We start from the raw sequence: 72,089 nt of genomic DNA, 5'->3' as shown, positions 1-72,089 counted from the left end.
AAGATAATTTTCTTGATGCCCTGATGTTGAACTTTGACAACCACATCCTGCTCATCACTCAGCTTGGCACGGTGGACTTGTGCAATCTACATACTTAAAACATGAGAATCCCAGAATGTACTTACTATTCCAATAGCTCATACTATCAACTATAGGTCGAGGATCTTACTGATGCTGTTGCCAAAGGATTTTTGTCAAAATACTTGAAGAGATCTTCCAGATTTACCCAATTCTTTCTCTATGGTCTGACAACCTGTGCAACCAAAACTTACCACTTAGATATTGAATATGTAGGAAAAATACGCACATACCTACGGGAGTATTGGCGGTGGCCACATTTCGCCACCATATCCTAAGTCCTTCCACATTGCTAGATGCTACCGTGCTAGACAGCAAAAAGGCATTTCTCCTTTCTTCCTTCTCTTTCTTTCTCCCTCTTCTTTTCTTGTGTCTACCCTCATTTTTCTATTTCTCTCCACCTTCTTTTCCCCTCCTTTCAGATCTGGCAGTGCCAATCCTTATCATCTAAGTCAAAACGATGGATTTATCAAACACCTTATTTGACATTGGTGTTGCTTCTTTTCACGACTGGAGGCAACGTCTCGCCCCACCGTGGTTGGCGCACGAGTAAAGGAAACGTCTTGCCCCACGTTGCTGGTGCCAGTTGCTCTGCCGTTGGGAGAGATGGTTACGGTGAAGAAAGGGGATCCTGGGTGGTGGTTCCAAGGTGGAGTAGAGAGAAAGAAAGTTTAAAAAGGAAAGGAGGAAAAAAGAGAGAATAGATCACTTATACTTGCGCATTTAACAAGTGTTGGACAGATTAGGATTTAGGGGGTGATCAACTAGGTTCTAAAACATCAAAGGATGAATGATTAAAAAGGCCATAATTATCCAGAAAGTTAAACTTTGTAAAATTACAGGGGCATAATTGACTTTTACTCGTAACTATGGTTGTAAATTTGAGCCCTATATCTTTAATTAGACAATGTACGTACCTTTACTTTAACAGAAGAAGCGTAAAAGAGTATTTAATTAATTTTTATAATTAATGCTCATTAATTAATAATATTCAATTGATTTTTTTTTTTTGTGTAGTTGCCTCTCACCGCTTGGAATACTAAAATTGTTGTCTGTCAATTTACAATTTAACAAATTTAAACAGATAATGTTACCTCATTTTTCATACCAATGGGTGGATTCTATCATTTCGTGAAACTTACAAGTTGTACATTTATTTATTTTAATCAATTAAAGTATAATGTTTTCAAGTTTTAATTTATTCAATTTAGAGACACTTAAAGTCAACGATATTACACTAACAGAAAATAAGAATAAATAAGTAATTATATTGCAAATTTAAACAGAACAAACTCATAAAACTTTATAAAATGAAATGGTGACAAGTCAACTTCCATTTATCTTCTAATTATATACAAAGTAAGAAGAAATCACCTCATGTAAAGGACCGAGGAGGAAGAGAGTCTTGCAACGATTTGAGAAGAGTTATGTACTCTGGTGGAAGCACATCAGCACGTCCGGATAAGTATTGTCCAAGTTTCACCCATAAGCCATTCAACTCTTTTATTAGTTTCACAATTCGTTTACCATTGCGATTATGAGCTTTCTCCCATAAACCAGGTCTTTTTGATTTTTTAGTCCATTTCGCTTTTGTTTGTACAGCCTTTTGTAAAAATTAACACCATATAAGTCAATAAAATTTCCATCCACTTCACATCAAAATAGTAAACAATAACAAAGAAATTAACTTTAATTACCTTATAGTCTAAGATAACTTTGAAAGCCAGCATGTATACTTTCATGCGTCTTATGTAAATGTTTCCCCACCCCATCTGAAATAGCAAACAGTTATACGGCCTTTTAACATTTATACGAAATCAGATACACTAAGCATTTTATTCTTAAGAGAATAGTAACAATGCCATATTATTTAGTTTCATGTAGGCAATAAATATGATACTCATACACTAACACGACACCAACTGAGATTTAAAAGGGATGTAGCGTTATTGAAACCAAGGGACTGAGATTTGATAGAAAGAAAATTACCTCAAGTTTTCTGAAGTTAGTTGATCAAATTGAAACTATTTTGATACCTGTGTCGTTTTACAAAAGAACTTCCAATTGTATGGTTCAGTGTTCAACACCTCTTATACAGCTTCATTTCAGGAAGGAAACAAGGAGGTTCAATAGTCGGCGAAGACGTGTCAAGATCTGATTGAAGAGTTGATTTAGGAATGATACTTAGATTGGAGATATGTGAGGCGTGGAATAAAAGGCAGAGAATATGGACGTTAAATTAAAATGATTCCAATGGGGTGGCTTAAAGCAACCATTAATACTGTTGTAGTATATATAGTATTACTAAAGTACTTTCCGTCTGTTTAAGATAACATCCGCCCTCTGAATGTTCTTCCAGTGTCAAATCATCAAACCTTGTTGTTGTAGTTCCTTCTAGATGTTTCTATTGCACAGTGTATTCATTTAATTAGGTTAATACACAGTAAACTAATAAATTTATATATAGGGTTAAAGTAACTGACAGTTACACCCCACGAAACATCAAAAACTCATCTTAGAACCCAAAAATTGGTCCTTTTTTTTTTTTTTGTATTTTATTTATTTGAATAAATTTTGTTATTTGTTTTAGTTTTTAAATCTTAAAAATTTTTATAAAAACATTTTGTTGTTTAAATTTTAAAAAGTTTTGGCCACCTGACTTTTCTCAAATTTTTGTTTTTTTTAATCAATTTTTTTTAGAAATTCTATTTTCAAATTTTCAAATTTTATTTTCAACTTTTAACTTTTTTCGTATTTTTTAGTCCATTTTAAATTTTAAGATTATTTTTATTTTATTTTTTTACATTTTCTAAGTAATTTTTCCTATTTTTATTCAAAATAAACTTACATAAATTTGTATAAAGTTTTAAAATATTTAAAAAAAGCTTTAGGGAAAATTTAATTCAGACATTTCAGAGGTCAACAACAGTCGACACCCAAAAGCTTTGTAGTTGAAAAGCTTCAGGGGCAATTTAGACATTTTGTAGGTCAAACGCAGTTAACATCCAATTTAATAGCCAAAATAGACGACGTGGGGTATATACTATAATTTCTGTAGTTTCTGGGGTCTAAGAAACTTTCTAATGTTTCAGGAGGTGTACATGGTATTAGATATATATATATATATATAGTTGTTTAATTTTCGTTCACAAGAAATTCTCCTGTCATTTGGCTTAGGCTTCCATGGCCTTCTTCTCAGCTCTCTCGAATGTCATGCACCTAGACTTTGCAAAGCAACCACAAAGTCAAAGAGAGTCAGTGGGGTGCCATTAGCGAAACCCTTAAAAACTCAAGTCTGATTCGTACTTTCCCCTAGTCCAAAGCTCAACTTCAAACTACTTCCTTGGACTACAGACTTTCGTTTTGACCTTTGACAAAAACTTAAAAGGAAGTGATAACAAAAACTGAAAAGATGTTTCTTTCGAAAAAGGAAGTGTATATCGTTACCTCAAATTCTATTAGTGCGCTTTAATTTGTAGCCCACCTCTCTTCCACCCCGACTCCTTTTTCTCCGTTTCTTTTTCTTTCCCTCTGCCCAAAATCGCTGCCAAGCCAACCGCTCTCTCTTTCGTGCACATTTTTCTTATATATGTTTTTTATGAATTTGTGGATTTGTGGAGTTTGTAGGTTTGTGGATGTGTGGATTTTCTTGATTAATGGAGGTTTTGTGAAGATGGGAGAGACAATGATAGATGGGGGTGGAGGATTGGCTGATGGGTGCATGGTGGAGGTGGGGTGCGGTTTGGTTAAGGTGTTGAGGTGATCAGACCTTGAGACGAGCAGAGGAGGAAGAAGAGAGGTCAGCGATGCGTGAGAAAGAAATGGTAGGCATAGATCTGACTGCGTTGATTTGGCCGGATGCAATTTGGCCGGAATCGCACTCGGCAAAGTGCGATACTGTATCGCACTTTGCCGAGTGAGATTTCGACCGAATCGCATCTTCTCGAGTCGGTTCGGGCCAATTTGCCGTATCGCACTTTGCCGAGTGAGATTCCGGCCGAATCGCATCTTCTCGAGTCGATTCGGGCCAATTGGTGTGATTTTGTTGGTGTGAAGTGAATGTGAAAGAGGATATGAATATGAGAGAAGAGAAGGAGCTAACAAAAGACCTTTGTGCATATTTTCACGAGAAAATTTAGCTAACCGGCCATCCCAAGTTTGGATTTAAAAAAAGGGCCTTGAAACTGTTTACCATTTTTTATTTTATTTAAAGAAACTGACGTGGCACAGTTAGGATCCATTAAACATGTAAAATGGGTTAAAATGAAAAGATTAAAACATATAAGGACAAAATATAATTAATGAAAGTTTTTAAAATTTGAAATTTGAAAAAGAGCCCCAAATATTCAAATCGCTTAATCGAAACCAATTAAGGCAAAAATCGATATCTTCAATCCCTAAACGCATCTGTGTAATTTTCGACAATAACAGTCCACATTCCGGCAAATTTTCACACCCAAATTCAACCCTAAAGCTTCTTCCTTTCTTAAAACTATGGCTGACATTAACAATGAGGAGGAAAACCCAACGCCTCTTCGAATCGTAGAGTCTGGCCGCGCAAACAGTTCAATGGCTGCTCCGGTGGATCCTCCGACAGTGAAGGTGTTCCAATAGCGGAGACGACGGCGGCACAACAAGAGGGAGAACCTACGGGAGTATTGGCGGTGGCCACATTTCGCCACCATAATCCTAAGTCCTTCCAACATTTGCTAGATGCTAACCGTGGACTACAGCAAAAGGCATTTCTCCTTTCTTCCTTCTCTTTCTTTCCCTCCTTTCTTTTTCTTGCTACCCCTCTTTTCTATTTCTCCTCCACCTTCTTTTCCCCTCCTTTCAGATCTGGCATAGTGCCATCCTTATCATCTAAGTCAAAACTCGATTGGATTTTTCAAAACCTTATTTGCACCTTGGTGTTGCTCTCTTTCACGACTGGAGGCAACGTCTCGCCCCACCGTGGTTGGCGCACAGTAAAGGAAACTCTTGCCCCACCGTTTGCTGGTGCACAGTTGCTCTGCCGTGGGGAGAGATGTTACGGTGAAGAAAGGGGATCCTGTGTGGTGGTTCCAAGGTGGGTAGAGAGAAGAAAGTTTAAAAAGACAGGAGGAAAAAAGAGAGAATAGATCACCTTATACTTGCGCATTTAACAAGTGTTGACAGATTAGGATTTTAGGGGGTGATCAACTAGGTTCTAAAACATCAAGTGAGTGAATGTTAAAAGGCCATAATTATCCAGAAAGTTAAACTTTGAAAATTACCAGGCAATAATTGACTTTACTCTACTCTATGGTTGTAAATTTGAGCCCTATATCCTTTAATTAGACAATAGTACGTACCTTTTACTTTAACAGAAGAGCGTAAAAGAGTATTTAATTTAATTTTTATAATTAGCTCATAATTAATAATATATTCATTGATTTTTTTTGTTGTATGTTGCCTCTCACAGCTTGGAATACTAAATTGTTGTTCGGTCAATTAACTTAACAAATTTAAACATGATAATGTTTAACCTTCTATTTTTCTCCCATGGTGTGTTCTATCATTTCGTGCAAGCTACAAGTTGTACTAGTTATCTCTTTTTTAATCAATTAAAGTATAAGGTTTTCAAGTTTATTTATTCAATTTAGAGACACTAATAGTCAACTGGTATTACCCTTAACAGAAATAGTAATAAATAAGTAATTATTATTGCAATTTAAACAGAACAAATCCATAAAACTTTATAACATGAAATGGTGACAAGTCAACTTCCATTATCTTCTAATTTATACAGGTAAAAGAAGAATTCACCTCATGTAAAGGACGAGAGAGGAAGAGAGTCTGCAACGATTTGAGAAGAGTATTACCTGGGGAAGCACTCAGCACGTGGATAAGTACTTGTCCAAGTCACCCATAAGCCTCAAACTCTTATAGTTACACAAATTAGTCCATTGCGCTTTGAGCTTCTCCCATAACAGATCTTTTTGATTTTTTAGTCCATTTCTCTTTGTTTGTACAGCCTTTAGTAAAATAACACATAAGCAATAAATTCCATCCACTTCCATTCAAAATAGTACAGTAACAACAGAAAAACTTTATTACCTTTATAGTCTAAGATACCATTAAAGCCAGCATGTATACTTCATGCGTCTTATGTAAATGTTTCCCACCCCTCTGAAATAGCAACACGATTGTACGGCCTTTTAACATTTATACAAATCAGATCACTCAAGCATTTTATTCTTAAGAGATAGTACCAATGCCATATATTTAGTTCCTGTAGGCAATAAATGATACTCATACACTACCAGACACCAACTGAGATTTAAACGGATGTAGCGTTATTGAAACCAAGGACTGAGATTTGATAGAAAGCAAATTACCTCAAGTTTTCTGAGTAGTTGATCAAATTGAAACTATTTTGATACCTGTGTCGTTTTACAAAAGAACTCCATTGTATGGTTCAGTGTTCCCCCCTCTTATACAAGCTTCATTTCAGGAAGGAAACAAGGAGGTTCTCGTCGGACGAGACGTGTCAGATCTGATGAGAGTTGATTTAGGAATGATACTTAGAGCTGTTGCCAAAGGATTTTTGACAAAATCCGTGAAGAGAACATCCATAGATTGACCCAACTCTTTCTCTATGGTCTGAGTAACCTGTGCAAGCAAAAACTTACCACTTAGTCAATCAAGTACTTAGATATTCTGAAGATGTAGGAAATATATGCACATACATAGACAAAGTAAGAGAAAGAGGCACAGGAGATAATCATTTTAAAACTTGTTCAGAGAAATATTCAATTCAGTTCTTTGTGAGCTAGAACTCCCCTCTTGCTCATCATGCACCCACTTCAATGGTCAAAGACTAAGGTTTATATTTCTTCTCAACAAACACTTACAATCCAATTAATGAATCTGATATCCCTCGTATGGATGGAGAGCATGGTGTTGGCCAGTACTTATCACTACAGAAAAATTTAAAATTCTAGTCCTAATGTAAAAGATTTTCCAACAATGATTTTCTTGTTTTCACCTGAGAGTAAGATACATTCATGATACAGCGTGACTAGTACCAATAAACCTAAAACGAAATACATTATGCAAGCAAACAGACATATCCAAACCACTAATCTTTAATCTTCCATATTCACAGTGACAATATCAGCAAAGCAACATCAGATTCAGACTGCAACTATCTGCTAATATAGAAAATTCAAAGGTAGATGAACAATCACCTCCTGTAAAGGGCGAGGAGGAAGCGAGTCCTGCAACTGCTTGAGAAGAGATATATATGCCCCCGGAAGCACATCAGCACGTGTGGATAAGTACTGTCCAAGTTTCACCCATAAGCCCTCCAACTCTATAATCAGATTGAGAACACGCTTAGCATTGCGCTCGTGAGCCTTCTCCCATAAAGCAGATCTTTTTGGTTTGCTAGTCCATTTCTCTCTTTGCTGCACAGCCTTTAGTAAAAACAACATATAAGGCAATAAGATTCCCATCCAGTTGATTTCAAAATAGTGAGTAAGCAGTAACAACAGAACTTTACCTTATAGTCCAGGTAAACCATCAAAGCCATAGTGAATACTCTCATGCGTCTTCTGTAAATGTTTCCCCATCCCATCTGAAGTAACTAAGTCCAAAGTTGGCACTAAGAAAAAACTACTTACACCACCCTTCACCGAGAAAAAAAAAATGTATAAGTGAGTCTAAGGAAGCATTTATATAATAACATGACACTTCCATTGTTCTGACTTTTTTTAAAGGCAATTGCACACAAACGCAAAAGTTCCTCTCTATGTAATTTAATAAGTGATGGCAATATTTAAGCTAAAAGAGCAGAGTATAAATTCTTAAAAAAAAAAAAAGCAACATTTTCATTTCAAAATATGATTAAAATTAATTTCTAGTAGCAGCAGGCAGTTTTAATGAAGAAAAACATATAGACTAAACGATAATTCAAGGAAAGAGTTCATTAATCCATAATAATTTGATTGATAACTACACTTCTCTTGATTGGATATAATTAAAAATTTTAAACAACTGTGTCTTCCTGATATCAGACGACACCTAAAAACATCAAATAAAATGATTAAGCTGGAATTGAAGAATGATAAACATCAGGATTAATTTCTACAGAAACAAAAGTCAATTGAATGAATATAACAAACACGGCCTTCAACGATTAAAAGCAATCAGATTATTTCTTCATAAAGAAAATTACCAGAAGGTCTGAAGTTTAGTTGATCAAAGAGAGAATGCGGTATAGAATTTATTGAAATTATCGTCGTTTTACAAGGGGAGAACTTGTACTTATTTTTGTTCCGCGTTCATCACCGCACATTTCATAAAAAACAAGCGTCATTTTCATCAAGGAAAAGTGCAAAACAGGTCCAATCGTAAGCGAATACGTCATTAACTATTCAACACAAGAGAAGACGTGGCGACATTTCATTGAAGGATTGATGGTAGGGGCAGGTAAATGAAACTGAGAATGTAGACAGATATCGCGTGGAATAAAGAGGAAGGGATATTAGATACTAACCGTTGGATTGACAAGGGGATGGAATCTGGGCCGTGAAGTTTTTTGAAAGGCGTGGCTTAAAGCTAGCCATTGGTCCACTAAGATGCTGGTGGAAATCAAGCCTGCACTCCGATACCCACCCATTTTAATTTTCGACATTCCAGAAGTTCAAACCATCCATCACCATCACCGTTTATGAAACATGTTGCATTCTGCATGTTTCGTTTCAAAGATTTGGGTTTCCAATTAATTCAACAGGGCAGAAAAGTAATTTAATTAGGCTCGAGTTATTCATGCCCATTAAATCACTTTCTAAACCTCAATAATAAATAAAATTATTTTTTAAAATTGAATTTATAAATATCTTATATTTTATTACAAAATTGTCCTTCTCTAATTTTTTTTGTCTTTTTAAATTTCTTTGCTACCGTGGTGGTGAAAACCGGTTTAACTATTTTGCGAAGCGAACCGAAAATCGGTTCAAAAAAATTTAAATCAAAACCAACCAAATTATTGCTTAAACCGATTTTAAACTGAACCGTATGAAAAAACAGTTGACTGGTTTTGAATTAAAAAACAAATTTATTTGCATTTGAAATTCAAAGTTGAAACTTTTAAGCATAGACCCAAATAGGCCGGAGGGATCAATAATGTGGGCTATCAAATCACTTTCAGAAATAGATAAAAGTAGACTCAAGAAACTATATTGCAGACCCATTTCCATTGAAGATTAAAAAGCTGCTAAATTTACAAGTATGACCAGCCACCGAGTCAGAGATGAAAGACTAGTTGAAGAACGTTAAAAGTAAACAGAAGGAAGAAAGGCACTTTGAATTAAAGAGAGAAAATGGGACACAATGTTACTTGTTTGTCAAAAGATTTATATGTAGAAGACTCGAGATTTAGTATACCTCTGTGAAGAGACTCTGTTTATGAGACGAGAAGAGAGGTGGGTTTAGAAGAGAACGTGATTTGGAGGAGACCCTTAAAATCGAAGGAAAGTGACAAGAGTGTGAAAGCAAAGATTGAAAGGGGAAATCATAAAAGCACAAAGCGTAGAAGCCGATTTTGATTTGAAGCAGCCGAAGACTGAAGAAGTGAATAACGGCGGTGACTTCGACCATTCGACGGGCCGGCAAGCGACGGTGACTGGATGAATACTTCGGAAACCGGTGACCAGTTGGTGAAGGATCTTGGCAGTTGGTCAGCAGCGGCGCAGCAAGCAAAAATGAAAAATTGAAAATGGTTTAGGGTAAAATTTGGTTTAATGTATTTGTGGATTTTAAAAAAATCGGTTTACATATCTGGTTCTGGTTAACCGGTTATAATATATTATTGAACTGAAACGGAGCCGATAAATTGGTTTTTTTTTTTTTAATTTTGGCAAACCGAACCAATTTTAAAAAAAAAAACTGAATTTTCAGACCGGTTTCAACCTGGTTTTTCGGGTTTTTTTCCCACCCTTACCATCAACCTTGTTTTTTTCTACTGAGTTAAATTTTATTATTTCAATCGCTATTTTTTTTGTATGACGAGGAGTGTTAGGGTCAATTTACGCACACCTCAACTAATCTCATAAGACTTTAAAACTATCGATCGAATAAAAACTCCAGTTGTTATCTATATTAACAATCAAAATGAATTAAATTTACGATTTTTCGAGTAATACAGTCAAAATACATAATTGACAATTCAGCCACTGTACCATTCAGTTGCTATTTTTGTCAACTCAACTATCTCTATTTTTTCTCTTTAAGTTAAATTTTCAATGGCCCTTTTTTTTTCTCGTAAAATCATAGTTCAGTTTTGACAATTTATTTCCTATCCAGATACTTATACACATTATTTTTATTCAAATCAACTTCAACTTTCTCGAGAATTATGAAAATAAAATATTGAAATTCTTTTTTATAATATGAATGTTAAAATATTTTTTTCTCACCGTTCTCCTATATATCACAAAATTATATTATTGCGTTTGGCTCCCTATTTTTATCCATATTCCCAATCCTATTCTCCAAATAATGTTTGGCACACTATTCTAGAAATATTATCATATTTTTTTATTTACTTTTAGACCCCATAAGGTTATTAATTTCACTAAATACCCCCTAATTTTTTTTTAAAAATTAACAAAAACCCCCCCATCAACTCAACTTGTCAGATTCTGGCAACCACCGTCGGTGATAGCCAGAATCTGTACAACGGCCTAAATTCCAACCATAAATGGCCGGAATTACACCGATCTGGCATTTTCCGGCCAGATCCACCACGGATCTGGCCGTATCTTGGTCGTCGTTGACCGAAAACGACGGCCACATCTTTGGCCGTCGTTTTGGCCTTTCCGACCGTCGACGGCCATAACAGGCCGTAGATCTGGCCTTTTTCGGCCAAATCCGTGGTGGATCTGGCCGGAAAAGGCCATAATGATGCGTTACGACACAGATCCGATCGGTCTGTGCCGTAATGAAATTTTTTGGCCAGATTTCGGCGGTGGCGGCCAAAATCTGACACTGCAGGTGGTGGGGGTGTTTTTGTCATTTTATATAGTAGGGTCTTTAATTAAATTAGTAAACCTAAGGGCTTTTTCATAAATTTTTCAAATTTACCTCGTAATACTCCCCTATCCAACAATCAAATACTATCCTCAAAATCCTATCCAAAATACTACACCAAACGCACCCAGTAGTTTAAAAAGAGTTAAATTGTCTTCGTTAAATCAAACCTTAAGCGAGAATGTTTACTTCTTCCTCTTTGGAAGCAATGTTTGATTTGGCTTTTATAGTCGNAGATTTAGTATACCTCTGTGAAGAGACTCTGTTTATGAGACGAGAAGAGAGGTGGGTTTAGAAGAGAACGTGATTTGGAGGAGACCCTTAAAATCGAAGGAAAGTGACAAGAGTGTGAAAGCAAAGATTGAAAGGGCAAATCATAGAAGCCGATTTTGATTTGAAGCAGCCGAAGACTGAAGTGAATAACGGCGGTGACTTAGACCATTCGACGGGCCGGCGAGCGACAGTGACTGGATGAATACTTCGGGAACTGGTGACGAGTGAGTGAAGGATCTTGGCAGTTGGTCGGCAGCGGCGCAGCAAGCAAAAATGAAAAATCGAAAACGGTTTAGGGTTAAATTTGGTTTAATGTATTTGTGGATTTTAAAAATATTGTTTTAAAAAACCGGTTTACATATCCGGTTCTGGTTAACCGGTTATAATAATTATTGAACCGAAACCGAAGTGATAAACCGGTTTTTTAATTTTGGCAAACCGAACAATTTAGAAAAAAAAACTGAATTTTCAAACCGGTTTTTGGTTTTCAGGTTTTTTTTCCCACCCCTACCATCATCCTTTTTTTTTTTCTACTGAGTTAAATTTCATTATTTCAATGGCTATTTTTTTTTTTTTTTTATGACCAGGAGTGTTAAAGCCAACTTACGCGCACCTCAACTAGTCTCATAACCTTAAAACTATTAATCAAGTTAGAGCTCTAATTGCTATCTCTATTAACAGTCATGAATTGAATTCACGATCTTTTTAGTAATACACCCGAGAGACATAGTTGATAATTGGGCCCACTCAATTGTGGTTCAAATGCTATTTTTGTCAACTCAACTATCTCTATTTTTATTCTTTAAGTTAAATTTTCAATGGCATTTTTTTTTTCTCGTAAAATCATAGTTCAGTTTTAACAATTTATTTCCTATCCAGATACTTATACACATTATTTTTATTCAAATCAACTTCAACTTCCTCGAGAATTATGAAAATAAAATGTTGAAATTCTTTTTAATACTATGAATGTTAAAAAAAAAATTTCCTCACCAGTCTCCTATATATCACAAAATTACATAGTAGTTTAAAAGGAGTTAAATTGTCTTCGTTAAATCAAACCTTAAGCAAGAATGTTTACTTCTTCCTCTGTGGAAGCAATGTTTGATTTGGCTTTTATAGTCTATGCATAATTAAATACAAAGGAGATAAGAAATTCTATCATTTTCAGTTAATCAGAGGCTTCTGTAGATCCTGAATATATGAATACTCCACGGGCTGTGGAATATTTAGCTCTGAACAAACTAACTCAATGATTTTTGCAGTTACCGTACCAAATGACATTTTGTTCAAGGTCACCACTATAGCAAATCTGTTTTTTATGTCACAGAAAACAGTTGATCCGCCCATGCCCGAGTGCCCAAAACCAATGAATGATCCATCCTCCGCCGTATACCTTTTAAACCCGAGTCCAAATTGTCCATTTGGTAAGGCCAGATTCCCATATTCACCCACACCCAAGAATGCATCATGAATTCTAGGGTTATCGAAAATCTTGCTGGCATTATCATCATAGATAGGAATAATGCTGTTGCAGCCATTATCAAGCGGAGTGTAACGATCACCACTAGCATCTCTTTTATGACTACCAACCTTGAAATCTTTACTGTATATGTTCTGCTCATGATTTTTTGTTTTGTTATTTGAAGCAGCAGTTACCTCGCTTTTCTTACCATTCGATTTTTTAGAGTTCTGTAAAGAAAATTTGGGGATGTGGGTATGACTACCAAGTGGTGGCTTGGATAAAGAGGAATGAGGGGGTGGGACCACCCCGCCATCAACTAGGGCTGCATAGTACCGTGCAAGGGCACGAGCAGAGCAATGTCCGTTAGCAGCAGGTACGATGGCACGACGAGTGTTCAGTATGTTAAATAAAAGTGGCACAGTGGTAGCGAGCTGTGCAATTTTGTCAATCTGGAATGTAGAAGGTAGTTCAGGACGAGGAGATCTCTCTGGCAGCTTGTTGAGATCATCTGTATCTAAGGTAAGAGTTGCAAGTCGAGATTCCACACCTGGAAGGGAGCCATTGAAAGACATGATAACACCATTGATAACAGCTACTTCAGTTTCCAAGTAATAGTAGACTAACTAGTTCTATTCAAATGAAGAACAGAACTAGTGAACAATATATCAGCTTGAAAGAACATTACAGTGTGTGCATATTTCACATAAACCAATATTTTTGTACTAGGGAACTTGAGAAGAGTAAGAAGTGAAGTTTACAAGTACCTGGGGAATTCCAACATATAGCTCGCCTTCAATATTTAGGGGTCGAATGAAGCTTCTTCAGAATCTCCTGAAATTTCTTCCCAGACGCATGCTATATCAAAAGTATCATTAGAACGGGGGAAAGTAGGGAATTTGAAAATATAGTCAAATTCTTGTCAATCTAAGGCCAGCAGAAAGACCAAACTCACAATCAATCCCTAGATCACCACATGGTATCTATACACACACCAAATAATATAGGCTAGACATTTGTTATCAATGATTGCAGGGTTCATAAGGAAATAATAGATGCACAAAAAACATTCCATAGGCCAGATGACATCTTAGAACGAACGGAATGACTCAATATCATTTGGAAAGCTTCAGGCCAAACCATATTGCAACTTATATTCATTGAAGCAGCATTAGCATGTTATATACCTCAATTATTCCACCACAAAGCCAGCCGAAAGACAGATAGTGATAGAACTGCTGTTGGCCCGGTTCAGTTTCAGGTACTGACATGGCAACCGGTTCAAACATTCATCCCAGTCAGCCATTAGCAAAGGATTTCTGCTCCAAGCTCAGCCAAAGCATGTGCAAACCACTCGTATGGTTAAGCACATGAGGGATAACATGGAAAACCAAGTTACTACAGTACAAATATAGAAGATCTGACATAAGAACTGTGGCTACCCATAGGAATGTTTAAAAGGTCAAGGATAAGATATACACCTTTATGAGCTTTTTCCGTTTGATCCAAAATCTGGCCAAATGTGCAACATTCTCCTCAACTTGAGTTTTCTGCAAGACAAATGCCAAATTGAGATTAAACAACAGTTAAAGTAACTCCAACAATCTTAATCCCACAAGGCCACTTCTGTATCAAAGTATCCATAATTGAGAATTTTTGCTATCTCGGCTAGTTCAGAATCATGTCAAATCCAGTGAATCTTTTTGAAATTCTATAGAGGGTCACCACTGAACTCCACCTATTAATATCTCAATTACACATGGGGACATAATGAAGAAGCTCAAAATCCACAATTTGAGCCTCTTAACAAATAGATTTTTGCTATTTTGTTTGAGAAGAATGACATGAATACACCAATATACTTGAAATCTTGAGTTATATGAGTAACAAATATCATCAACATAGAGATTAATACTAGTTAGGACATCTACAATTGCACAACTTATTAGCTTCAAAATCTGGAGTATATTGTATTACAGATCATCTTCTCTTATTATACCAATTATGGAAAGACTCTATATTTCTTCCAAAATCAAAGGTACAGATCTGAGTCAGCATCCATATTTTGGGTCATGTCCAACTATATCAAAAAATGCCATGATTCTAAATGAAACAGATATGCTTATTTCCAAAAATAGGACAAAAAAGAACCACCGCAAAGATCAAAATTCCAAAAAGATCACCAGGTAAATCCTATCCATGTCAACATTAGTTCTGCTAGATCATATTGATAACCAATCCCTGTAACTATTTCATCTGGCATCAGAACTGTAACTATTTCCTCTGGCAGGAGAACCATCCAAAACCACAGCTTAATCATGTGGAACAATTCTAATAAAAACTCCCCACATTATGTCAGCAGACCTCAACAACATAAATTAGAAACTAAGAATTAAGAAAATTTCATATCACTATTCCAAAAAACTTCTGCGCAACGAAGCAGGAGAGTCACGAACATAAAGCTTAAGAAAATACATACCCATTGTCAACCAGCCAATGTAACATTCCTGCAGTGACACCCTTTGTGTCGAAAAAACATAAAAGACTATCAGGCTGAACAGACGACGGGATAGATACTACAAGCACTCCAGCAGCAGTATATATAATGACCTCACCATCTTTGTACGCCACAACCTAAGACATCATTAATGAAAATCTCATAAAAAGAGAAAATGAGCTAAGCCCAATTTTGGCTTTTTCATGTTTTGGCACAAAAATAGAGAAATTAGCTTAGATCATTCCACAATTGTCAATATGAATTTCAAACATAAATTTAGTATAAACAGGTGAACCAATTAACGGATACAGAAACTGAAGTAATAATTCATTTGGGATACCACCCAATTTCATTTATTGATGCTAAAATTTCTTTGCAAAATTAAAATAGGTGCAAACCTGAATTCCAAGTATTTTATTATTATTTCCCAGCTCAACTAATAACTGCCTCACTTAGCCTCCACACCAGAATGGACTGGAGTATCATAAATCCACCGTGGATTTACTGCTGGTCCCTTATTAAGGTTTCTAAGAAGTTAAATCACATTTTAGTCAGATATGAGCCAGTAGAAAAATAATGAAGTGACAGATCAAGTTAGAATGGACTCACCCTATTAGAACAGATTCAGCAAACGGTCTCATTATATCAGATATACTATGCGAACATTATGGTGGATGAAATCCTAACAAATGTTAGATTATGAGTTAAAAGTGCCCAGTCGTCAAACAAGGTAAGGAATGGAGATCTCATCCCATACCTCTAAGAAGAATAAGGACCCGTGAAAATTACAATGTCACCAGGAAAAGCATCAACCTGGAACCAAAGTGTATAACCATATTACAATATGAATAATTTGTATGAATATTCAAGGAAACATGAGATAAAAGGAGATGATCGGCCTTACAGGATTAAAGTGTAACTTCTTTGGCTAAGCTCATCTTTTCCTGTATAGCCTTCATGTTTTTGTTTCTCTCAGTCAATTTTTTCATGGTTTCCTGTACGAGGGGATCAGCAAGAGGTAAAAAAAAATTAGTTGAGAAGGAACTCAGTAGTGCAAGCTTACTTGAGCTTCATTTGCTGGTGTGGAATTACGGAAGAACACAGTTGTAACTTCCATAGCTTGCTCAGGCAGTGTCAGACGCAGCTTAAGTCCCATCTCTGCGAAGGCAGACAAAGAGCTACATGGTCCCCCTTGAGAAAGACAAAAAAATTATTACTTAATCTGGAAAGATAGATGGTTTGAAGTGAATAAATTTGCCAAAATCAAGATAGTGAAATTGAGATATCGTCCCTCATAAAATAAAGCTAGTACATTATGATAACTCTTTCAAGCTAAGTTAAAAATAATAGGTCTAGCCTGCGCATTCTATCAAATAATGACAATTGAAAGAATAAAATGCTCCTAAAGTAGAAAGAACGAATTTCACAAAGCGATTAACTCATAGAACAAACATAGTTCAATACATTGTGTCATCAGAAACTCTCCAATTACATATCTTTAGAATTTTTATTCTAACATAGATATAAATAACAAAATGTTAACGCAAACCTCTGCAGATGCCAAGAACATTTTTGCTAGCGCTTGTTTCAAGAGTTTGATAGTTTCTTTTGAGCCCAAAGTCGAGAAAATTGGACGATGAGGAGAACTCTTGCTAACAAGAAATTTCCTGCATTAAAGCAAAAAAGAAAGCATTGGAATAGGTGGAGGGAATTGATTGTTGACAAGTGGATTTGTGGCTAGAAAAGAACAACTTCTATCGGAACATTAATATTATGACTCAACCCAAAGGCGAAACAAAATTTCAGAAAACAAAGGTAAAAAGGTGTGAAAAGAAGTACCAGGATGAGGGTCACCATTGAAAAATCCATCAACATAAATTTGGTGGGCATATGCACGTGTAATTTCTTCTACAATCTTCTGCTTGTCAACACCAAAAGCTTCCAGAGATTCAGAGTCATTTAAACGTATACCATCCATATACTCCAGAATAAGGACAGCTTCACTCGACTGTCAATCACAAAATCAAGATGCACAGTTAGATATTTGAAACTAAAAAGGCAGTGTTCTCTATTCTAAGTAAGTCAAGTTCCAATGTAAACACTTAGATCAAAGTCCAACACCAGTAACAAATTGGAAAACCACCAATAAAAACCAAAAAAAGGGTACTCCCTCTTCCCCAATACGTAACAACCATGCTGAATGTTGCATTATAGAAGGACAAATATACAATATATCAGATCCTGGGAAGTACTTACATTTAAAAATCTAATAGTTATAGCCAAAAGTTAAGCCCATTTGTTAAGATAGCATGCGTGAAATACAATTGCTGGATATTGAGTAATAAAAATTGAACTTGTTTCTTCAGGAGAACGCTTTTCTGTTTCTCTAAGTCATAACTTATGATAACACAAGACTAACAATAAATATTCCAGATATCCTTCAAATTTAAAACTATTGCAGACTCAGCACATTAAATCTAAAGAATAGTTAAAATCATGCCTGAATAACTTCGGGGATAAGAACATCAACTTTATTGGCAGGCTTGTTATCTTCACATCTCTTTGTGCAGCCAAGATTTCTAGACACAACTCTAGTATTTTCTACAAACACAAAACAAGCATCATAAGAAAAATAAGTGCATGCTGAACAGATGAAAGACATTTCACAGGATGTTTTTATATGTCCAAATTGAATCGGAAATTCTGGGAGAAGGGACTTGAGAATGTATTCCTTTGATATCATGATAAAAGAAAAGGTTTTGACATGTTGAATTGAGAGGCCCACATTTTACATTAAAATTCACTCAATTTGTGGAGGTCTAGTTTCACTTCCATAAGGACTCAAAAAGGGAAAAAGCCCAATTTCACCATTGCCACAACCTCCAAGCCCATCACCCTCAATACTACAACTAAACTAGATTCCACCAGCCATGGAATACCACTAGAGCCAACCAAATATAGCCACATTACTATTGCTGTGATTATTGTCAATGCTACCACCACAGCCAATGGTCCTGTCTCCTTTACCACATGAATGCTACAGGTGTTGCCAATTAGGTTTGGCAGCAGAATTATCACAAACATGTGCCTTAGCACCAACTCTGTCTACTCTGAAGTCCAGAAGCACCACAACCAGAATTCCACCATAATGCCTCTGCTACTACCAGCACATATGCCTCGGCCAAAATTTACCGCCATCACTACAACCTGTAGCTAATTGGCAATTGTAAAACTTATCCACTCAATGGAAGTGCAAATCTGTGATTTACTTCTGTCAATTCAAATTCCACTAGTGAACCAATTATCTAATTGAAACTCATCCTCATATCACATTTGCCACAGACAATAACAGAAAACAACTAGTTTCTTATTACAAAAATATGATGAATTTTATTTGGTCCATTCATGTAAAAATATATCATACCAGCTTCAAGATTGAAGTCAAGTTCTTTTGGAGCTTCTTTGCACCATTCATCTATCATGGGATTGAAGTCAAATTGCGGTTCAGCCCATGCTATCCAGTCAACAATTGATTTTGCATCCTTTAAGTCCTATACAATTATAGTATACCCAATAACCATTTAATAACTGCAGGTCTTAATATGTAAAAAATATTTTTTTTTTAAAATAAAAAAAGCATTTAAAACCTCCAATATAATAGTCTTGATGTCCTGATGTTGAACTTTGACAACAACCTCCCGCCCATCAATCAGAGTGGCACGATGGACTTGTGCAATCTGCATAGCATACAACATGACAATCAATATTTATTCCCAGAATGTACTTACTGTCCCAACAGCTCACACTAGATCCTAATACTAATTAATTTGAGGATCTTACTGATGCTGTTGCCAAAGGATTTTTGACAAAATCCATGAAGAGAACATCCATAGATTGACCCAACTCTTTCTCTATGGTCTGAGTAACCTGTGCAAGCAAAAACTTACCACTTAGTCAATCAAGTACTTAGATATTCTGAAGATGTAGGAAATATATGCACATACATAGACAAAGTAAGAGAAAGAGGCATAGGAGATAATCATTTTGATACTTGTTCAGAGAAATATATTTCTACAAAAAGGAAGAAAGATGCAATTTAAGTATACGTAGAATTATTCAATTCAGTTCTTCGTGAGCTAGAACTCCCCTCTTGCTCATCATGCACCCACTTCAATAGTGAGACCATCTCCAACCCATTGCACCAAATTGGTACAAGTTTCACACTAAATTAGAGTTATTTTTTTGTATGAAATACTATTACATCTTCTACTCATTGCACCAAATATTACATTAAAAAAAATATTTCTTAGAATATTCTACTTTTTTTATTGTAATAATCAATAATTTATTTATTTTACTCATCATTTTTGTATATATTAATTAAATATTATGAATGATATTTTTATTAAATAATAATTACTTTGAAAATTATAATAATTTAATAAAATTAAACATTTATTTAATCAAATAAACATTACATTTAATATAGAAAAACATTACATCTAATAAAAATGATACAAAAAAAAAAAACACAACAACAACATAAAAGTAAAATTTCATATTGATAGTAATTTAATTTTCTGAATTAGTATATTTTTTCCACAAATGATCAATTAATACATTTCAAAGAGCATGGTGAATCTTTATATCTTTTATTTGTTTATTCAAGGATTTGAATTCTATAATCAATATAAGTTTACGTGAGTTTTTTCAAAATGAGCAATCAAGAATGCAAAAAAGAGCTCAACAACAAGGTCAAAAATCTCAAAATAACTCTAGTTTTTTTCAATATTTTGATGATCTTAAAAGATCCGGAACTAATCTACCGGAATACTAAGTTGTTATTTTAGTTTATGTTGTATTTTATTTTTATTTTAATATTTTTAAATTACTGTTAATTTTTATTTTGAGTTATTGTAGTTTAATATTTGCATTGAATAAAATTTTATTTTTAATTTTTTATCATTTTTTTAATTATATAATTATTATAAATTTATTATTATAAATATTAATATAAATAATAATCAAATTAACTTAAATACAAATAACAAAAAAAAAATTATACTGTTTAAACAGTGCCACGCCAAATTTTAGTGTTAATGTAAAAGATTTTCAAACAAAAATTTTCTTGTTTTCTCCTGAGAGTAATATACACTCATGATACTGTGCGACTAATACCAATAAAACACCCAAGACGAAATACATTATGCAAGCAAACAGACATATCTAAACCACTAATCTTTAATCTTTCATATTCACAATGACAATATCAGCAAAGCAATGTCAGATTCAGACTTCCACTATCTGGCAATATATATATAGAAAGTTCAAAGGTAGATGAACAATCACCTCTTGTAAAGGGCGAGGAGGAAGCGAGTCCTGCAACTGCTTGAGAAGAGATATATATGCCCCCGGAAGCACATCAGCACGTGTGGATAAGTACTGCCCAAATTTCACCCATAACCCCTCCAACTCTATAAACAGATTGAGAAGACGCTTAGCATTGCGCTTGTGAACCTTCTCCCATAAAGCAGATCTTTTTGATTTTCTAGTCCATTTCTCTCTTTGCTGTACAGCCTTTAGTAAAAACAACATATAAGGCAATAAGATTCTCGTCCAGTTGATTTCAAAATAGTAAGCAAGCAGTAGTAACAATGGAACTTTACCTTATAGTCCAGGTAAATCAGCAAAGCCATTGTGAATACTCGTATGCGTCTTCCGTAAATATTTCCCCGTCCCATCTGAAATAACTTACTCCAAAGTTGGCACTAAGAATCAAAAAACTACTTACACCACCAAAAACATAACTGAACAGGTGAGCCTAAGACAGCTTTTATATAATAACATTGAAGGATTGGATTGATAAGGGGACGGAATCTGGGCCGTGAAGTAATTTGAAAGGCGTGGCTTAAAGCTAGCCATTGGCTCACTGAGATGCTGGTGGAAGTCGGTGGAACCATGGAAGTCAAGTCTGCGCTTAGATAGGCAGCCATTTTAATTTTCAACATTACAGAAGTTGAAACCATCTGCAATCGAATGACATGATAAAATTTGCACCATTGATTAATATTAAGTTACAATTAATAGATAATCAGGATTTCGTTACGTCATTTAGTGCACAAATTCGGTATACTACTCCCGGTATCTCTATTATTTTCCATCACAAAAAGTTATCAAACATGTTGCATGATTCAACAGGGCAGAAAAGTAATTTCATTTGACTAGAGTTATTCAAATCAAGCCCGCTAAATCTCTTTCTATTTCTAAGCCTCAATAATAAATAAAATTATTTTAAAAATTGAATTTATAAATATCTTATATCCCATTACAAAATTGTCCTTCTCTAATTTTTTTTTTTCTTTTAAATTTCTTTGTTAACCCCATCATCCTTATTATTATTTTTTTTTTTACTGAATTAAATTTCATTATTTCAATAGCTATTTTTGTGAAAATTAATAAAAAGGGTATACTAAAAGAATAAATTCCCTTTTAGATAATTATTAATTTATAAAAATTAATATTGAGACTTAAAAAAAAAAAATAGTGGGTTTAAATAATACTAGTCTTTGATTTTGATTTTAGAATGCATTTCAACAGGCTGAAAATTTTGACCAATTTGGATTTGAAGGAAATGGACCACTCACATATTCCATTTGGGGGAGGCTATGGGCCGATGGTTCCAAATATAAACTTGCATGAGCCCTCAATTAGCTACAAAGGTAGGCACCTGAATTGGTAGAGTCTTGCCCATAATATAATATAAAGTTGCTTATAGCTAGTATAATTAAATTCATTTATGGACACTCTTAATAACTTAATTATTTTTATGCAGGATATATTGTATCCCAAAAGGCTATTTAAATACTATATTGTTCAGTAGTATATTAATTTAGGGTAATTAATGTACCATGAAGTTTTCATTGCTGATAACAACTTCTCCACTTGCGTTTCTTCTTGGTGTACCTAATTTCATTATCTTATCTTTGTAATTCTTTCTAGGACAAGATTTATCATATTAGGTGTATTAATATATGCATTATTATTATTATTATTATTATTATTATTGAGGATGTTCAAATCAATTTATGACGTATCTCATTAGTCTTTGGAGACGACCAGACCAATTCTAATGATCATATCTATTTGTGAAGGTAAGTAAAACAGCAATCGACATATATAATCATAATGGATTTGAAATTTAATGAATGGATATAAGAATAGGATAAGGATTATCTTAATTAATTATTGATTTGACAGATAAATGAAAATCAATACACTGAAGGGTCCCTTCCCTACCACTAGTGAATTAATTGTTTGAATATGTATATAAAAGCTTTAACATCCATGACCAAACAAACATGTATCACAAGACTTTGAATAAGAGAATCAAAATCTTGAATTTAAATATATAGCAAATAGCAGTAGAGAAAAGAAGGGATATATTAGATGAGCTAGATATTATTGTAGAAGGAAATGGCTTTGAATATTATTCTTATTCTACCTCATGATGATGGTTTTGAGCTTGAGACAGTTGACCTTGTAAATAAATTAACACTTCAAAATAAAGATCAAAAGAGTGTCGGCCACCTTCTTCTCATCTGGCAGCCAAGTACTACTCAAAAATTCGGCGCAGTCTTGTTCTTAATTCAACTAATCTTCATGTTTGCCTTTATAAAAAGAAATAAAGTCATTGCAAAGTGCAAACTCTATGAAAGAATGGAGTGATGAGGTTCACGGTGGCAAGTGGGAAGCTAAGCGGCGAACTGTAGCGGAATGTACAGAAAAAGGCCACGTAAAAGAAAGCATTATTGAAGCATAAAGCTGTAAAGGATGCTGAGAAAGAGCAACAAAAAATTGCAGTAGCTGATTATCTTGGGATGCCTTTACCTTTTCTCTGCGTGTGTTCCCATGCCAGCTACTATCCCATTTAATTTTCTTTGTTCTTTCTTAGCTAATTACCTTCATCATCCCACTTTAATTTGTCCTTTAATTGCCTTAACCCTTTCAGCTCATCATTCACTGTAATTACTGTCATCTTATGATAAGATATCTACTCAAAAAAATGAAATATCATTGGGGTTAGGTCGACACATACTGCTGAAAAGGCATATCTATTTAGATTCTATTCCAATGACTTTTTTAAAGGAAAGTGGACCCAAAATCTTAAACTGGGTCCATGTTGGTAATCCAATTGAGTAGAGTCTTGAACAGATATTACTAAATACAAACGCAAATATCAGAATTTTTCATGAGCAAGCATTTATCATAGTCTGGCCTTCGGCTGGCACCAAGACCACTTCCTTTTTTTGGGAACTTTCATGATGCCTCCGACATACTTTAATTAGGCTGACAACACTATGGGTACTCAAACTCATAGTTTTACTATATAAGAGTACATAAAAAAAAACATGAAAATATATGTTGTAATTGATTGACTGCCCATCTGAAACGCTTGCATGAAGAGGCAGAGAGCGTGGTGCAGCCAAGGATGACTTGCCGGCAGTATTAATTAACTGCCGATTTGCCATGCAGTATTAGAGTATGCCTTTTTGGCATGTCCTTCATATTTGCGGCCGGCAAGAGTGTCCTTGGCTACACTACGCTCTCTTCTTCTCATGTAAGGCCTCTATGGACAAAATTATGCATCTATATATATTAATTCCTGGCGATCAAGAAGTAGTTCGAAGAATTAATTAGTGTCTGTCAAAAGAGCCTTGCCTGAAGATGTAGAGAGTTGAACGCAGCCAAGGATGACTTGCCGGTATTCGCAACAGCGAACAAGAAAAGAATACCAGCAGCTAGCTAGCTGATGATCAGTTCCCGGCAAGTTGTCTTTGGCTACATTTGATTCTCTTCTTCTCATGTAAGGCTTCAATTGGCGTTTAATTAACTTCTGCAACAATTTGGCGTAGCTGATCGCTGCTGCATATAGTCAGGAACAGTACTCCCCTATGCTAGCTTTTATATATATATATGTGTGCGTGTGTGAAGAAACGTGTCCCATTGATGGTGTAGCTGATCGCTGCTGCTCCACGTTATCTTTGGCAATTTCATGTAAGATTAATTAATTATATGATTTGTCGCTGTCACTCACTATTCCAAACAGGCAAATAGACAAAAAGCGAGGAGCAGGTGAATATGCAATAATCATGTGGATGTTTACGTACTTCACCACCATGCGTGCTTGTCATTCTTTGTCTCTCTTTTTCTTCTTCTATATTTTTCTTTTTTTTCACTTTATCTCACTTTTTACTGCAGCAAATTGAACTTGTACTTCGAGAAATAAAAATCCAACGGCAGGAGAAAAGCTTGGAGGGAATGGAAAACGACAGCTGTCTCACACCTCACCGAAAAATAGCAGGGATTCAGGAAACTCACAGTGATGAGACATTATGCTGGAAAAAGAGCATGGATAATGTCAATCTACTTACTGGTGAGATTTTCATTTGAACCATATATTCACACAAAAACAAACACCGTGTGTTACGGACGGTTCTCTTTTGTTCTCTACGATATAAAGTTGATTAGCTAGCTGTCTTTCAAACTAGCTGGCTAGGTAGCATCGTCTGATTGATTTGGTTTTGTTGCAACCTTCCACCGCCTATCTACAGAATTTTAGCCCCACCTGATCACAGTGATACGTACCTTGATCTTGATTAATTAATTGATCTAGCCCGCATATATAAAGATTAATTGTAAATGGTTTCATTAACAGCTTCCCAGAAACTAGTGGAAGAGAAATTACTTTGCCATTGATCAGAATTTGAGTGGCTACTAACAGCGAGATCATAAATTTTTTATACAATTTAAGAACTAGTCCAAAGGAGGGTTAAGCGTGCAACCCCAAAATTTAAGTGTTATTAATAAGAGGACAATATTATAAAGAATATTGTATGCATCATGCATGAGGTAAACCCGTATAAATAAATCATGTTATAATTCACTCAGATTTATACCTGTTCATGTCAAGGGGGGCATGGCTTCATCAACCAACAATCCCATATTTGATTCCCACCCAGGATGAGTATCCCATCAATATATAAAGCTGACGCAACGAGTTTGCGTGATAAAACAAGGCTAGCACTTCGTTATACTTTTAGAACTGATAACAAGTCTCAATCATAGAAACTTAAACCTTAAATTTGAAAAATTCATTCAATAGTTTATATTTTCAGAAGAAACAAATAATATGTTTATATAGGGTGGTTACAACTAACCCCAACAAAACTCATATTAAACAAGGAAATAAAATCCTACTTAAACACGAAAATTAAAACAAGAAATCTAACTGTTGACTAAATATAAAATAAAAAAATAAAATTTAACTAAATTAAAACTTCCTAAATCAACTAAACTCCTAATTAAAATAGAAAACTACTTGAATTCATAATATGAAACCCTAAATAAATAAGAAAATCAAATAAAGAAAGGGAAACAAAATTAAATCCTAATTTAACACTATTTTCCTTACATCATACTCCCCCTCTTAAAAGTAAACTCGTCCTCAAGTTTCAATCTAGTGGGTGATACTTGAAGTAGAGTAATAAGTCATCATTTGGAGCAAATAAATATCCTTTGTCATTGATCTTCCAAGGAGAGTTGTCACGCACTATAGTCTTCAAGTCGAAATTGAATGTCATTGATGTTTCATCCTTTTGATCCTTAACTTGTATGTAATCTTCTTGCTTAAGCTTCTCCTTTAGGACAACTTACTTTTGCTCAAGCTTCTCCTTTAGGACTGTTTGCTTTTGCTCATGTTCAATCTTCTCTTCTTAGAGAACTCATTCAGCTTCAATGTCTACTTTATGCTCAATCTCCTTTGATGTGTGATCCTCAATTTGTAACATCTCAATATCTTCTTTGACTTTAAGAATTTCTTTAGGAAGTGCTTGATGCTTCTTGTCTTCTTCCATAACTGGTGAGGCATGTATTCTCTGAAGAATTCTTTTTCTTTTTTTTTTTAATTCTTAATTCTGATTCTACATCAAAGGCTAATTGAAGAACACCAAGCAATATATGTCATGTCGTAAATCAATTTGAGCTCGTATGTTTACATTCAACCCATTAAAGAATCTTAAAGCTACTCTATATGGATGTTCATTGTAGTCAAGGTGGAGTAACAACTGTCGATATTCAACAATATATTTGTGGACAGATCTCTGCCCCTGATGGCATCTCTGGTACTGTTGGAACAAGATATGTTGAGATTTCTTGAATATTTTCAAAATATCATGTAATCTCTTAATTTTGTTAGTTTTAGGATACTCAGAATATTTTTGATATCCTGTAATCTCTTAATTATGTCGATATATTGTAATTGACATAATTATGAGATTCTGTAGATTGTATCTCCCCTATATAAAGCCTATAACTATCAGTGTAAATATCAATGAATTGAAATATCCAATTTTTCACATGGTATCATATCCACTCTCTGATCTAAAAAAAAAAAAAAAAAAAAAATTGCTCATTGTAGAGCAGTCACCAAAAGAAATCACTAGCAAGTAAACATCCATCCAGTCGTCGTCAATCCAAGAAGGAGAAAACGACACAATCAATCAAACCCACCAACCAAACCTCCAACTTTGGTCACCGAAAAACACCATCCTGCCCATATCAAACCTGCCAAATACACATATCAACCATCTTCTATCAAAACCATCAACCTCAAACCACACCATCAAATTGTCATTTCAACATCACCAAATTTATCTAATCGTCAACAGCGGAAAAAAAAGGGGCGTTCTATTGATGTCTCAACCGCTGCTGTCTCAAACCCAACCGCGAAAGAATCGGCGTTCTGCTATTGTCTCAACCGATGTTGTTGCCAACCCAGTCGAGAAAACTCTGATCTTCCTTTGATCTGTTGTTGCTGTCATTAATTTGCCACCGACAACTCCGACTTGCCGTCGATTTGCTGTTGCCATTATCTCCAGAGAAAGGAGTTTGTGTTTCTTTATCTTTCAAATCTCTTATTCATTTTTTTTTATTCTTTGTTTTTGTTTCTTTTATCTTTAACCAAAAAAAAAAAAAAAAAAAAGTCAAATAGCCAAGGAGTCAAACAGTCAAAGTCAAAAAAAAAAAAATGTAGTCAAGTAAAAAAAAGGGTACCCAAGTCAAGTAAAAAAAAAATGGGGGGTCAAAAAAAATGGGTGGAGAAATTCTACAAAAAAAACCCGGTTCCAAATTTGGAAACAAGTTACTCAGAGGTTAGACGAGAGGCGACTAAACCTGACATGCTCAACAAAAATAAAAGTTCTACTGATGCTGTTGTGGAAAAGAAAGCATATGTCACATAGTCCTCATCATTTGTAGCCACTGCTGGAAATGATGGTAAGTCTTTACATATGTGTACATCTATTTCTAATAGTGTTTGGATAATTGATTCTGGTGCTACTGATTGTATGACATTTGATTCTAAGCATGTTTCTAATCTTACGTCATCCTCACAAAACTTTGTTTCTACAGCTAATGGTGAATCTAACTGGGTCATTGGAGAAGGATCATTAACCCTTAAAAACTCCATACACTTAGATTCTGTCTTAGTTGTCCCATCCTTAAATTATAATTTGTCGTCAGACTCCAAAATAATCAGAGCCTTATCTTGTGTGATGATTTTTTGGCCTGAATTTTGTGAGTTTAAGAGCATTCAAACAAAACAGACTATTTATCATGGTATTAGATGGGGGCAATTATATTACTTGGATTTAAAGTCAAACAACTCTTTCATGTTACAGTAGGCCTTGACAGTAGATTACTCTAAAAGGGATAAACAAAAATCTGATATCTAGTTATGGCATCGACACCTCGAACATGCTTTGGTCAGTTATCTGAAGAAACTTTTTCCAAGTTTGTTTGAAAAAAAATGATATCAGTAACTTCTGCTGTGACGTTTGTGAACTATCAAAAAGTCATCGAGTCTCATTCCTAATAACATCAAACAAAAGTCCAAGTCCTTTTATGCTTATACATTCAGATGTTTGGGGGTCATCACAAGTTACTGCTTTAGGTGGATCCCGTTGGTTTGTTACTTTTATTGATGACTATAAAAGGATGACTTGGGTATGTTTAATGAAATCCAAAGGGGAGGTTAATTTGCTCTTTTAGAGATTTCACAAAATGATTCATACACAGTATAATGCACAAATTCAGGTCCTTCAAAGTGATAATAGAGGAGAATATCAAAGTTCAGATCTTCTACAGTATTTGGCAACACATGGTATCATTCATCAAACTAGTTGTCCCAACACACCCCAACAAAATGGTGTTGCTGAGTGAAAAAATTGACACTTATTGGAGGTCGTTCATGACTCATTAATAAAAGCACACATACCGTTATCTTTTTGGGGAGAAGCACTTATTTTTGCAGCCTACCTAATCAATCGGGTACCATCTAATTCTATTGGGTTCCAAACACCTTTTCAGACTCTTGGTAAAGCAGTGAATGCTCCAACGGTCCCGAACTCACCACCACATGTTTTTGGTTGTATCGCCTTTGTTCTTCTCCATAAACATCAACGCAACAAGTTGTCCTCTCATGCATTGAAATGTGTTTTTTTTGGGTATAGTGTTTATCAAAAGGGGTATCGATGTTATCATCCTCTAACTCAACAAACATTTGTGACGATGGATGTTGTTTTCCATGAAGAATTGATGTATTTTTCTTCAGAGTTTGAACTTCAAGGGAAGTGTTGTGAGGAAGAAATTCAGGCTCTTGACTATGCTATTCAAGATGTTGTTCAAGATATGGGAGACTATGAGTCACAAACTAGACTTACTGTTCAACAAGAAGATGAAGTGGATGATGAAAATGTGGAGGTGGTATCAAACCCATCTGTAGAAACTTCTCAGTTCGAGTCTCTCAATGTCTAAACCACCATCTGTTGAGAATATGTTTGATTTAGAGTCTGAACCAATTAGGAAACAATTACCACCACGTAGTACTAAAGGGATTCCCAAACCAACATACGAGCCTGAGCTATCTAGTAAGGTCAATTGGTCAAATACCACATGAGTCATTATGTGTCTGACCATTGTTTGTCAGAATCAAATTTGTCATTTGTGAATCAATTATCTATTGTATCTATTCCTAATAGTGTGCAGGAAGCCTTATCTGATCTAAAATGGAAAGCTGCCATGAATGAAGAGATGAAATCGTTACAGAAAAATGAGACTTGGGAACTTGTTAATCGTCCACCAAAAAAGAAGATTGTTGGATGTCGATGGGTTAACACAATGAAGTATAAAGCTGATGGTAAAATTGAACGATTTAAAGCAAGACTAGTAGCAAAAAGGTACACCCAAACTCATAAGATAGACTATACAGAGACATTTGCACCTATAGCCAAAATTAACACAGTACATGTCTCATTATCTTTGGCTGCAAACCTGGATTGGCCATTACAACAGTTCGATATGAAGAATACTTTCCTACATAAAGAATTGTTTGAAGAGATCTATATGGATCCTCCACGAAGGTATATTCTTCCAAGAAGGCATAGCCAAAAGGTTTGTAAGTTAAAAAAGTCATTGTATGGGTTAAAACAATCTTCGAGGGCATGGTTTGGGAGGTTCACCAAAGCTATTAAGTTTTTTAGCTACTATCAGAGCAATTCAAATCACACACTGTTTCTTAAAATACAGCAAGGAAAAATCATTGTACTTATTGTGTATGTGGATGATATAGTGGTTATAGAAAATGATCCAGAAGAAAGGAAGACTCATCAAAAGTACTTATCAGAAGAATTCGAGATGAAGAACTTAGGTTCTTTGAAATATTTTCTTGGAATCGAAGTGTCTCGATCTCATAGAGGTATCTTTCTATTACAAAGAAAGTATGCCTTAGATGTACTGCAGGAAACTAGTATGTCAACATGTCAACCAATTTATACACCAATCGAAGAAGGTTTGAAATTAGGAGTCGAGACTGATCAAGTACCAATTGACAAAGAGAGATACCAGAGACTTGTGGAAAGATTGATGTACTTGTCTCACACTAGGCCAAATCTTGCTTATGCATTGAGTATATTCAGTCACTTCATGAATAATCTTGGAAAGCAACATATGAAAGTAGTTATGCATATCATGAGATATTTAAAACATGCTCCTAGAAAAAGAATCTTATTTTCTAAAAACAAGGACTACCAAAATGTGAATGCATATACTGATGCTGATTAGGCTGGAGTAGTGGATGACTGACGATCTACTTCTGGTTATTTCACTTTTGGAGGAGGTAATCTAGTCGTGTGGAGAAGCAACAAACAGAATGTTGTGGCACGCTCAAGCGCTGAAGCAGAATTTAGGGGAATGACACTTGGGATTTGTGAAGCTTTGTGGCTAAGATTTATATTGCAAGATTTGGGCTATCAACCAATCTAGTTATATTATGACAATAAAACAGCATGTGATATTACTCACAATCCAATTCAACATGATCGTATGAAACATGTTGAAGTAGATAGATTTTCATCAAAGAAAAACTAGATGAAAAGATTATTGAATTACCCAAGATTCGATCAGAGGATCAATTGGTCAATATTCTTACCAAGGCTATCTCTAAACGTATTTTCTTACAAGTTTTAGATAAGTTGGGCATGTGTGACATCTACGCACCAACTTGAGGGGGAGTGTTGAGATTTCCTGAATATTTCCAAAATATGTAATATGTTAATTTTGTCAGTTTTAGGATACTCATAATATTTTTAATATCCTGTGATCTCCTAATTATGTCGGTATATTATAATTGACATAATTATGAGATTTTGTAGATTGTATCTCCCCTATATAAAGCCTGAATTGAAATATCCAATTTTTCACAAGATCTGCTCATAATCAGGGGGAAGAAGATCCCTTTGTAACAATTGCTTCATCCTATACCAGGTTCTAACTGGTGCTTTCCCCTCATGAAATCTTCTGGACTGTAATCCTTCCCACCATGCTGAAGCTCCACCCTTCAATCTGCACGCAACAAGTCTCACCCTTCTTCCTTTTGGAATCTCCATATATTAGAAAAACCTGTCTATTTCTGCAATCCAATCCAAAAATTCCTCACTATCTAAATTTCCTCTAAAGCAAGGGATATCTACCTTTAATTTGAATTTGTTGGATTCTATGTCACCATACTGATTTTTTCCATACCCCATGTTACTTTCAGGCTCTTCATAATAACCATCTTCTTTGTCTGACTCTTCCATGTAAACTGGTTGTCTACGTCTATTTGCAAAAACAGGCCTGCCAATAGGCCGTCCATGAGCGGCATCATCCTCGGTATGTTGCCTTTCGTCATTCATAATTCTGTTGGCATCTACACTTAAAACATCAAGTCGATCTACAATTTCTTCAAAGCGTCGTTCCAAACGCTGGAATCTGAGATTCATTCATTGCTCCAAAGTAGACTTGGCAAACGGGCAGGTGTACCCGCGGGTCAACGAGTACCTGTACCCAACGGGCGGGTACGGGTAATACATATCTCAACCCGTAAAAAATTAACCCGTACCCGACCCGCCTGTGACTTTTACCGGTGGACCGGGTACTACCCGCGGGTACAAGCTGACCGCAAATTCAAAAATAAAAAAAAAAAAAAAACTGCTGAATCAGAATGACTCGTCTCTTCCTCTCACTGTGACACTGTCTCACATCTCACTCTCAAGTCTCAACTAAAACCTAATCTAAAGTAAAATAGCAAAACTTATCAGAGAAAAGAAAAAAAAACCAGCAGCAGCCATTTCTTACAGCAGTCCACAGCCTCCACTGCTCCAGTCCTCTCACAGCAGCTCATCTCCCTCATCTTTGACTTCCTAACGGCAACAGCAGGTGACGGCAGCGGCAGCAGGTGACGGCAGGAGCACGCAGAGTGACGGCAGAAGCCGTCCACTCACGGCAGCACCAGCACAGCAGCAGCAATCTCCTCTCATGGCAGCACCAGCACGGCAGCAGCAGCAAAAGGTCACGGCAGCAGCAGATCTCACTCACGGCAGCACCAGCATAGCACAGGAGTCCCTCTCACGGCCGCACCAGCACGGCAGGTGGGCAGGACCTTTAAATTTTGTAGTTGAATTGAGATTTGTTTTCGTAACAGTCTGTTACTGGGTGAGGGGGTGGGTTGTGGTTTTAGACTTTCAGTTCATTTTGATTTGGTGGGTTCATTTATGTGTGACTTCATGATAACTTTAACTTATTACTCTTATAACTTTTTTTTATATTCTAATTGATGTGTTGTCTTGTAGATGTGTATAACTGTTATAATCTATTAGTTTATAATATTGTTTAATAGTGATCATAATTCATCATACAGAGTATTAATTTATTATAAGATTAATATATAATATTGGATATTCTAACTAAATATCCTGTCTCCATGGTTGACATTTTGCTTAATCTTGAATAAGAGGCGAAGGCGGTTTGTCTGTTTATGATCGTTTTCTTTTGGATTTTATATCTGGAAATGGAATACTGTAAACAGTGAGCTTCATTAATATGTATCATTTCTAAAGTCAACTGGAAAAAGAGGAAACAAAATTCATTCGGCTTCAAATTATTGTATACATGAATAATTGGTTGGGCTGTTAGAATTAAAATCTATTTTCTGATTGGTGCACCAAACTTTAGATTATAATGTAAGTAATCATGTTTTTTATTCTTTATTAATTTTTTTTTTGGATGAATTGATGAATTATGATTGGTTATACTTATTGGAGTTGAGGGGTGTTGATTGTGAGGTGGAATATCCAGTCATTTGTAGGGCTGGTTTGCTTGTAAAATATATGGGATGTTTTTATTTTTTTGACGAATGTTAGAATTATGATGGTTAATATTTAAATGTAATACTTTGTTGTGTCCTTTAGATTGGCTTGGTATGGAGGACTCTACAGATTAGGAATGGGTCGTAATGTAGCCGTAGTAGGTAACTTCCTTCTACTGGTAGTACTGTTTGTCCAAAAAGACGTAAAGTTTCAAATGTTTGGGGTCAATTTACAACTATACAGAAGATAATGGGGAAGTGAGGGTAAAGTGTATGATTTGTGGTAAGTTTATGCACAGGTAGTTCTAGTCATGGGACTAAGAATATGAGGCACCATATGGAAGGTTGTCCTAAACGTATCATTACTACTAGTGGATCAAATGATGATGGATTGTGACACTAAATTGAGCGTTTGAAGATTTCTCAAGAAATTTATCGTGAGAAGATGCAATAGGAACCATAAAACATAATTACCCATATTCAATAGTGGAGCATGAAGGAATTAGGGATGTCATAGTTATTTGAATCATGAAGTTAAGCATTATACTAGGAACAACGCTAAGGCGGACGCTTAAAGATATATTACAGGAAGAGGAAAGGATTAAGCTTGCTTTAGAGAGGGTTTGGGTAGAATATGCTTGACTTCTGATATTTGGAGTTCTTGTACTACTGATGGGTATATTTCTTTAACGGCTCACTATGTGATGAGAACTGGGAGTTACAGAGTAGAATTCTGAATTTTAGCCATATTCATCCTCCACACTCGGGGCTCTTTTGTCAGACATGTGTATGATTCTTAAAAGATTGGGGGATGAAAAGAAAGTCTTCTCTCTTACATTAGACAATGCAAGTAACAATGATAATGGAAGACATTTTAAGGAGTCAACTTTGTCTGCAAAATGTTTTATTAGTGATGGTTCTTTTTTCATGTGCGATGTTGTGCACATATTTTGAATCGAAGTCCAAGAAGGGTTAAAGGTGGTAGCGTGGCTTTGCATAAAATTCGTGAAAGTGTGAAATAGTTAAAGGAAGTGAGGCTAAAAGAATGAAGTTTGGAGAACTTGTCAAACAAATTGGTGTAATAAGCTCAAAAGGATTGCGAATGGATGTTCCCACGAGATGGAATTCCACTTATTTAATGCTTGAAAGTGCATTAAATACCGTCGTGTGTTTGTTCATTTGGCACTGATATATCCCAATTATAAAAGTTGTCCTTCAAATGAAGAATGGGATAGGGGCGAGAGGATTTGCAAGTTCTTGCAACCATTTTATGAGATCACTACTCTTTTTTCGGGTTCCCAGTACCCCCACGCAAACTTGTATCTCAGAAATGTGTGGAGAATTCAAGTGCGTTTATACGAGAGAGGGGAAAGAGGATGAAGTTCTAGTACCATGGCAAGTCAAATGAAAGGAAAATTTGACAAATATTGGGATTTTATACAGTTGTGTTAGCAATTGCAGCAATTCTGGACCCACGTTTCAAGTTTGAGTTTGTTGAGTTTTGTTACAAAAGTTGTGGCCCAGTAGTTGCAACAGAAAGTTGGAGTTGGTGCAACAGGAGTTGTATAGGCTTTTTGCTGCTTATGAAGTCTAAGTGGCCATGAGGTTCCACTGGAGATGATTGCGGGCAAGCTAGTAATCCTCATATCATTGGAGAGATATCTGTGTAAGTCAATACTCCCTAATATTTTTTATATCTTGTGATTAATAAAGTTCTTCTATTTTGTAATTTTGCTTTATTAAATTTACTATTTAATGGTGCAGGAATTTGACTACTACAGAGTGACTTTAGTGCTACTAAGAAGTCCGAATTGGTACTTATTTGGGAGAGGCAAGATTTGATCGCATCAAATTTTGCAATTTGGATGTCCTGGACCATTGGAAGAAAAATAGTGATCGATACCCGATACTTTCGATGATGGCCCGTGATGTGATGAGTATACCATAACGACTGTTGCTTCGGAATCCAGTTTCAGTATTGGTAGCAAAGTCTCAGTAAATATCGAAGTTCACTTTTACGGAGAATGCAGAGTTTTGATATACACTAGGACATGGATTTCTGGATATGAAGTTAAAGGTACATTTTAACTTTATTTCATATGTTTATTTGTTGTTAATATATTACGATAGTTAACTTATATCTTGTTAATTGTAGAAGATGAAATTGTGATGTTCAGCTGGTTGTGCCATTAAGTCAAGGGCGGGGGAAGGAGATGCATAATCAAGGGAGGCTTTGTTTTGTTTAGTGTGCTGTTTACTTTGGTTAAACAATTATATATGTTTATTATTGTGTTTACTATGTTATGTATGTTGAATGTTAACAAATTTTATATGTTTAGTGTTTACTAATTAGTAATTACTATGTGTTTAGTGTTTTTAATTCTATTATCTATAGGTGGACTTTGATAAAATATGAAAAATATTAATATTGAATAAAATATGGTGAAATCAAATCAAATTATTTTAATCATCTATTTATTTAATATAATAAGTTAATAACTATAAGTTTAATATGAAAACAGTAAAAATATGAAAAATGTAAAAAGCTGTTCCATTTTCACGGGTGACCGCTGCCCGACGGGCGGGTACGGATCATGAAAATGTCGACCCGCGAGACCCGTGACCGTTCCACCCGTTGCTAACCGGACCATACCCGCCCGTTTGCCAGGTATACTACCAAGCCCTGAACGCCACCCCTTGCAAGGTCTTAGCTCCCTAATCTTCGTCATGAGAACCGTCGCCGCCTACAACTTCATCACCTACCATTAGATCAGACGAATTTTGTCTGCTTTGATATCAATTGACGCAGCGAGTTAGCGTGATAAAACAAAGCTAACACTCGCTACACCTTTAGAATTGATAACAAGTCTCAATCACAGAAACTTAAACCTTAAATCTGAAAAATTCATTCAATATTCTATATTTTCATAAGAAACAAATAATATGTTTATGTAGGGTGATTATAACCAACCCTAACAAAACTCTAATTAAACAAGGAAATAAAATCTTACTTAAACACGAAAACTAATTAAAACAAGAAATCTAATTGTTGACTAATTATAAAATAAGAAAATAAAATTTAACTAAATTAAAACTTCTTAAATCAACTAAACTCCCAATTAAAATAGAAAACTATTTGAATTCCTAATATAAAAGCCTAAATAAATAAGAAAATCAAATAAAGAAAGAGAAACAAAATTAAATCATAATTTAACACTATTTTCCACGAAAGGTTAATTATATTATTTTAAAGTAATTTATCGTTATATTCTTCTAATTTAAGGTCCAATCTTGTTCAGTCATACACGCAAATGAAAATAATTAAAAATGTTCATCCCGATTCATTATTATTTAATTTGTAGTTTCTTACATTATTTTTTAAATACAGTAACATAGATCAATCACCAGAACAATAATGTATTGTATAAATAAAAACACAAATTACAAATTAATACACTATACATAAACCACCCAATGTTATACAATATTATACATATACTTCTGGAAATATATATAAAAAAGCTCCTTCCCTTCCTTACTTATATTTAAACGGAGAATTTGCACATATACGGCTCGGCTAGTTGACTGAAATATGTAAGAATTATTACAATATTCGTTCTTATAAAAATAATAAAACTATATAGCTTCTCTATATTCGATTCCCTATTCCAGTCAAATATATCTTCCACTTCATCACCTCTTTATGCCATTAATGGAATGGGATATTAACTCCTGATATGGAGCAAGTTTATTGATATAGGATAAGGAATATATTGCTTTTGCACTTTCCAGTCATGGCCTCATTATTGTCTGGGAATTTAATTTCCACATTTCATCCTTTTGGAATATTTGCTGGTCATCCACGAAATTGAATTAATCAATTCTTGCCCGGGTTATTTGACTTTATATGGATGAAAGTTTGATCTGGGCATATTAATATAGTATCATGTTAGCGCTTTCTCTCTCTTTCAGCCTATAAATACCTTACAGAACACACGGTTCGACATAGGTTCATAAATTTGAAGAGAAATAAATGTCATGAGGCTTGGCATGAAGAGGTGGAGAGTGTAATGCAGCCAAGGATGACTTGCCGGCACAATCAGAAGCATTTGAGATATGTTTTCTTTTTGGTTTCCCGGCAAGTTGTTCTTGGCTACATTGAACTCTCTTCTTCTCATGCAAAGCCTGCAGGATATATATCTACACATGCTGGAATATTGCAAGGTTTCACCGAAGGCTGATTATCATCCAAAATATTCCGATTAAAGGGCCTTGCATGGAGAGGCAGAGAGTCGAGTACAGCCAAGGATGACTTGCCGCCAATGGCACTGATCATGCAATTGCCAATCGGCCGCCTGCCGGCAAGTTATCCTTGGCTATATTGGGCTTTCTTCTTCTCATGTAAGACCTTTAATTGTTGGTTTCTTACCGTTTGCGCAGCCATTGTTGACCTTGTATCATGGCATTACCTGTTTATTCTTTTACGCTCACATGCATGCATATGATTCTTAATCCTTATAGCGGAAATATGTGAATGTATATGTTTCGAAGCAAGTGTTGACTGTTGATTTGGAAAGATTAATTTGATATGACCTTTCCGTACATAACAGAAGAAAATTACATAGGATTATTCTTTTAAATAATACAATAAAATTTTCAATCTATGCACAGCAACGCTGTTTAGTACTTCTGGTCAAAATATATGAACAAGAGAAGGGAACAGATTTTTGACCCGTAAATGAACAACAAATTGAAAATTCTATTAATTCTCGTAGCAGCCAAATGAGGGACTAGGTATAGTTTTACTGTTCTTCAACGTCCCATGATTGCAATCTATATATTATACAGTCGGGCCTGGAGCATTAATTGTAACTGTTTCTTATAACACAAAACGATTATAGAGGATATAATAAACCTATTTTCTGAATTTGTTGGAGAGAGGATTTAAATAAATTGTTTCTTATAAATGATTTAGGAAGAAGTAGATCCTAAATTGTATAAGTTTATCCGCGTAAAAGACAATATGAACTTGGATTTTTCTTCTTGGAATAATTTTTTCTGACCCGAAAGCACATAACAGCTGGGATTTTCTTCCAAGAACTCAAGAGTTAAAGCCAAAAATTTAGAGGCAAAGATTTTATTGAGTAGATTTCAAAAAAAAGTTATAGTTGATTAGGGATTAAGGTAAAGGAAATTTGAGGTTTCAAATTACATTTACATTTATAAAGATGAAGTAAGTTTCTTGAAACTAGGCTAAGCTAAAAACCACCACTCTTAAATTTAGTTTCTAACTTTACTTTTTGGTCCTTAGGATGTGCCCAACCGATGGGCTGGATTGGGCCTGCAGAGATTAAGGGTCGATTAGCCTGTCCCAGTTTACAACCAAAACGTTGTTTTGACAATTGACTTCAATTGAATGCAGCTTCCATGCATGATGCATGAACCAAAATGGTCCTTGCAGCAAGCTGAGTATATCAATGAAAGTACATCAATCGAACCAGAACCAACGGCTCCTTAAAATTTGGACTAGAATCAAAATTTATAATAACGGTTCCAGTTTCAGTTTTAGGTACCCCATAAAATTCAATGACACCCCAAAAGTTTTAAAATGGTAAAAAAACCCTTAAAAACTTTCAAATACACCCTTGCCCCCCCACCGGAACTTGTTAACAAAAATAAAATTACAAATTACAAATTCAAAATTACAAACTCCATTATTCATTATTCATTATTTTATAAAGATAGATTCTCAAAAGTCAAACTAACTTACTTTAAATGTTATGAAATATAAATATAAATGTATTCACATTACTTTTTTTACAAAAGCTTTTATTAACCCCTTACTCTTTAATTTTATTTTATATTAGCCTCGGTTCCCTGTTCCGGTTCCTAACTATAAGAACCGAAACTACACAGTAACTCTTCCAAAAATTTGGAATCGGAACTTACCCGTTGACGACCGATTCTTGGTAGAAACCGGAACCAAACCCTGGGTACCAGCTGGTTCCGGTTCCAATAGGTTCTTTTGAACACCCCTAGTAATTAGTCATGCCAACTATTTTGTATATGAGGGCCTTGTACTCTCATTTGTGAAGTAATGAAAACAAGCCGAAGCTTGCACATTTCAGAACTCTCTGTTTCTTCTAAATTCTGTTTTTACATTTTCTCATTGAACTGTAACATTTCAATAGATAGAAAAGATCCTCCTAGCGAATTGGCGTTTCAGTCCATTCTTTCTGGAGAGCCTATCCCAATACCGGGTACTTTGCTTGCGGCTTCCAGTGCTCCTCCTACCCTGACTGTAAGATCAGACTTATCTTTTTGGTGTTTTTGCCGTGGATGAGGAGCGCATGGATCCAAGATAATTAGTCTGGTCTTCCAACCGAAACAAGGTGGTGAGAAGCAATGCAACTTCGCTTCTAACTGGAGATGGAGATTTGATTTTACAAGATTTTGATGGTACTTTGGTTTGCTCTACCAATACAAAGACTAAATCTGTTGCTGGGTTAACCTTGACAAAATCAGGGAATCTTGTGCGTTTTGACTCAAACAACTCCATTGTTTGGCAATCTTTTGATCATCCAAATTACACTTTACTTGTCTGACATTCTGATTCTGGGCAAAAGCTAACAACAAGTACTTCCTCAATAAACTGATCTAAAGGAGCTTTGTGCTCAGCTCTCTCTTACTAATAAAGGTCTGTTTGCATTTTTGGAGTCAAATCCTTCACTAGTCTATTATAAAAACACCCAACTTTGGGGACTACCGGACTAGGACATAGAAGAGAGATAGACTATGCCATCCTTTTGGATGGACATGCTGCTCTGTTCATGAAAGGCTTAGATATATCGCAGTGGGAACTGGGAAGGAAACTTCTCACCTCACCACATGCAACTCCATTGCAACATGTAACGTTAGATTTTGACGGGCATTTGAGAATTTATGATTGGGTAGGATTAAGTTGGCAAAGAGTTGCTGATATTCTTCCAAATGGATAGTTGTGATTATCCTTTGGTTTGTAGAGGCTATGGAATTTGTGCAAATTGGGGTGAGGATGATAGTGCAGTCTGCAGTTGTCTCCAACCAGATAACAAAATTAAGCTGTTTTAGGCAAACTGATGACTCTAAGGGGAAGTTTGGCTGGCCTTAACGTGAGATAACGGAGGATACGTGATCTTATATTATTTGATTACTACGATTTAGTTATTAAGTAATATAAGATTCTGGTATTTTTCAAATACCAATAATAGTTACTATCTGATTACCTCCATTTTCTTAGGTACTCTAAGATTATCAGAGTTATTTTTTTTTGTTATAATTTTATCCTTTATTAATAAAAGTTTTGGACAATAATGCCCTCGTTTTAAAATAAATTTATATTAATATCCTATTTCAATTTTACCCTTATTTAATTAAAATTTTGGACAATAATGTCCTTATATTTAAAACAATTTACAGATCACCACTGCCACCCAGCTACCACTCAGCTACCACCGTCGACAGCGGGCCAACCACCACGAACCGCCGTCGAAAATTCGTCAAAGTCTCTAAAAAAGAACGAGATTCGGTGGGAGGCTCCGGGAGGCTTCGCTATGGCCGTTTCCGGCCATATTGATGGCCGAAAACGGCCATATCAGGGCAGATCTGGCTGTTAATGGCTAAATCTGAAATATTAGAGGTTAAAAGAAATTATTAAAAAATTAATAATAAAAATAATATTATATTAATATTTAAAGGGGGATAATTTAGTAATTTAAATAATATACCCACCAATTTATTTCCCATAACCAAACATATTAATATAACATACCCACCAATTAACCAAACACATTTTTCTAAAGATTCCCAGTAATCTTCTAAGGTAATCTATCTTTTCAGTAATCCAACATTCATAATAATCTAACAGTCCTTAACCAAACGCCCCCTAAGTGTATTGACTCCATCAATTGATCCCTTAAACGCATATCAAAATGAAAACAAGCGAGCTTATACTTATATTGGGATCGAGCCTTGGGGTATTCTCTGCTCTTCTTCTTATCATTGGCATCACCAACGTTATTTAGATTAGGTACCAGGAATGACTCAGTGATACTCCTATGAAGACTTAATAGCAGCAACTCATAATTTCAGTGAAAAACTTGGTGATGGAGGATTTGGACCCGTATGAGCGGCTATTTATAATTTCTTTTAATGCTCTCCAACGGTCCAACCTCCTATGGTTTCATTCATAAAGTCGGACTCGTTGCATTAGTTTTAACGTGCTCGATCTTGGTCCAATCGGCTGATTGGGCCTACAGTAAATTAAGGGGCCGGTTGGCCCGAACCAGTTTACAACTATAACCACAACTCTGCATTAAGTTATGCATATACGAACTAACAGAAACTTCTACATGAATTTTCTGACAACCTATTTAAACAGCAGAAATATATGGTCGGTTGTTTTATTATTTTGAATTTGATTTTGTGAATAATATTGGGCAGTTGAATAGGAGAGTATTATAAGGTAAATTTTAATATTTATAAAAAAACCCTTAGGTTTGCTAATTTAATTAAACACCCTAACATATAAAATGACAAAAACACCCCTACCATCCGCAGTGCCAAATTCCGGCGGTGGCCGAAAAATTACGTTACGACACAGATTGATCGGATCTGTGTCATAACGCATCGATATGATCTTTTCCGACCAGATCCACTATAGATATGGCTGGAAAAGCCCAGATCTACAGCTAAATGTAGTCGTCGACGGCTAAAAAATGCCAAAAAAGTATTTCTTTGATCTTCAACGACGGCCAAAGATATGACAATCGTTTTCAGTCAACAATGGCCATTTCTTTGGCCGTCACTGATGGCCAGATCGGTGAACTATCGACAAGTTTTGGTCGTGGTGTAGGCCGTTTTACAAATTCTGGGTACTATCGACGATGGTTACCAGAATCTGGCAAGTATGGGTTGATGGGGGTATTTTTGTTAATTTTTAAACTTTTTTCATAGGGTATTTAATGAAATTAATAAACCTAAGGAGTTTAAAAATAATTAAAAAATATATAATAATATTTCTAAAATAATATATCAGATAATATTTGAAGAATATGATTGAACATATGGATAAAAATAGAGAGACAAACGCACCTAGAAAATATCCCACAACGAGGTACCCCCGTATGGCCATATCTCATCCATTTGAATAGATTGATAATGACACAACAATTATTTATATGTATGTATAAGGGGGAACGACTTGTACATACCCAAAATTTACTGTAATGACAAGTTGATACCCAAAAGGTTTTGAAACGACAAATAGGTACCTTCCGTCATATTCTGTTAGTGATTTTTGTTTATTAATAGTGAAAAGACTAAAATGCCCTTCAAAGTTTCAATTTTTGTCTTTTATAAATTTAAAAATTTCTAAAAAACCCCCTAGGTTTGCTAATTTAATTAAACACCCCCATATATAAAANAATTTCGTTCTTTTTTAGGGACTACGACGAATTTTCGGTGGCGGTCCATGGTGGTTGGCTCGCTGTCGATGATGGTGGCTGAGTGGTAGTGGTGGTGGTGGCTGGGTGGCAGTGGTGGTCTGTAAATTGTTTTAAATATAAGGACATTATTGACCAAAATTTTAGTTAAATAAGGGTAAAATTAAAATAGGATATTAATGTAAATTTATTTTAAAATGAGGGCATTATTGTCTAAAATTTTCATTAATAAGGGATAAAAATTGTAACAAAAAATGATAACCCTGGTAATCTCAAAATACTTAAAAAAATAGAGATAATCAGATTACCTCCAATATTACCAATAGTAACTACTATTGGTATTTGAAGATTACTGAAATTTTATATTACTCGATAACCAAACATGGTAATCAAGTAATATAAGATGACATTACTCCAATAATCTGACATTATCATGAACCAAACGCCCCCTAAGGGAGAGTTTGGTTGGCGATAATGTGAGATAATGGAGGTTATGTCATCTTATATTACTTGATCCACGTTTAGTTGTCAAGTAATATAAGATTATGGTAATCTTCAAATACCAATAGTAGTTACTATTGATAATATTGAAGGTAATCTAATTACCTCCATTTTCTTAAGTATTCTAAGATTACCAGGGTTATCTTTTTTTGTTACAATTTTATCTCCTATTAATAAAAGTTTTGGACAATAATGCCCTCGTTTTAAAATAAATTTACATTAATCTCATATTTCAATTTTACCCTTGTTTAACTAAAATTTTGGACAATAATGTCCTTATATTTAAAACAATTTACAGACCACCATTGCCACCCAGCCACCACCACCACTGCCACCCAGCCACCACCACCGACAGCGGGCCAACCACCATGGACCACCGTCGAAAATTCGTCGGAGTCCCTAAAAAAGAACGAGATTTGGAGGGAGGCTCCGGGAGGCTTCGCTATGGCCGTTTTCGGCCATATCAGGTCAGATCTGGCCGTTAATGGCTAAATCTGAAATATTGGGGGTTAAAAGAAATTATTCAAATATTAATAATAAAAATAATATTATATTAATATTTGAAAGAGGGACAATTTAATAATTTAAATAATATACTCACCAATTTATTCTTCATAACCAAACATATTGGCTTCATTTGTTTCAGTTTTGAAAATACTACTTTTAGTATTCCCAAAAAAGTTAAATAGTAAAATGCCCAAAAACTCTGATTTTTGGGAATACTACTCCCAATATTATTCAACTTTTTTAAACCCTTAAATTTGATAATTTAATTAAATACCCCTAAATATTTTTAAAAAATTACAAAAACACCCCAGTAATCCACATTTACCAGATTCCGGCCACCACTACCAAAAAATGGCCGAAATCTATTAGGATGGCACACTACCGGCTGAATCTGGCCGGTAGTGAGTCGATCTAGCCTTTTTCGGCCAGATCCACGGTGGATCTGGCCGGAAAAGGCCATATCGGGGCACGACCGGCAAGATCTAGCCGGTCATGCACCGATACGATGACTCCGGCCAACCTCCGGCGGTCGTGGCCGGCTGTCCATATTTGAGGGTTGGTTGGGGGTGTTTTTGTTAAATTTTAATGTTTTATTATAGGGGTGTTTTTATAAATAAATAAACATAGAGAGTATTTTATTAATTTGTAATTCCTACATCGTAATACCCGTCCAATTCAACTTTTTTTTAACTTATTTCAAAAAACTTTTCCCAAAAACCCAAAATTTTGAACCAAACGGAGCCATTAATATAATATACCCACCAACTAACCAAATATATTTTTTTAAAGATTCCCAGTAATCTGCTAAGGTAATCTATCTTTCCAGTAATCCAACATTCTCAATAGTCTAACAATCCTGAACTAAACGTCCCTTAAGTGTATTGACTCCATCAATTGATCCCTCAAACGCATATCAAAATGAAAACAAGCGAGCTTATACTTATATTGGGATCGAGCCTTGAGGTATTCTCTGCTCTTCTTCTTATCATTGGCATCACCAACGCTATTTAGATTAGGTACCAGGAATGACTCAGAGATACTCCTATGAAGACTTAATGGCGGCAACTGATAATTTCAGTGAGAAACTTGGTGAAGGAGGATTTGGATCCGTATGAGCGGCTATTTATAATTTCTTTTAATGCTCTCCAACGGTCCAACCTCCTATGGTTTCATTCATAAAGTCGGACTCGTTGCATTAGTTTAACGTGCTCGATCTTGGTCCAATCGGCTGATTGGGCCTACAGTAAATTAAGGGGCCGGATGGCCCGAACCAGTTTACAACTATAACCACAACTCTGCATAAGTTATGCTTATATGAACAAACAGTAACTTTTACATGAATTTTCTGACAACCTATTTGAACCGCAGAAATAAAAATATCCCACAACGAGGTACCGCCATATGGCCATATCTCATCTATTTGAATAGACTGATAATGACAACAATTATTCCCGGAAAATTATCAAACTTTCTCGGGAATATTATACATATATATATATTTATATGTATGTATAAATACAAAATATTAATTACCGACATTTACCGCAGTCAATTACCTTTATGGCCTAGCCCATCGGTCTCCCATCCAACTACCTTGTTTCGTGTACCGTTTTATAAAACAATAGCCACGTGTCAAGATCCCTCAAAAATCCTTCCTTCTTATAAAAAATTAAAAATCACTAGGCACGTGCCGGTCAGCACAACCACCTGAACACAACGATCACGAATTATTAATTATTATTTATAAATCTGATTCAAATTTGTGTTGTTTGTGGTATTTAATAATTAACACGTTTATTACATAATCTTTCAATTTCATTGTTGAAGTTATTCTGAATAATTATAAGAGCATCCGACCGAAGCCTGGAACTCAAGACAATTTGTTTTGCGCTGCGAGTTTTGGTGGTGGCTAACTTTCAATAATTGATGGCGCCTTCGAAGCTCGCGATTGTATCCCTGTTTCTTGCCCTAGTTTTTATGGTAATTGGGGCTGATGTTTCCGTCGAAGGAGAGGTCACCGGATCCAACGGCGTCGATTCCTCCGCTCTCAAGATTGAATTGGACAAACTCAAGTCTAAGATCCATTCCCTTGGTTAGATTTTTTTTATTTTTTTTTATTTTTTTATTTAAACGTTTCATTTTGTGTGTAGTGTTAGAATACGAACTTTGAATTAGGTTTTGGATTTTATAGGGATCATCGACGCTTAAATCTATACTTGTTAACTTAATTTCAATTAATTTAAGTTTATTAAATCGAATTGCTGCGTTGAATTTGAGTGAGAAATGAAATGATCGTGTGTGCATGTGAATGATAACTGTTTGATATCACTATCAAAGAGCTCTTTTTAGTTCACCGTGGACTGTTTATGTTACATGCCCGATTTAGAAATTCACTTTGAAAAGAATGTTTTTGGTTGGAATGTCAAGGAAGTTTATAATTGTGTCTGATTTTGTTTACTGGAATGGTTCTGCTCACTTCTTGTTTTAATGTAGAATCTCTTGTTGATGAGAAAGCCCGAGAATTGAAAAGCAAGGATGAGACATTATCACTGAAGGAGAAGCTTATTCAGGAGAAATCAGATAACATTTTGTCCTTACAGAAAGAATTGGCATTGCTTCAGGTGTGTGTAAATTGAAGAATATGCATGCATGTATTGGTGGGAGGAGTTTTATACAGTTCAGATAGGTATAATTAAGCTTACACTTGTTTTGTTTTTTTCTTAGAAAAAAGAGACATTGAATGCTGCAGAAGAGGTGGGAAAGGCTCGTGCACGGGTTGGTGAACTTGAGAAGCAGGTTGATAAGCTCAAGAAGGAGTTAGAGAGACAACATAAGGAGAAAGAAGCCAAGGAAGCCCGGGCGAAGGAGGCTGAGAAGAAGATAAGCGAATTGAGAACTAAATTGGATGAAGTAAGTTTTCTGTTTGGCTGAGTTTTTGCATAAGTATCCAGTTTGTTTTTGTTCAATGTTTCTATTGCAACATTATGAAAAGTGATATCCTTTTTCATTGGTGTTTATTGACAGTACAGACTGCATACACAGTTTTCATAGGGAATTGTGTGCTATAAGTCTTGGTAAACATCAGTATGTTCATATGTCCAATCCAATAGATGTTAATCAATCTCAGATTATGGGACACAAATATTGCTTAGTTGGCACATGGATTGTCAATTTTACCTCCAGTAACTATGTGTATCATTTTTCTTTTTCTGCCACAAGTTATCTTTTACTTCTATTACTAGTTTTAGGATAGTTTTCTTGCGTCTTGAGTTTGACCTAATATTAAGTTATGTCTGTGATATATTGATTCTGGACGATGTCTTCCTTTGACAGCTTCAAAAGATTAATGATGAACAGAAGAGCAAAATTCGTAAAACTGAACGTGCTCTTAAAGTTGCTGAGGTATCTTACTAAGTTGCCAAAGTTTATAGTTTATGTTTAATCGCAGAAGATGTTTCTCATGTGCATTTTGTTCTTTCTCTCTCTCTCTCTTTTTTTTTTTTTTTCTTTCTCTCTTTATAGGAAGAAATGATGAAGGCAAAGTCTGAGGTCAATTCAAAAGCTAAAGAGCTGACTGAGGTGATAATCTTTCCTCATATATCATGTTATTTGCTCAAAACTATTACTGAAAGTTCAATGGATTACCGAGCTTGCACATTATGCTCTGTGCAGTTGAATATTTTTTTCATTTATTTACTGTGTTAATGCTTCTGAGATATGGTAAAATATACCTATTTTGGCTAATTTGAAAATTGCGCTTAATGTGGCTTAGATTTTAGGTAGTAGTGTATGTGATTTTATCCTATTGTAGTTGCAGTTGCAATAGGTGCATTATAGACTTTTCTTTTTCTGATAAATTATTGAGTAGATTGATGAGACTAGGTTTGGGGCTAATGCATATTTTGGCTTTTTCATCAGGTTCATGGTGCATGGCTTCCACCGTGGCTTGCTGTACATTTATTTCATTGTCAGGTAAAATTAATGCAATGTGTGGTCACTACTCCTTTTATACTAACAGTTCTCCTCATAATTATGGCTTATTAACATTTTGCAGTCCTTAATTGCAACTCATTGGAATGAGCATGGAAAACCTGCCATGGATATTGCGATTCAAAAGGTATTATCTTCCTTCTTTTTTTCTTATTTTATTTTATGTTATATGAAACATAGATCAAAATATACTATCAGTGAGAAAATATACAAAGGTAGTGATTCTGAAGGTATTATCTTTCGGTTACCATTCCTCATTTTATTGGTTGGATAATGCTATGTGCTTGATCATGTTGTTAATTCTGTTACAGTTTAGATTGTAGGTTTATTAACTTTATTATTGTTTGGCATGCCATGATCTTACCACTAAAACAGGTGTTTAAATTTGTTCTAGGCCCTTGAAAAGAAGTCCCAAGCTGAAAAGTGGGCTGAACCTCGTTTGGAAATCGTTAAAACTGTAAGTTCTCTTTTCATACTCTTCTAATATCGTGATATTTTACTCATATCTAAAGGCACTTGTTCTGACGTTCTTAATTGTTATTTCTTTCTCATTCTCTTTCGTTTTATTTATTTATTTATTTTTCTTTTTAGCCTTCACTGGCAGAGTGGCAGTGGGTTAATTCTGGAACAGGAATGTGTGTGTGTCTGTGCGCGCAAAGTACATATTTCTAAGTTGGCTGCTTAATTATGCTTTCTGTCTTATTATTGTAATGGGATAATATGTGCTTAAAAGACATGATGGATCTTTGGTGCTTGGTGATTTACTATTTATCTTTTGAAATGTTACATTAAATACTATCCTGTGTGAGTTATGATTGATTGCCTGCATATCTGATGACATGGATTCTCTGTTGTCTTTTGAAGAAATGGTTGCCGGCTTTAAAGGAACAGTGGCTGGTTTTTACAACAAATGTCGAACCACATGTGCAATCATTGAAGACAAAAACAATTGAAGCCTACGAGGCATCAAAGACTGCGATAACTCCACATGTTGTGAGAGTTCAAGAGATTGTTGACCCTTATTTTCAGGTATATTTGTAAATTTCACCTTCCTGTTTATTTGCTATGTGAGCTTGCTTTCTAAAGCACACTTTAATCTGTAACAGGAAACTAAGAAGTTCAGCAAGCCCTATATTGATCAGGTTGCCACTGTGGCCAAGCCTCATGTTGATAGTGTAAGACTAGTACTGAAACCCTACACCAAGAAGATTGTTCATGCTTATGGGAAGTTTCTAAAATCTGCAACCACATACCATCATCAGGTATTAAAATCTGTTACTATTATTATGTGTAATTTCTCCCCTTCTACAAATTCTTTCCTTGAACCCTTTTTCATGAGTTTTTGTGGGAAACATGGCATATGTTTATGATCCTTTGTACAAAAGCCTTACATAGTAACTCCTTATTTCCACTGAAAATGATTACCAGGACTCCAATTAGTAAAAGCAATGAAATGTTTTCAGATGAACATCTTTCTTTTCACTTCTATTTCTGTCATTTAAATTCTTTAAGCTTATACTAGAATATGTAAAAGCAATCCTTATAACTTGACTCCATTATTGTTATGTGCTTAAATGATGTTTCAATTTTTTTGAAGGTTCAAGCCTCTGTGCAAGAAACATTGAAAAAACATGAACTGACAAGACCTCTTGCAACTAAAGAGTTTGAATGGTTTGCGGTATGTGGCATTCTTCCTTTTTATTAATACACTATTACTTGTTTCCTTAAAAAAAAAAAAAAAAAAACACTTTTTGGTTTTAATTACCTTAACCATTGAGTAATTGCTAAGAAAATATTATGATTTGTACGTTGGTTACAGTACATGACAATCTTACTTGTAATGCAATTGTTGTAGGCATCTGCATTGTTGGCTCTACCTATCATCATTTTGTTTAGAATTTTTTCAGCTGTTTTCTGGTAAGTATCAAAGTAACTATTCAGTTCTGTGAAAATTTTAGATTCATTTGTCAAAAAGGTTTATTACAATCTTACTGCATATTTCAAGATTAGTTTTATTTTTTTCAGAAGTTCTGTTTGTGTTAGATTTTAATTTACCTGATCTCTACAGCAAAAAAGCAAGGAGACCAGTTCGACATGCTAATCACTCTCGTCGTAAGGGTAAACGCGGGCATTCAGACAAGTAGAGTGCCACAAGGTTGTCCACTGGTCCATTCTCTTGTAGGGAATCACTTGGGTATGCTTCATTATGTTATTATATCATTCTTAAAAATGGAGATAGTTACTAATTAGATTTTTCCTTGAATAATAGCTACTTTAGTCCTTATAACGATATTTAATTAGAGGATATTTTATAGTGGCCTGTGATTGTAGAGTCAATTTGTAAGTGAGGATGTCCTTATAAAGTGAGATAAAAATTACCATCATAATCACCTTGCTTATATAGACGTAACTGCTGTAACTTTAATGGATGGAGTTGAAAGTTGCAATGCCTTCTTTCTCCCCAGGTTAGGAGGGAGGTAAGGAAGAAGTGACAATTCTTTCCTCCACAGAATTTGAATGGATCGTTAGATTTGGTTTCTGGAAGATCTATAGATTTTGATCCCTGTTAAATTGACCTTCTGTCAATTGAGTGGAATGTGAATGTGGAAATCCTTAGCTAGGCTCTTCTATCTATCAGCTTGTAGTTGACTAGTTATGAATACTACAATAGACTAGCGGGAAGTGGTTCCAATACCCAGGGCTAGAAGTCCTATGGCTTCTGAATAATATTTTTGCTTGTTTTTCTATATCTTGATTGGATGTTATATGCAGTATCACCCTGCTAACTGTTTTAGTGAATTTCTTGCAGATGGGTTTTGGCGCATTTCATATGGGCTTCTGGGGGTTGTGAAGTTTCATCCTTGTTAACTAGTTCAGATGTTTTTTTGAAGCTCCAGCATCTTTCTTATATTTCGATCTTTGTGAAAAGAAGTTTATAGACTTTCACACTTCACAGTTAGTCATGCTGATAAGTCATAGGATTCACTGTATGATGGGCAGCGTCTGTTATTTATGTTGTAAGAGGTGTAACCTATTTTTTTATTCTCTGGTTTAGAGTCTAAATGTCTCTCAAAGCCTCAACTTCTGTTTATTGGATTTTTCTGTCCGTCCTAGATTTACAGAAAGAATGGATTTATGCAGTGATTTCTCATATTTGCGCTGTTTCTAGTTAATCAAAACATTTTGACTTTACATTCTCCCTTAGAATCCTTGTTTTTAATACACAAGGATTAGGCATGTTAATATATTTGGAAGTCAAATTATTAAAGGGATACGCAAACTATTTTCTATGAACTCGATTGTGCTGCATAAGTTTGAACTTACGAAGATAAAATGTGAGAAAATGTGGCCTTGAATGATGGTAATTGGCAAGGGTTAGATGACAGCAATGTTTAAAGATTTGGCCCGGCCTGGCCGGTTCAATGGAGACTCGGAAGCTTCAACGGGCTCAGTTTATGTTTTTCTTATTCACTCAAAACCCTAGGATTTGGGAGGATGATCGGTGAACAATTGATGGTCGGGATGTTGGGGCTTTTAAAGATAAAGTGTCGGTGAATGCAATGGTGGTGAGGGAGTTGATTTCCTGTGAGTAAATCAATCGAAAATCAAATAAAACTGGCAGTAGCAACAGTTGACTTTTGCTGGCGCTTGGCGAGGCTAACTGGGGTGGGGTGAGGTGGGTTTTGGTTGGGAGGAAGAGGGAAGTAATTTTTGAGTAATAGAGAGGGTTGTCGACGTCAGCGTCGATGAGATCTGGCCTAGAATGTTGATGCCAACGTTGATGGGATCTAGCCAAAATCAAACCTATTTCGGCCAGATCTTGGGTATATTTTAAGGGTAATGATCTCAAGGGACGATTAGAGTTGCATTTGTGATGCGCTGTCACCAACCAGTCGTCGGTCGATTTGTATTTGGGGTGTGTCTGCTAAATTTCAAACTTATAGGGACTTGATGTAATTTTTAGGGGTGTATTTATTGAATTTTAAAAGTTTTTATCAACCAATTTGACAGTAGGTTAAACCGGTCAACCTGGATCCGACAACTTCGCCGGGTTTCAACGGGGGTTAGGTTTTAAAACATTGGATGAGAGTACATGTTCTCAATTATGTTGGTTTGGTTGCCAACCATCAAGTGAACGTTGAGAAGTAGAACACCAAAAAGTGTGTTGACCCTAAGCTTTCTGTAAGAAAAGAGGTACAGAGAGAGTCATGAAAGATTTGGAAAATAAGATTTAACCCTTTCTGGCCCCAATGACACATAAGAAATTATCAAGACAGGGGTACAGACTCGTGAGATTTGGAAAATAAGATTTAAAACTGGTGACTGTTTATGTCTTGCCCGAAGCTGACGATCAGCAAAGACTCTCGACTAATGTCCCAAGATCCCCTGACATTGGTGGCCTCAGTGAGGACCAAAAGGTACTAAATACATATCTTCTTTTTAACCATTCACAAATCACAATATTAACAAAGACAATGAGACGGGAAATAGAAATAGTAAAATAATTTCAGATACTTGAGTAGATGAAGGGCAGTGATTTCAATCTGTTACTAACCAAAAAGATTTAAATGTCTCTGGGTAGGGTACTTCACCCACTTACACAGTAATTTCCTACGTGAAAGGGAAACAGAAGAAAATTAACTATGGAGTAAAACAAACTTAAAAGTTATACTACATGAACAGACTTATCTAATTCTTAATCTAGGTTTACTCAAGTGATATTTGATTATTCTCTTCATCTCCTTACTCTTAGTAAGGAGGCCAGTAGTTATCTAAATCCATGCAATGATCCATGCTCATGTATCTGTTTCCACCTCCATTAGGATTATGGATTTGGTCTGTTGCATAGCCTGCTGCTGTCTCTGCACAAAAACCAGTACTAGTTGTCATCATGTTCATGGAAGAAGAAACATCTTGTTGAGGAGGAGGTTGCATAGGTCGCAATACAGGTTGTGTTGTGGCCCCTCCACCTCCGAGATTTAAATTTAGTCCTGAGATTGTGAAGCCGCCTCCCCCTCCTCCTCCTCCACCACCACCGGCCAATGGGTAGTTCATTTGGGATTGAAATGGTAGATTAACACTGGTTGACGGACCTCCTCTTAACATCCTTGTGAACTCTGCTAGTTGATCAGGGTTTCCCATATAGTTTCTTCCAACGGGAAAGTGATAGTTCTCGGCCGCCGCTTGCATCATTTGTGAAGGCATTACATTTGCTCCTATATCGAAGTTGTACACCGGATTTACTGCTCTGGTTTGGGTCGTGGGGAATTTTTTCACACCTGCACTCTTCTGAAACACTCGGCAAACTACCCATTCATCCTGTCATTTACTAGAAACGTCAGATTACTTCTACTTTTAAGAGACTATTAATATTATTTGGATTAACTAGAAGTTTTTCTTCGACAAATTAAAACAAAACAAAAAAATAAGATCAATTTTGTCAAGACCTATTTCTGTTGAAACTGGTGATGCTTTTGCTATTTCAATGGATTATATATATGTTTGTTAATATAATAACATTTGATGAAGCTGCAAGAAAGCACCAAAGTACGTGTGATGTAATGAGTCTGAAAACTTATGTTAAAAGCTAAAGAAACATATAAGGAATTCAGTGATCGAGTTTGAAATCAAAGCACATGGACAAATTCTCGCCAATAATATGTAAAATATTCATTCTTTTCTGAGTTTTCAACTAAGAAACTTTTAACTACAACAAGAGAAATTCCTCAAACGTCTAGTGAATGTTTCTTCACGTCAATAATCAAAGCACATGGACAAATTCACATCACAAATATATGCGCGTGCATGTGTAAAATTCCCGAGAAAAGTCGCTTCTGATCGACATTAGACTCGCAGTAAACAATTAATAAATGATTAAGATAAAAATCATGCTCCATACCATGAAATGAGGAAGTTCACAGACATGGCTGAAACATAATAATCTATATAAAGTTCACAGACTGCAAATAGGCAGATATATATGTATATATAAAGTGTGCGTTGCCAATTGAGCTGGAAGATAAGACCAGCATATGAGCAACTAACCAGAAATACTATGATATAAGTTTCCGATTTTAATAGAAGGAACCAACGGTGAGGATGTTGATAAATAATTACGTACCTTACTAGTTCTGAAAGCTGATTTGGAGTGGATGCGATATTCATGCATAACCCAGTTGGTTTTCTCTCCTCTGGGAGCTCTCCCTTTATAGAAAACCAATGTTTTCTTCATCCCAACTAACTCTGAAGTCACACTATTGAATATCTCCTTGTCTTTTCCTGTGGTCTTCCAGTAACCAGTGTTGGTCGCTCGGTTTGTTCTTACACCTGTTGGGTATTTTCGATCTCGAAGACTAAAGAAATACCACTCCTTTTCTCCCATTTTCGCCTTTCCTGATTCACGTCAACAAGTACATTAAGAACAAAAAAATCATTCATCTGAAATTAATTTTGATCAGAAATAATGAAGTTAAGGAAAAAAAAAAAAAAATGGTATCCCATGTGTGAACGTAGTTCGATTCTACATGTGATCATCAAAAGTGGAGAATATTTTAAAAATATATGTGATTCGATAAAATAGCTCAAAATCATATATTATACTGATGCTGATGCTAATTTATGTAGAGAGAAATTAGGTTTTAGCATGTTACAACAACCTGGCAGATCCCAAGGCTCGCATTTGTTGAGATCAACATCAGCAATTGCTCTTCCTGTAAAATTAGCGTCTGATATCTTGTTTACAAGATAGTAAGTGATGAGTTCTTCATCTGAAGGATGAAACCGAAACCCTGGTGGCAGAGTTTCGTCCTTTCTATCTCCTTCCATTTCTTCCCCCTCTTCGATTTGTTTCTTCCCCTTCTGATTATGTTGGTTCTGTACTAAAACAAATTGACATCAACACAATAATATCCCAAAAACTAAACAAAAGCGATGAAGAGCATCTTCTATACACACAGTAAACAGAAATGCAAAAATAGGGAGAGGTTGGAGCTCTTGGGAATTCCAGACAAACCCTAGCGAAATCAATCAATTTTTTCTTTCCAAAGTAACAGGAAAGACGACCCTGAATATTGAAAAGCTTCTAGGAGCTAATCAGTAGCTTACTTGCATGGAGAGAAAACAAATTCTTCCGCTTAGGTTTTGATGTATTTCATATATCAATTATTTTGTATTAGATAATGATAACTTGGGAGACTCTCTTAATAGGGAAAAGAGCTTTTCTTACTCACCATGAACAAGAAATGTTGGAATTTAAGCTTCTGATTTGAAGAAAAAGATTTGAGCTGTGACTGTGAAGCTCTCACCTACTATGGGTCTTCACGTACAAGGTTCAATATTGTCACGTCCAAATTTCAATGCCTTTAATTAATAATACGAATGTTAAGTCATTGAAGAAATCCTTAATTTAGGATATCTTCGTGATTGCTCACTTGTCATAGAGCTTATATTATACAATTATTTCTTATAAAAATGGCCAGAATAGCCTCACCATGTCTATAGTTATTCAATAATCAATCACCATTTCTGCCGTCAGTTCTTTAAAGTAAATAAACAGAATGACAAAAAGGACAGGGAAATAATTGTAAAAATAAAAAAAAAAAATCCGCAGAAGAAAACAATACCAGTGATGATGAATGGCCCTAATGCCGAGGGATAATAATTAAATTAAAAAAAAATTAGTAACAGTTACAGTGCTGAATCTGCTGATAACGAGGAATTGGTCATGCAAATAAGACAAAGTCACGTAGACCCATGTACACTGCTGCACGTAAATCCCGTTTATATTCAGACCCTAGCACCTTTCAACTAACGAGCACGTGAGGGTGGGCCTAATTCTCTTCTTTGAATATTTAGTCCATTAACCCAATAATTTTCTGCCATGTAAATGGATCAAATCTTGTAGGAGCCTTTGAAATGGTAAGACTAAAGAAAAAGTAAAAATGGGCGGGCAGAAGGCAGCGCATGAGGTTCCCTGGGCCGCCAACCACCATCATATTTTATTGATTGTTTCCAGGGAAAGCGATGACCACTTTCCTGGATTCCCTTCCTCTTTGTTTTCTCTTGTTTCATTTGCACGTGTTCATTAATCATTATTTCGGTTCCTTCTTCTCACAGTCACAGTGCCAGAGGCCTGACTTAATATGAAGAATTGATTTTTAAAGACTGATGCTCCAACTTATGACTCATCGTGCCTGCAGCATCAGTATTGTCATCCTCTATCTGTTGAAGTATGAATTAATAGGAATAGAGAGATGCCAAAAATTACACTTAAATGGGGCAAAATCATGAAGTCTGCCATGCGCTACATTATTAATATAAAGGGATGGTCGTCTGGTCGATAATCAGTTCAGTTGATTATCCTCTCAATCAAATGATATTTCGTGTATTCAACCACGGGATTTAACACTGTCCTCTTAATACAAAAATCATAAAAGCTGAAAGAGTACTTTTAAGAGTAACTCTAGAAAGGAGATTTCGTACATATATTCAACCACGGGCTTTTGACTTTTAGCAAAATCTGAAACTTAATTTCCAGTTTATGCAATAACTTGCTCTCCATTTTTCTCTTATCACCATCCTCTAAAGGCTTCTTGTTTCATAATCATAACATTTGGTACTTTCTTGCTTGACTATGAGCAGTGTACTCATATACATTTCTTAATTTTCCTGCCTGCCGCCACACAAGAAATTGCACAACCATCTGCACTTTTAGATGCCCTTCTTATAGATCTTGTAGGATTAGCTAATTGTAATTTGCAAAACGCAAATGGAACATTGCATGGTAAAATAAGTGAACAGACTTTTCTATTAACTTTTCTCTTCTTGTTGATGTTTAATTTTGGATACCAACAACTCGCACATGCAAAGTACTAAGGGAGTCTTAGAAATTATACGTGATCGATCCATGAGATTTGAATATGGTACTGAGACTATATATGTTGCAAAAACATAAATAGTAGACTGATAAGAGAGGTTTTTATAGTGGTTCAGATACTTAAAGCAAATCATAAATCCACCGTTATTTTATTATTCTCTGACTATTTTTATGATATTGCCCGTAAGATATACAAAGATGAAAAAATATTTTGCTTTACAGAGAGAAATAATGAAGCTCAAACTATGTTTAGCTCTCATATGCCCAACCTCCTCTTTTTGTGAAGAGATGTGCTTATTTATACACCTTTTAGGTCAATGTAATAAGTGTTTCTGCAAGTTGTCATGATACGTGGAGACCACTCGTTAATCCTTATCTCTTATTTTGATAAGTTGGGACAAGTGTGCAGTCCTCGTTCAGTCATAAACAAAACTTGAATCTGCTGGATTGATAACAACAATATCCCTTCTGTCTTGGGGTGATGTGGCAGCTCCTAAATAACATAAAGCCTTTCTGAACTCTAATTGGTTGGTACTGACATCAGTGAGTTTTTTTAGGCATAACATCTCTAATTAAACTATATATACACACACAAGTCTGCCATGCGCTACATTATTAATATAAACGGATGGTCGTCTGGTCGATAATCAGTTCAGTTGATTATCCTCTCAATCAGATGATATTTCGTATATTCAACCACGGAATTTAACACTGTCCTCTTAATACAAAAATCATAAAAGCTGAAGGAGTGCTTCTAAGAGTAACTCTAGAAAGGAGATTTCGTATATTCAACCACGGGCTTTTGACTTTTAGCAAAATCTGAAACTTTCCAGTTTATGCAATAACTTGCTCTCCATTTTTCTCTTATCACCATCCTCTAAAGGCTTCTTGTTTCACAATCATAACATTTGGTACTTTCTTGTTTGACCATGAGCAGTGTACTGATATACATTTCTTAATTTTCCTGCTTCCCGCCACACAAGAAATTGCACAACCATCTGCACTTTTAGAAGGCTTATAAATAATGCCTTATCATGCACACATATGCCCTTTTTGTAAATCTTGTAAGATTAGCTAATTGTAATTTGCAAAACGCAAATGGAGCATTGCATGGTGAAATAAGTGAACGGCCTTTTCTATTATCTTTTCTCTGATTAAACTGCATATACACACACATCTGAATCCGTTTCATAACTTCAGAAGAACATTGTTACTGCCTAATTATAAAGTTAACACTGGTGGGTTCAGTCAATTTGTGGGGTGGGAACACAATTAGCTCATGTTATATTATGATCATAATAAGGTTTTCGCAGGATTTTTTAATATGTACTAAGATGCAAAATGAACTAAGACAATAACAACTACAAGCACACCATTTTTCATTATATAAATAATCAGTGCTAGTAGCTAACTAAATTACTAATTCATTACAAGCTAAACAGTTCTACTTTTCATGCATATNCATATACACACACATCTGAATCCGTTTCATAACTTCAGAAGAACATTGTTACTGCCTAATTATAAAGTTAACACTCGTGGGTTCAGTCAATTTGTGGGGTGGGAACACAATTAGCTCATGTTATATTATGATCATAATAAGGTTTTCGCAGGATTTTTTAATATGTACTAAGATGCAAAATGAACTAAGACAATAACAACTACAAGCACACCATTTTTCATTATATAAATAATCAGTGCTAGTAGCTAACTAAGTTACTAATTCATTACAAGCAAAACAGTTCTACTTTTCATGCATATGATTATAATGAACTTATATTTCTTGAGATAAAGCAAGCATTACTTTCTATTGAGTTATGCTCAGAAAGAAGTAAAAATTTTGCTTCATAATGCCCTAGTACTGTTTGATCATCATCAGTTAAACTTCTAATTAACCACTAAGTCACGGCATAACAGAAGCTTCAATTCAGATTTTCTGAAAGGTATACATCCCTTTCTCGATGCAGTTCTTAATTTCCTCTAATTTCTCCGTTTCCGTTGCTTCCTTCTTGGATTCTTCGTCTAGGAATCAGACAACTCATACAATATGTACTTCACGAAATCTACCAGCTGATCCATGTGTCTGATAAGTGAAATTCATCTAGATAATTAGAACTTGGACTTGCAATTGGATCATTCAATTTTCACGTTGGTCTTTTGAGTGATGATGGCAGTATGACATCCCAATTTTCTTCAAACTTGATTTTCTATTAAAAACTACGTATAATACGTTTAATAACTAATCTGCATTTTCTAAATGAACAAGTCACTTTACGTGTTAATGAAGTTGATTCGTCGGGAAGTGCATTGTAATTGAAACACACCTTTCGTTTTGTTTGTGATGATCCCTTTTTATGTGGGTGTTAGTTATGATTTTGTAAAGATTGAGAGGTCTGAATTTGCATTATTGATCAGCAATAAGACTTCTGGGAATTAAACAAAAGGCAGCACTAAACCATCAATCACAATCCTTTCTTTACTTATTAAACACTTCAAAATATGATATACAGAAGAGTCATGATCACCCCTACCTGTTATCCCAAAGCCACCTAACCTTTGCAGACGAATTATTAATTATACGTGATTGACTGGTTTATCATTCAGCAAAACATATTGAGAGGTCGCGGAGTTGCTGGTTTTGATGTGATTTATAAATTTTAAGATAGATTAAAAAGCCTGCAGATATATGCATTTGAAGAGAAGAACATAATGTTTATGTCTCTATATATGAATTGGTAATAACATAGACTACCATTAATATGATAAGAATTAAATTTTGTCCTGGAAAATTAAGATCTCCCTCATCAACAAATTATATACAGTTCATAGAATTTTTAGTCGCTGAAGGAGTTATTGTTCTATGAATCAATTATTAATCTGCAAAGAACGTGCAAAATACATAAGATTACAAAGAAAATCTAATTTGAGGTGGCGTGCATAGCTGCATGAATACCGTTTAGCCAATTACCAGTAAGCTTAATCTCTTCTTCAATACAACAACTGTAACGAGTTGTATTCAACACCTCTTCTGAGGGAGAGTTAACCATTTTTATTTTTATTTATGTCAAGATCAATTATGAAGTTTTGCAGACGTTTATCAGTATATATGACTATCAAAACATAAAGAAATCAAGGGCAAACGCGTTAGAACAGAAGACAGCAAAACATTTTAGTTTGAATGAATCTGTTGAATTCTCTAATTCAATACCTTCAACCCAAAACTACTGAAAGTATTTTAGGGTTTTTATAAAGCTTGAAACATTCTTTTTTAGCTTCCTCAAAGTTTGAAAAAAAAGATTTTCTATGCACTTATGGTATGTGAATACAATTAATTAGCTAGCTAACTTGTGAACCATGCCCAAATCAGTTCATTGCATGAAGCTTATATTAAGACTAAATACACAGCTAATATGATGTTAGCATATATATTTGTTGAAAGGTTATTTCATCAATCTTGTTAATATCCTTTTCATATGTTCGATCATAGAAAAATTATATACATATATAAGTGTATCCTCTCGTTAAAAATCATCTTGTTATAATTATATACTTAAATAAGATTACGTGTTCATCGCCATAACCACTAAAAAATAATATTATTATACACTACATTGCTTCACGAACACGGTTTTAGGATATCATATCAAATTTTCCGGAGTCACCCTTTTGAAAATAATTTAGCGACGACTTCTCGACATCAATGGTAAAGTAGTTGATAGGTATTAATCAAGAAAGACTCTCTAGAAAAGATGGAAAACCCTAAATCAGTGGTTGATTCAAGCTTGGTATGCTACTTGTCAAGCACTTCAAAACTTAAAAAAATTAGGACAGATGTTTAATCTCATAGTTTACGTCTCTCCAGTAAGAACTACCAATAACACACTGATTGATTAAGTTATGCATTCAAATAAAGATATAGTTGTTGGTATAATGATACAAGAAATTGATCGGGAAGAAGAAGAGTGCTGGCATGATTTTTGCTCCCAAAAGGGATGCAAAATATTCAACAGAGTAGTTGCATGCATGAACATGATTAAATAAATTAATTGAAATATATATTGATTAGAGAGATGTATGTATGTACGAGTTTATTTCTTTCATTTATTTTATTTTCTAAACACACTATACTTCATTAAGTTAGGTTGGAATTAAGATTATTCCATTCCATAATCTAAGTACAACTTACAGTGTAAGCTGTATCGGCAATTGGAGTATCTTCAGGTCATCTAATAACATCGAAGAACCATTTTAAGATCATTTTTTTTCTGATTTTAGAATGACTTAAGCAAGAAATTAACATATATAATGTTAGATTTTGTGGAGTCTTTATAGGACACAACGTACCATTTTTGTATTATATTTCTTGCTATAGTTTTGAGTACTGAGATCAGTAACTTGCTAATTTTTGACCTATTGGCACAGTTTTGTTGTCAAAATTAATGTTTAGGAAATGCATTGGGAATTAATTAATGTTCTATGAAACCAATAAAATTTGGTGAAAAAACTTATACATTTATGTTGTTTTTTCAGGGATTTTAAAATTAAAATTATAATCGAAGATGTGAAAGAAACTCCCCCTTTTAATTAATTGGGTATGGTTAACCTCTTTATTTGGAGGTTGTGGGTTTGAATCCCAAAACCGTCGGAAGAAATTTTAACCACGAGCTGTGATCCAACTGGTAACAGACTCCCAAGTAATGCTAGGGATTCAAATCTCACTAGAAACAACTCGTGGTCAAGGGTATTTACAGGAGTCCTGATTGAAAATTAGTCTCATACTTTCAAGTAAGACCATCTCCAACCCATTGCACCAAATTGGTGTAATTTTTTGTGTGAAACACTATTACATCTCCAACCCATTGCATCAAATATTATACTAAAAAAAATATTTCTTAGAATATTCTCTTTCTTTTTCTTTTATTGTAATAATCAATAATTAATCTATTTTACTCTTTATTTTTGTATATATTAATTAAATTTTGGTAATAATATTTTTATTAAATAATAATTATTTTAAAAATTATACTAATTTAATAAAATTAAGCATTTATTTAATCAAATAAACATTACATATAATATAGAAAAAACATTATATCTAATATAAAATGATACAAAAAAAAAAAAAAAAAACATTTGATGACTTAGAGGATCCGAAACTAATCTACCAGAATACTAAATTGTTATTTTAGTTTATGTTATATTTTCTTTTAATTTTAGTGTTTTTAAATTAGTGTTAATTTTTATTTTGAGTTATTGTAGTTAAATATTTGCATTGAATAAGTTTGTTTTTAATTTTCATCATTTTTTAATATATAATTATTATGAATTTATTATTATAATATTGATAAAATAATCAAATTAACCTAAATACAAATAAAAAAAAAAAAAAACTATACTGTTTGACAGTGCCCCGCAAATTGATGTGCATGAACATTGCTACACCAAATTTGGCGTGGCACTGTACATTGACACTATTGGTGCAATGTTTGGTGTTGGATTGGATTCTATTTTGGTGTTTTTACACCAAAATAGCGTTGGGTTGGAGATGCCATGAGAGACATATTGAGGCTTTCACAAAAAACAAATAGAAAAAAAAAAAAAAAAAACTTTCAAAAAGGAAAAAGGCTTTCTTCTGTTCTTCTAATTTAAAATTAAAATTAGACACATAACCTTATTTGGGCTCATAATGGGCTATAGTAAAGGCCCACTTAGCGGGATCCAAATAGCCCAATGACCCAAGAACCAAATAACCTAAAAACGAACCCTAACCGCGCTCTCGGTGATCCCATCCCAACAGCTAACCGGACTTGCACGAAAGCTCCAGCCTCCTGCATCTTCATCAGGAGCAACAAATTGAGAAAATCATTAAATTATTAGGTGTGCATTTCTTTCCATCGTTAAAAATTTCCTCTTTTTAGGTGGTTAGTTTGTTCTAATTTCTATGAGACTGTGATTTAGTCGAAATGTTTGTTAGAGGTGTTTTGATATATTGACAGAATGTTGGATTTATATATATATATATATATATATCAATTCTCAGTATGGATTTGATTGATTTATTCTCTGATTTGTCAATAAGTTTGTGTTGATTTCTTTAACATTTATATTTATGTTTCATTCAATATAAGCATCTTGTTCTATGCATTGTAACTTGTTAAGGTTATGTAGCTTGCAGAACGAAGTTATGTTGGAGAAGGAAACAAACCCAACAAACCCAAATTTTAATAAGTCAACTGGCTTACCTCGAAAGCGATTCTATCGAGCTCGAGCGCACAGCAACCCACTAAGCGATTCTCACTTCCCTGTTCCAGTCTCCCCTTCTCATGTTGAATATTCCCTTCATTATCCTCACTTCTTTCCCTCATCTGATCAAATGAATAATTCAAAAAAGATCCAGTTTGCGGATATTGGTTGTGGTTTTGGTGGGCTTTTAATTAGTCTTTCAACCCTTTTTCCTGAAACCCTAATGATTGGAATGGAACTCAGGGATAAAGTGTCAGAATATGTCAAAGAACGAATTTCTGCTTTGAGGGTGTCAAATCCAGGTCAATACCAAAATATCTCAGTGGTTCGAACTAATTCCATGAAGTACATTCCGAATTACTTTGAGAAAGGACAACTTACAAAGATGTTTTTCTTGTTCCCTGACCCTCACTTTAAGGAGAAGAATCATCGTCGTAGAGTGATCAGTCCACATTTGTTAGATGAGTATGCTTATGTTCTTGGCATTGGAGGGATTATATACACAATTACAGATGTGGAGGAGCTAGGGGACTGGATGAAGTCTTGTTTAGAAAGTCATCCAATGTTTGAACCACTTACGGAGGAAGAGCTTGAAGCAGATCCAGTGGTAAAGCTCTTGAGTTGTGCAACCGAGGAAGGACAAAAGGTTGCTCGGAATGGAGGACAGACATTCCAAGCAGTTTTCAGACGCATTGTACCAACTTCATAATACAATGAAAATGATATGCCCAGGTTCAGTCATTCAAGATGTTTAGCTTGGTAAAGTAGTAGAATTGTAGTTGGTTACTCAGTTTACCATCAGAAGTCAGAAGTACTCTTATTGTGAATCATTTGCCTTTTGAAATGTTTGAGTGGTCGATTGGCCATGTATTTTTGTTATTTGATCATGGAAGCTCTACAGAGATGTATACTTTACATTATTTTATTTCAGTTTTTTACCACAGTTGGGTATGAATTTTTATCCTGGATTTTCATGAAAATTTATGATGTGGATCCATCTGTAAGTGAAGTATACAGCGTAAAATTGTTTTCTAGTTTGTGATAGTGAGTTTTATTTTGTCAAAAATATTATCCCAAGCCTGGATGAATTTGGTAGACCAAGTTGACGTATTGAATTCATAGATCCAAGGGAATGCAGCAGGAGAGTTGTATCAGTTCTCCGACTTCATCATTCCAGCGTGGTGAAAGTGAAACGCATCTATCATTTCTTCACAAGCTCGTTTTTGAAGGCTCCCACTGTGAGAAAGATGGGTACGTATGGTATAAGTTCAAGCATCTAGAAACAAATAATATTTTTCTAAAAAAATTATGTAACATCACAACCGAAGTACTACATAATTTCTCCTTCAATGTACCTGGGGATTTTTGTCTCTGTCCAATAACCTTGTTCTTGCGCCCTACAACAGAGTTTTGCGTAAAAGGGATCGTTAATACATTGAGAACAATCTGCATAGATCAAATTAATTGATTAATGTAAACTCCCAATTTACCTTATAGAAATCACTGTTTATTGATGCTGGATTTTGATATCAACGAACTTGCACGTGTAAAATGTTAAGAAAGTCTTAGAATTACACGTGGATGATTATAAGAGTTAAATAAGTATTGTTCTCACAATAAAAACAAGGATTAAAGTAATAGACAATAAGGTTTATAGTGGTTCGGATGCTTAAACGAATTCTACATCCACTGTTTTTTTATATAGTAGTGAATTCCTGTTATTAGCCAAGATTACAAGAGGTTACGACTGTGATTTGGGTTACAGGTGTTTGGTGTTCTAAGTTTTTTTAGATATATCAAGCTCGTCTCTTTCACGTAATGTGTCTTTGCTTTTTTTTTTTTTTTTTTTTTTTTTTTTTGAATTTGAGAAGGGAATTGCTTATGTTACCTACTGAGCTCAAGGTAATTATTACATATTTGCAAGTAGGTAAGTGTCATGCAAATCTCTTCTATCTTCCCATTGCTTGAAAACTCAAGAAATATCTTTAAATTAAATAGGGTTTGGACAAGTATGCGAACCAAATTCATTCACAGAAAAAACTTGAGTCAGTTAGGTTATTGATAGCTATATTCTTTCTGTCTTGGGCAACGCGACAGACTCTGGACGGCACAAAATCTTCCTGTACTCTGATCGGTACTTGTTGGCATCAGCTTACGTAAACCGTGATTTTATAGGCATAACACAGTTAATTGTTCTTCTCATAATGTGCGAACCAAGCATTGTTCAAGACTCCCATAGACCTTCTCTTATCTAATTCATCAAAATTCAGGACAAAATATTTTTATTGATATAAAAAAGTTGAATAAACTAAAAAAAAAAAAAAAATTTGCTACTGATAAAATAAATGTATAAAACGAAAGAGTCGATATTTATATATATCAAAAGTGATACTTACGAGTGCCAACAATATTGTCTTCAACAGTTTCTCCAGAGATAAAATTGGTTAATAATCTTCAAGCTGTTTCTGTGTTTCATAATTACAGAGAAAATAGCTCAGTACGTACTTTTAAACTTTTCTGATTGAGGCATCGCAAACACCTGTCCGATCGAATCTTGTGATATTATTTGTATATTTTTGTAAACATTTCTTCTGTGCAAATGTCATCCTTAAACATGTTCAATTAACATATAAACTGCACAGAAAAATCGGCCGAAGCATAATGTATTCGCAGTTGACGATCCTCAACTCTGCATGCCCACCAGCACTAAATAGTAAATGCTTTTTTATTTCCCTGCAAGATGATAATTAAATATATAGTGTATTATGTCAAATTTATCATGCAACGAAAGGTAAATATTTCTGACCTTCAAAACGAGGAGTTTTAAATATATAGTTATACGCTAATGTTCTAATTAATTATTATTAATAACTCAAAAACTATTATCTGTCTTTGTAATTTTGACCCACATATATAAAAATTCCTATAAAAGTGATCTCCACATTATATTTACTGTGTAAATTTGCAAAAGGCAAAATTACCTCTCCAATTTCAAGCAAGTGAGAAATTAGAGACTAGAGAGTATTGTTATGGGTTTTTCTCAATCAAAAGGTAATATTTCTTCTGCTTCTACAACTGTTTGTTTGGCTTCAGATCATTCTTGAATCTAGTAAGACGTTGGAATGGTCAATGAATCATCTCCATCCACTTGGTGAATCCCAGTCTTATCATTTATTCTCTAACAAAGCTCCAGTATTTTGAAAGCTGCCACCTTTGAATGAGATAATACAAAACAAAGTAAATTCACATGAATTAAGATCATGCATAATTTTGCAATTACTACAGCTTATTTTATACTGCCAAAAAAAAGAAAAAAGAAAAAATTATGTTTCTTATATTTTCTACCTTTCAGAGCTTTAAACTCAAGGGCATACTGTGAAATTCTTCTTTCTGTGCTCAGCAGTTTTTTGCCCAAGGTGCGTATTTGGACCCTACTTCTCTTGCTTATCTTCCACCCGCTCAAGATTTCCACCACACAAGGATCACAAGAAAAAACCACGGCCCTAACTTGTCAAAGGCAACGCTGGCAAACCCATTGGACCTTTTTCATGGTTTCAGCCCAATGGTAACAACTCTGTTAAACCAACCAATTCAAATCATGAATCAGAACATAAATAATCTCAATATCTAAGATACTCACCCAAAGCAACTCATTGTAAACTAAAAGATGGATACCTTGAACATATCAAATCAGTGGTTGAAACACAGGTTGTATCCCATCATCCTGAACCACGTAGTGACACACATGAAGAACAAGTTTACAATTGTTCATTATCAATGTCAATACTTGGAAATTAAGATCAAACAATTTTCCAAATGAATGAGCAAACTCAAGGCCGGTTGCCCCACCATTCATCTAATTGACTGGGATATGTTCTGGTATGGTCCAGATCATCTTCCTGCACCTGTGGTCAAAAAGAACCAATTGCAATCTCATGTGTTGAATTTTTTTATGGTAGATAATATATGGAAGAAGAGTACAATGGAAGTATGAAAGAAAAAAGCGACACAAGTGGAAACGGGAACCATTTTGCAAATGCCAGAAAGATGCCAACCATGAAAAAACATTATCTTGAAGCATGAAAGGACAGGAATACATAAAACTCAGTCCCACCATAAGCCAATAATATCTGGGTAGACATAACACCAAATATATATACGTAACATCAACAACAGAGATATATATTGCAAATATAATAGATGAGAATTTAGTGGTGCCTGGAATTTGCTAGACTCTGAAACTAGTTGGTGACACTGCAGAAGGCCTTTTAAGACAGCTTAAAAGAAATTGAAAAACATTGAACTCAGGATAATTTTCTGAGCTTCCTCTAGCATCTCAAATATTTAAACAATTCCTGATGCTATTACCTAGCATATATTTTTCCTTCCATAATACACTCTGTTCTGGTTCACAAGTAACTCAATAAACTTATAATTGAAGTCAAATAAAAAGATTCAAAACAAAACAGGCCAACTCTCTCAACAGAACTATCGAAAGAAGAACTCTTATCTAATACAGAAATATAGCAGAAGTGAACAAAGGCATGTTAAAGAATAGATTATATGAAAATATCTAACCTTTACTCCTCAAACATTCATGAAAGAAACTAATCTCAGAATGATAATTGGTAGTTGTAAGTAATCTTCTCCACCTATTCAAGCCAACTAAAGAACAAAAAATGGATTTGCCTTAAGAGATAGGATTGTTACAGCCTTTTCAAAGTACAAGCTATAAATCACACAATGATAATTATACCAAAAAAAACCTCCAAAATACCTATATTGCATGAGGACATCTATATCTAATTTTTCTATGAATGATAAAATTAGCTCTAAGGACCAATTAATAAATAAAGAAAATTTCAGCGCACCACAGACATTTAACATAAGGTTAGCAAATACACATACCTCTAAGAAGAGCATTCATGCCTCCCACGAGCAGAAAACTATCACAATTGAAATAAGTTCATTCATGTTGAGAAATATAAACTGACTCATGCCAGAGGCCTTGTTTTTAACAACCACTAACTCCATATAATTGTAGTTCATTAAAGTGGAGAAACTCTTTCATCCCTTGCCAACCACTTCTGATAGAGGTAATACACCATGTCTGGTTTCCTCATTTTGCAGTATGTCATAATAAGTATCTGAAACGGTACATGATCTATATGTAAACCAGATTTCTGTAACTTGGCAAAAAGCTCTTCCGCCTCCTTCACATTACCCTTCATGCATTGACCTCTAATTAATTCAGTATATGTTATCAGATCAGGCTCATATCCTAACATCAGCATTTCATGATAAAATTGAAGTGCAAAATGAATTTGCCCCATATTGCATGAAGCACCTATTAACAAATTATAAGTGACCACATCAGGAAAAATGTTATTTAAAAGCATCTCCTTTTTAAGAGAAAAGGCATCAAAAATGTTTCCTCCTTTTATTTTTGCATAAATTAATGCATTAAAGGTAAAAACATTTGGTGCGACACCAAAAGACAACATCAGATCTCTAACAGAAAATGCACGATCAAGATATCCACATCTTCCATAACCATCAATTATTAGGTTCCATATATGAGGCTCGGGCACAATTGACTTCTCTAACATATGAAGAAGAAATTCACTAGCTTTAACAACATCTCCATGAGCACAAAAGCCTTGAACAATCATTTTGTACGAGATCTGATCTGGAGCAACTCCAGCTCTTAACATGACATCATAAACGTAACAAGCCTCATCTAATTTCCCTTGTTTACAAAGACCACCTAGAAGAGTATTGTAAGTAAAAATGTCTGGAAGTGTACCCCTCTTAAGCATTTGACAAAAATACTTGTATGCAAAGTTCATGTCTCTACTCAAACAAAACCCATTTATAAGGACATTATACGCTACAAGATCCATTTGGGTATTCATGTGAAATATATCTTCCCAAACATCAAGAGCATTAATCGTATCTCCACTCTTAAAACAGCTATCCATAAGTATAGTTGATGTAATTACATCAGAGGTTTCCTTGCCCTCGTCATCTGCTAATATCTCTCCAAGAAGCTTCGTGCCAACACCTACAAGACCTTTCTTGCACAGTGCATGTACAAGTATGTTACAAGTAACTCTATTTGGCCTGATGCCAGTACTTACCATAGTGGAGAGAAGATGAAGAGCTTTATCCACATCATCAATATCGCAGTAGCCCTTAATAAAAGCATTGTAAGTCACACAGTTGGGAGTGGGACCTATTTCTACCATCTCCCTAATAACACAGTCCGCTTTCTGCATGTCACCAGTTTTGCACAGTCCATTAACAAGATAATTATGTGTAAGCACGTCAGGGACAATACCTTTCTGTATCATTTTACTCCGCAGCCATAAAGCCACACCCAACTTCCCTCCCAAACACAAATCCCTAATTACAGCTACATGTCCTCTGTAGTCAGTTTCCGAGGTACAACCCATGAGACCAACCCTTGCCAAAGATATGCTCTCCCTACAAAATTTCAAAGTGAATAAAATGATATAAATTCTACATTCTGTAATTTCTAAAACAAATAATAAACAGCTAATAATAACACTCCTGAAATACTCAACATAATTTACCAAAAGATTATATAACACTCACTCCCTCACGGTAGAACAAAAGATAAAAAACTCCATTTTCAAACACAGAAACAAAACCAATTGTAACTTCAAAAGCTTATGATGCATAACACAAATCCCGAATTGAAGATAATAGCATGAATAACTTGGTTTTTTTCAGAAGTAATCAAACAATGCCATCCATTATAAGCATTACAACTTGGCACAAAATAAAAAGCTGACCTCATCATTTTCAGACGATCCAAGTTCTCCTTCAAAATTGAATCCAATACATTGAATACTGCCCGTGGATCTCCTTCATTTTCAGAATTCTTCTTATTCGAAAACCAGTCTTCAGTTCTCAACTGACACTGATCACTAACAACACCCAAAATATTTTTGAAACTACAGGGCTTTATATCATCATCGGCCCGAATCCTTCACAGAGCACATTCACAAATTAGCAGAATATACTCAAAATAGTTATATGAAAAAAAAAAAAAAAAAAAATTAACAGAAAGAAGTACCTTGAGGTAAAGAGTAAGTTAGCAACATTGAGCTTGATGGAGTCGATGGTTTGATTCCACAATCGAAAGATAAGAATGTGTAACGGTGATGAGGACTCTCCGCAGGCAATTGAAAACTGAAACAATAAAGAAATAGTCAATCAGTGATGAGAAAAACTTGATAGAGAAGGTGATTATAATGATTTCAGACGATAAACTTACAGCTGCCATTAGCTGTTTGTCTGTGGATCGAATCTCAATCGTTCCTCAACTCTAATTCTCTAAATCATTGCAACTGCGATGAAACAGGTTTCAGAAATGAACAAAAAAATCCCCGCTCTACATTATCTCTCACTCCGTGAACTAAAAGGCCCTGTGGCAGCCCAATTAGGCCCACTGTTCTGGGTGTGGGTTTAGGCCCTTTAGGGTTGGCGAGAAACAAAAAAAAAAAACTACTGGCACTTGAATCGAGCGCACGCTAATTTTCACTCATTTAAGCTCGTTCTTTATACACCTGTTTATTGTGTTTCAAATTTAGATTTTGATTCTTTACTAGTTTGTTATTTAATATTTACCATAGAATATTATAATCAATCAAAAATTTCATCCCAGAAATAGATTTTGTGTTAAATTACTAAAAGAGTATAAATTATTTTTAAAATAGCAATGTTAAATATACAAATTACCTATACAAATTTGACATAAATTTTTTATTTATATTAATTAGTATTTATTAATTTAATTTTGTGTAACATAAAGAGTTTATATATTTAACATTATTTTTGTGTTATTATAATAATAAGTTTAATAAGCTTAATTTAAATGATATGCTTGGATCAACTCAGTTATCACATCACTTTATATGTGAGTCTTTTTATAATGTTTTGCAAACATAACGCTATTGTTTGGTGTATGGGGATGGTTGTGTTTGTTTCGTATTTCTATCTTATCATATTTAAAATAATAATGTTACGGACACCAAAGATCTGTACTGAAATTTTATACTGAATGACGTGTCAACTAAGTAGATGTAACCATGTAGCATATTAACAAATATTCTGTGAATAAATAGTCATCCATCACATATGGACGGACGTCCGTGATTATTGAACAGTAATTCATTTTAAACAGACTCATATCTATGAGAAAATAATAATAGACTCTTATCCATATTCAATAGACGAGTATCCCTATTAGATGAAAGTTTGTCCATTGTTTAAATTAAAAAAAATTCACCCAAAAATCATGGAATGCATGAAAGCAATGCAATGAAAAGTCTCAACAAAATTCCAACGACAATAAAAGTATATTGGGAAGACATTGAATGAAGGATAAGACATTTAATTTTTGGACCTTGATTGAGACACAAATATTTTAGCTTGATTACCTGCTCTAAAAGCTATGCCATCTCATCTGGGACCATATATTTATTAATCAAGTTGCTTTAAAGATTTTATATGTGATATGTTTGCTTTTCTTGTATATATGGTACTAATTATTTTGCTTTTCGAAATAAAAAAGATGTATAAGTAAATTTTTAATGTAAAAAATAGACAAACATCCATCTAATAAGGACATCCGTCTATTAAATATGGATGCCCATCCATAATATATAGATAGACATCCATGATTTTTGTTTTAAAATTTTTTTATTTTAAACAATGGACAAACGTCCATTCTAGGTAAACGTCCATCTATAGTAAATAGACTCATATGGATGAGAGTTCATTGTTATTTTCTCATGGATGGGAGTCCATTTAAAATAAACGGTCGTCCAATAATCACGAACGTCCGTCCATAATATTTGTTAATATGCTACGTGGCTGTGTCGACTCAGTTGACACGTCATTCAGTGTAAAATTCTGGTGCAAGTCTTCAGTGTCCATAACATTATTGTATTCAAAATACATGTTTGTTTCGCTATTCTTAAAATTCAATCATATTCTATTTAACTCAAAATATTTAGATTTTTTTAACCCCCTAGGTTTGTTAATTTTACTAAACGCCCCCAACCAACCGGTCATGTGCCATTCCAACGATTTCTAGCCACTCTCCGACGGTGATGGCTGGCTGCCGATATTTAATGGGTTGGTGGGGGTATTTTTATTAATTTTAAAACTTTTATTGTAAGTGGTGTTTAACTAAATTAACAAATATAAGGGATTAAAAGAAATCTTACTAAACACATTTTCAAATTCAAATTTTATTCTCCTAATAATAACCCAACTCAACTTTTTTCAAAAATATTACTCAAAATAATTTAAACAAACACACCCATTATAATATCCTATGATGAGCTTGTCTT

At 34.8% G+C, this 72,089-nt stretch overlaps 4 protein-coding genes and 1 pseudogene across 15 annotated transcripts; 2 read left to right on the top strand and 3 right to left on the bottom strand.

Annotated features, from left to right (window-relative positions):
- Nucleotides 1–12,399: 12,399 nt before the first annotated feature.
- LOC116134864 lies at nt 12,400–21,106 on the bottom strand (annotated as a pseudogene).
- A 24,257-nt stretch (nt 21,107–45,363) lies between these two features.
- LOC116134848 lies at nt 45,364–50,746 on the top strand. 2 transcript variants are annotated; one of them, XM_031420499.1, is made up of 14 exons: nt 45,364–45,687; nt 46,089–46,216; nt 46,320–46,505; nt 46,929–46,997; nt 47,118–47,174; nt 47,514–47,567; nt 47,650–47,712; nt 47,980–48,042; nt 48,450–48,614; nt 48,692–48,847; nt 49,183–49,263; nt 49,441–49,502; nt 49,654–49,740; nt 50,395–50,746. In XM_031420499.1, the coding sequence occupies exons 1-13, from the start codon at nt 45,522–45,524 to the stop codon at nt 49,727–49,729; spliced, it is 1,326 nt and encodes a 441-aa protein (XP_031276359.1). In that variant the 5' UTR covers nt 45,364–45,521; the 3' UTR covers nt 49,730–49,740; nt 50,395–50,746. The 2 variants fall into 2 exon arrangements, 1 of the variants encoding a protein (XP_031276359.1); XR_004128817.1 differs by having other exon boundaries at nt 45,365–45,687; nt 49,654–49,779.
- Nucleotides 50,747–52,109: 1,363 nt separating this feature from the next.
- LOC116134849 (NAC domain-containing protein 100) lies at nt 52,110–54,829 on the bottom strand. Of its 2 annotated transcripts, none has more exons than XM_031420500.1 (4): nt 54,690–54,829; nt 54,242–54,458; nt 53,707–53,978; nt 52,110–52,904 (listed from the first exon to the last, which is right to left on the bottom strand). In XM_031420500.1, exons 1-4 carry the CDS (start codon nt 54,693–54,695, stop codon nt 52,335–52,337), a joined length of 1,065 nt encoding a protein of 354 aa, XP_031276360.1. In that variant the 5' UTR covers nt 54,696–54,829; the 3' UTR covers nt 52,110–52,334. The 2 variants fall into 2 exon arrangements, with proteins under 2 accessions (XP_031276360.1, XP_031276361.1); XM_031420501.1 differs by lacking the exon at nt 54,690–54,829 and adding an exon at nt 54,540–54,679.
- A 7,376-nt stretch (nt 54,830–62,205) lies between these two features.
- Nucleotides 62,206–63,713, top strand: LOC116134893 (tRNA (guanine-N(7)-)-methyltransferase). 2 transcript variants are annotated; one of them, XM_031420579.1, is made up of 2 exons: nt 62,206–62,337; nt 62,629–63,712. In XM_031420579.1, exon 2 carries the CDS (start codon nt 62,645–62,647, stop codon nt 63,410–63,412), a length of 768 nt encoding a protein of 255 aa, XP_031276439.1. In that variant the 5' UTR covers nt 62,206–62,337; nt 62,629–62,644; the 3' UTR covers nt 63,413–63,712. The 2 variants fall into 2 exon arrangements, with proteins under 2 accessions (XP_031276439.1, XP_031276440.1); XM_031420580.1 differs by having other exon boundaries at nt 62,244–62,337; nt 62,636–63,713.
- A 972-nt stretch (nt 63,714–64,685) lies between these two features.
- LOC116134971 (pentatricopeptide repeat-containing protein At5g24830-like) lies at nt 64,686–70,105 on the bottom strand. 9 transcript variants are annotated; one of them, XM_031420650.1, is made up of 8 exons: nt 70,007–70,105; nt 69,806–69,921; nt 69,522–69,716; nt 66,379–69,189; nt 66,049–66,277; nt 65,685–65,914; nt 65,100–65,436; nt 64,686–64,954 (listed from the first exon to the last, which is right to left on the bottom strand). In XM_031420650.1, the coding sequence occupies exons 1-4, from the start codon at nt 70,013–70,015 to the stop codon at nt 67,752–67,754; spliced, it is 1,758 nt and encodes a 585-aa protein (XP_031276510.1). In that variant the 5' UTR covers nt 70,016–70,105; the 3' UTR covers nt 64,686–64,954; nt 65,100–65,436; nt 65,685–65,914; nt 66,049–66,277; nt 66,379–67,751. The 9 variants fall into 9 exon arrangements, with proteins under 9 accessions (XP_031276510.1, XP_031276516.1, XP_031276515.1 ...); XM_031420656.1 differs by lacking the exons at nt 64,686–64,954; nt 65,100–65,436 and having other exon boundaries at nt 65,550–65,914; nt 66,379–66,427; nt 66,553–66,608; nt 67,282–69,189; XM_031420655.1 differs by lacking the exons at nt 64,686–64,954; nt 65,100–65,436 and having other exon boundaries at nt 65,550–65,914; nt 66,379–66,608; nt 67,282–67,368; nt 67,612–69,189.
- Between the last annotated feature and the right edge of the window lie 1,984 nt (nt 70,106–72,089).

This window comes from Pistacia vera, unplaced genomic scaffold, assembly GCF_008641045.1.
Source record: "Pistacia vera cultivar Batoury unplaced genomic scaffold, PisVer_v2 Contig292, whole genome shotgun sequence".
NCBI lineage: Eukaryota > Viridiplantae > Streptophyta > Magnoliopsida > Sapindales > Anacardiaceae > Pistacia > Pistacia vera.
The sequence above is the reverse complement of the archived record's forward strand: the minus strand, read 5'-3'. Positions and strand labels throughout refer to the sequence as shown.

Coding starts and splice junctions, on each gene's coding strand:
- LOC116134848 (XM_031420499.1), top strand. CDS start 45,522: ATGGCGCCTTCGAAGCTCGCGATTGTATCCCTGTTTCTTGCCCTAGTT. Junction 46,217..46,319: donor AAGAATTGGCATTGCTTCAG/GTGTGTGTAAAT, acceptor TTTTTTTCTTAG/AAAAAAGAGACATTGAATGC. Junction 49,264..49,440: donor AAGAGTTTGAATGGTTTGCG/GTATGTGGCATT, acceptor CAATTGTTGTAG/GCATCTGCATTGTTGGCTCT.
- LOC116134971 (XM_031420650.1), bottom strand. Junction 69,717..69,805: donor AACTTACTCTTTACCTCAAG/GTACTTCTTTCT, acceptor TGCTCTGTGAAG/GATTCGGGCCGATGATGATA. Junction 69,190..69,521: donor GATCGTCTGAAAATGATGAG/GTCAGCTTTTTA, acceptor GAAATTTTGTAG/GGAGAGCATATCTTTGGCAA.
- LOC116134893 (XM_031420580.1), top strand. CDS start 62,645: ATGTTGGAGAAGGAAACAAACCCAACAAACCCAAATTTTAATAAGTCA.
- LOC116134849 (XM_031420500.1), bottom strand. Junction 53,979..54,241: donor CGAGCCTTGGGATCTGCCAG/GTTGTTGTAACA, acceptor GACGTGAATCAG/GAAAGGCGAAAATGGGAGAA. Junction 52,905..53,706: donor CAGCTTTCAGAACTAGTAAG/GTACGTAATTAT, acceptor AGTAAATGACAG/GATGAATGGGTAGTTTGCCG.